This window comes from Mya arenaria, chromosome 8 (assembly GCF_026914265.1).
Source record: "Mya arenaria isolate MELC-2E11 chromosome 8, ASM2691426v1".
Lineage (NCBI taxonomy): Eukaryota > Metazoa > Mollusca > Bivalvia > Myida > Myidae > Mya > Mya arenaria.
In genome coordinates, this window is record NC_069129.1 from 6168890 (window position 1) to 6240978 (window position 72089).

General features: G+C 35.2%; 3 protein-coding genes across 6 annotated transcripts; 1 reads left to right on the forward strand and 2 right to left on the reverse strand.

Moving 5' to 3' along the window:
- Positions 1 to 24232: 24232 nt before the first annotated feature.
- Positions 24233 to 39775, reverse strand: LOC128243042 (ankyrin repeat and SAM domain-containing protein 4B-like). 4 transcript variants are annotated; one of them, XM_052960528.1, is made up of 10 exons: positions 39326 to 39775; positions 38504 to 38628; positions 36600 to 36765; positions 35404 to 35502; positions 34529 to 34855; positions 34279 to 34327; positions 32964 to 32975; positions 29912 to 30046; positions 28056 to 28082; positions 24233 to 26071 (listed from the first exon to the last, which is right to left on the reverse strand). In XM_052960528.1, exons 1-10 carry the CDS (start codon positions 39534 to 39536, stop codon positions 25747 to 25749), a joined length of 1476 nt encoding a protein of 491 aa, XP_052816488.1. In that variant the 5' UTR covers positions 39537 to 39775; the 3' UTR covers positions 24233 to 25746. The 4 variants fall into 4 exon arrangements, with proteins under 4 accessions (XP_052816488.1, XP_052816487.1, XP_052816490.1 ...); XM_052960527.1 differs by lacking the exon at positions 32964 to 32975 and adding an exon at positions 33796 to 33828; XM_052960530.1 differs by lacking the exon at positions 32964 to 32975.
- A 182-nt stretch (positions 39776 to 39957) lies between these two features.
- Positions 39958 to 49895, forward strand: LOC128243043 (NADH dehydrogenase [ubiquinone] flavoprotein 2, mitochondrial-like). Its single transcript, XM_052960531.1, has 9 exons — positions 39958 to 40045; positions 41286 to 41345; positions 41754 to 41816; positions 44958 to 45045; positions 45504 to 45603; positions 47294 to 47397; positions 47918 to 48027; positions 48593 to 48669; positions 49468 to 49895. Exons 1-9 carry the CDS (start codon positions 40010 to 40012, stop codon positions 49568 to 49570), a joined length of 741 nt encoding a protein of 246 aa, XP_052816491.1. The 5' UTR covers positions 39958 to 40009; the 3' UTR covers positions 49571 to 49895.
- A 2026-nt stretch (positions 49896 to 51921) lies between these two features.
- On the reverse strand, positions 51922 to 55126 carry LOC128242531 (perlucin-like protein). The gene is made up of 6 exons (XM_052959710.1): positions 55035 to 55126; positions 54257 to 54348; positions 53787 to 53886; positions 53327 to 53468; positions 52577 to 52675; positions 51922 to 51994 (listed from the first exon to the last, which is right to left on the reverse strand). The coding sequence occupies exons 1-6, from the start codon at positions 55084 to 55086 to the stop codon at positions 51967 to 51969; spliced, it is 513 nt and encodes a 170-aa protein (XP_052815670.1). The 5' UTR covers positions 55087 to 55126; the 3' UTR covers positions 51922 to 51966.
- Between the last annotated feature and the right edge of the window lie 16963 nt (positions 55127 to 72089).

A 72089-nucleotide genomic window follows, 5' to 3' on the forward strand; every position in this document is an offset into this window, starting at 1 on the left:
AAGAAAATTGTCGAAAATTGACATAAACTTGGTATCGATGAGTACAATGCATTGAAACTTACTTACTGAAATACCACATAGTTTACAATTGATTTATTTTTCGCAGTTTTTTCGTATGTTTATCCATTCAAAAATATTACAAGGTACATCTACCTAGTAGAATTCATTCTTTATGGGTGATTGGATAGTCGATGTTATCACGTGATTTTACCAAGTTATGCATATAGCTTAAATATTCCAACCGTTTTGGGTAGGCCTTCGTAGCACAGAGGATACAACACTGGACTGAAATTTTGGCGACACCGGTTCGACCCCGATGTCCGACTCGATTTTTTTTTACATTTTGGTATTTTTTTTACAATTATGATATCAAAGAGTAAAACATTTTATTAAATAATTGTCATGAGATTCGTTACAGAAAAAACAACTTTTGTTGGTGCCAATCTGGTGTACAGTCCCTTTAAATGAGTATCTGATAACGTGTCAAAGTACTATACTGACAAATCTATTGTAATGCTCACGTAATTGGCGAAACGTGTATTTTACTATTTATTGACAATCGGTTGTCAAAATAAGTGCATTCCTGCGTATTAAAAATCTTCCACGAAACATGACCTTTTCATTTTGTGCGAAATGTAAACTGATAATATATTTGCTCTTTTGTGGTACTAATAGATTTTGTTTGCAATATTAGTGTCGTTACGCCACAGAGCTCGTTACTGAGTTCATATTTACAATATTAGTGTCGTTACCCTACAGAGCTCGTTACTGAGTTCATATTTGCAATATAAGTGTCGTTACGCCACAGACCTCGTTACTGAGTTCATATTTACAATATTAGTGTCGTTACGCCACAGAGCTCGTTACTGAGTTCATATTTGCAATATTAGTGTCGTTACTCCACAGAGCTCGTTACTGAGTTATATTTGCAATATAAATGTCGTTTCGCCACAGAGCTCGTTACTGAGTTCATATTTGCAATATAAGTGTCGTTACGCCACAGAGCTCGTTACTGAGTTCATATTTGCAATATTAGTGTCGTTACTCCACAGAGCTCGTTACTGAGTTCATATTTGCAATATTAGTGTCGTTACTCCACAGAGCTCGTTACTGAGTTCATATGTTACTGAGTTCATATTTGAAATATAGGTGTCGTTACTCCACAGAGCTCGTTACTGAGTTCATATTTGCAATATAGGTGTCGTTACGCCACAGAGCTCGTTACTGAGTTCATATTTGCAATATAGGTGTCGTTACGCCACAGAGCTCGTTACTGAGTTCATATTTGCAATATAGGTGTCGTTACTCCACAGACCTCGTTACTGAGTTCATATTTGCAATATAAGTGTCGTTACGCCACAGACCTCGTTACTGAGTTCATATTTGCAATATAGGTGTCGTTACGCCACAGAGCTCGTTACTGAGTTCATATTTGCAATATAAGTGTCGTTACTCCACAGAGCTCGTTACTGAGTTCATATTTGCAATATAAGTGTCGTTACGCCACAGAGCTCGTTACTGAGTTCAAATTTGCAATATAAGTGTCGTTACTCCACAGAGCTCGTTACTGAGTTCATATTTGCAATATAAGTGTCGTTACGCCACAGAGCTCGTTACTGAGTTCATATTTGCAATATTAGTGTCGTTACGCCACAGAGCTCGTTACTGAGTTCATATTTGCAATATAAGTGTCGTTACGCCACAGACCTCGTTACTGAGTTCATATTTGCAATATAAGTGTCGTTACGCCACAGAGCTCGTTACTGAGTTCATATTTGCAATATAAGTGTCGTTACGCCACAGAGCTCGTTACTGAGTTCATATTTGCAATATAAGTGTCGTTACGCCACAGAGCTCGTTACTGAGTTCATATTTGCAATATAAGTGTCGTTACTCCACAGACCTCGTTACTGAGTTCATATTTGCAATATAAGTGTCGTTACGCCACAGACCTCGTTACTGAGTTCATATTTGCAATATAGGTGTCGTTACTCCACAGAGCTCGTTATTGAGTTCATATTTGCAATATAGGTGTCGTTACGCCACAGACCTCGTTACTGAGTTCATATTTGCAATATAGGTGTCGTTACGCCACAGACCTCGTTACTGAGTTCATATTTGCAATATAAGTGTCGTTACTCCACAGAGCTCGTTACTGAGTTCATATTTGCAATATAAGTGTCGTAACGCCACAGAGCTCGTTACTGAGTTCATATTTGCAATATAAGTGTCGTTACTCCACAGAGCTCGTTACTGAGTTCATATTTGCAATATAGGTGTCGTTACGCCACAGAGCTCGTTACTGAGTTCATATTTGCAATACTAGTGTCGTTACGATACAGAGGACACATCAATTCCTCTTAATTAATCAGCTCTCTCGTAAGGGCGGCTCCGGCTACGGATTCAACATTTTATTTAAATATGTTTGCATACATGCAAAACCCTGCATTGTTTTTAAATACCATAGTAACACTATGATTGCTGACATTGTGTGTATTCGCCGCATAGTATAGAAAACACGCGGAATGGTGGGGCGAAGACACGAGAATATCCCAAGTGGCGAGTCGAGAATACGTAGGATTTTTATTTATTGGCGTATCGTCGTATTCTCGCAGGAAAAGAAAGACAGGACAGAAATCAGCCACCATAATTTAAGGCAACTAATGAATACCCCATCGTTTGGGCATGCCTATTGATAGGTGGAAAATATGTTGTGGTGAAAATACAAAAAAATATCGGTATGCTTTCGGCAAAACAAGAGAAATACGACATTGCAGAAACCAGCCACATTTTAGTCATTTTCTTTGTTATGCATTTACAGTTCTGAATGTAATAAAATCATGATATTATTGGCGTCCTGTATCTAATGGAAATACAATGCTATTTCTGTACATTCCGGAAGCCATGACATTTCGTTTAATTTATTAGTATTATTAGGCTTCATAAAAATGAGGCTTGATGCCTAGGATATTGCCTCTAGGTATTAGCGATAATGTACTTCTCGACGATAAAATAGACAAAAAAAAGTTGTTATATCCAAAACTAACGCATTCCCTATAATTGAAACGTAAATTGAATATGTCAGCATGATTTGGGCAATAGATCCCTTTACGGCGTTCTCGGTTAAAAGATCTTAAGCCGAAGCTTGAATCGAAAATTAGATTGGTTGGATTATGTTTTCGCAAATTCCTGTTTTGATTTTTAGCTATTTTTCACTGAACATTAAAGTACTTATATTTCACATGTCTCAAATCAATCAGTTATTCGAGTACATCTACCATGACTTTGTCAATCCCTAAGGCAATGGTTCGCATCTTATGTTATTTAAATACTTAGACTTTTTCCACTACATGTTCCGTGATTAACAATGTTATGTCATATCGTTCCAGTCTAAGGCTTCTAAGGCTTTTTAGTCTGGTTTTAGAGTTTCTTTCAAATACATCACTAGGCAATATACATACACGAGCAGTAAAGTTGATATTTCGCAGTATATTGTCATTAAAATATAATGTTAAATAAGTAGAATGTAACTAAAATAATGCAAGTCACTACAGCACATCAATCGTGAGGACAGTAAAATTTATGTATAAATATTTATCCCAATCCGAATTATATATATATTTTTTAAAGAATAGCCTTAAATACTCACATCGCTATATTGTTTTATTGATACATTACTCCAATTTAACTTTTAATTCGTGTTCACTTAGACTAAACCACCAGTAAGGCAATATTCTAAACATTTAGCGAGTTTCCTTGATTCTCATCATTAAAATGATTGACACCTGAACCAAACCATGTTCGAACACGAACAATAATCGGCAATATTTGTGTTTGTTAGAGAGGAATATGAACTAGTAGATAGAATACATGTATATTTATTACTGCAGTAAAGTATATTGAAAAGTGTTTCAATTTAAATAGAGCAAACTATAAAGTGGTTATTCGATGCTTTCGTGGTCTATGCTGTATGCGAAATAAAATGGTGTACTAAACCTTTAACTTCTGTAAAATACCCATTACAAAACTAGTACATATATTTCTCGTTGTCACAAACGAATCTTTAAGCCGTTGACCCATTGTCTCATGCTGTATTCGTTGAAGATGTTTGAACATAACAATGCCAGTGCATACCTTTAATAGAAAAGGACATGTGTGGTTTTTGTTATAGTTTATTTAGGGGGAGCTGGGTAGTCATTTTTAAAGTTACAGCTCTTACACTGATATTGCTTATGGCTTTTTAGGCCACATCATGGTAAAGCCCCCATTGAATGCAATACTGTCAACGTTCCCCGACACCTGATTATTCTTCAGAAAGAGAGATATGAAATGACCCCAAAGGACAAGACATTTATTAGTGCTGTTCTCTCCAGTATGGTGAAACATTGATTAATATTCAACACTGTTTATCGCTTTCAATTTCATACGTATTCGGGAAAAGTTGTATTTCATATATAATCATATATCTGCTACCATTCGCTGATTGTCCTTCTGAGTGTAAATTTTCAAATCAATGAAGTGCTCTTTATCAAAAGAATACTTTTCCCGATGTATTTTTCCAATTTTGTTTTTGGAGAACATTACAATAATATTAAAGTAATAAAATGATGATATATAAGCAAGATATTTACTGAGTATGTAAATGATTAGATATGCCCAAATACTCAGAATATATTTTTTTTTTTTATAAAAGATAGGCCAGATAATCAATACGGTCGAGATATAAAAAAAACACATATTATTTGTCTTTTATCTCGCCGAGAAATAACATTATCGCTGATAATGTCATTTGGCAGGAAGCTTTTATAAGGTTGCTATAAAACTTAATAATGTGTGTGAACTAAAAAACCGAAGTTCAATGGTTTCTGGAATGGACAGTAATGGATATTTATGTGACTTTTAGATATATAGCTCTATCACAATATCCTCAATTTGATCGCTTTCTGTATCATAACATTAATAAAAATGGGAAAGTGTAAAGCTTAAAGAGCATTCTGCTGGAATCAATGCGCAACAATGGTAAGGCATAACTGACGAAAATATCATATTCAGAATAAACATAATGGAAATAAATTCACTTTCAGATTTTCGTGCGTTTGTGTGCTGTACACAAGCATGGAACTCAATAAATTCAGTTCGACGTTGTTGTTATTTCTGCTTTTCAATTATTTAAAAGTTAAACGGAATTAGGCTTGAACTCATAAATAAGATATAAAAGCTTTTTCGGTATAACTTCAGAAAATTTCTTTGGGACTATCTTGCCATAGATTTGCTGCTGAAGACAATACCAAATGATTAGGCATTTTTTACTATAAATAAATCAGATATTGCGGTTCTTTTACCTTATAGTAAATAAATCGCAGACTACCTCAAATAGACGAACAAAGAAACCAGACCCAGTTGTCTATTGACCTTCTTTAGCAGTCAAGAAAACTCATCTGACGTAAATGTCCGTCCTAAGCCAGCTGCCTAAAGAAACAATTTCTACCCTTTATCACAAACTATATGTGCGCTCTAAACTAGCTTAGCTAGCTGCCTATATATGCAACTCCTACCAGCAGTCGTATTTACTCCTTGAACCTAAATGTCCGTCCCAAACTACTGCAGTTCGTGTAACTCAATACACTTCTTGGCACTGTAGCTTAAGTTACTAGCTGTTACATATTCAACATACACTACCTCTACACGTTAACTCAACTGACCATCCATATGTCGTACTTAACTGTGCACGTTTTGAGTTTGTTTGATTAATACAGGGAAATAATTATAGTTTAAATGATTTGGACTTATGTGAACCATATAATAATCATGTGTTTCTTATTCAGTTAAATTATCATTATCGGTATGGCACCAGGACTGTCTGGCAACCTTTTTAGTTTATTTCCAGAATGTGGATATTTAATAATACTTGTTTTTTTCTTTATTTGGCTCTGCCACTTTATAATAATCAATACGTTATTATTTGCGTAAATACAATAAATGTATCCAATGAGTTCCACAAAACAATAGTGTTTTCACGCACGTATTTCTCATGATGATCTTTCCCAAACGCCCACAGTCCGGCGTCTGTCGTCCGTCAACAATTCCTTCAAACGACATCTCCTCTCCTCCCTAAATGCCTGGCCAATTTAGATGGAACTTTAGTGAGGTGTTCATCAATTGTGCCCTTTCAAGAATGAAAACAATGAGGCTTTATGCTAAGATATTTGGTGTGTTAAATTTTCTATTGGTCCTCTACTATTCAAATCATGCTCTTAGGGTCAAATCTGGTTTATTTCATACTTATATTGGGAAATCCTTGAAGATCTTCTTGTTTGAAACCGCTAGGCCAAGATCCTTGCTATTTTGTATGTAGCATCATAAAATAGTATTATTGTAATGTTAGTTGTTGATGCTTGAGGACCCCATACAAATTTGTTATTACCTGAAGGGGAACTATCTACTATTTAATAATATATAATGAAACATATTATACATAAATCGTTTGTAGTTTGTATATTTTTGCTTAACTTAAAAAAATGTAGGGCAAATGAGTACCCATATTAAAATATTTCATTTCTTACCAGCATGTTTGTAATATTATTGCAGTATTACTGTAACAAGATATTTTAAAATGATAAGAAAATTAATGACATGCTAAAAAGATAGTTACACTGTATTTCAAGCTACTTACACCAGCCTAAGTATATTTAAGATGCAGTGCTAGTTATGAAAGTAATAATGTTGAATCCAGGTACTTAGTTTTAATCCAGGACATAATTAAAATGGATGTTTCTGGAACCAAACGATGTTCGAGCACGAACAACAAGCAGCAATAGTTGTTTTGTCCGGTTAGCGCAGTGCTTGTCTGATAAGCGCGGTGGTTAGTACACTCGCTTTTCACCAAGGTGACTCGGGTTCGATTACCGGCCTGGGTGCATGTGAGGTTTGTTTGCGGTCACCAAGCCGGACAAGTGGGTTTTCTCCGAGCACTCCGGATTCCCCCACAACACAAGACCACACTCTCGCGCAATGTGTCTTAGTATAAGTTATTATAACTTTTTCACAATCATTGTAAATTATATATTGTTTCAACTAATAGTTGTGTAATTAGAGAGAAAAATGAACCAGTAGACATTATAAATGTATATTTAAAACTGCAGTAAAATACATTAAAAAGTAACCTTGTTTACATAGAGCTAACTCAAACATGGTTCTACTATGCTTTTGTAATTTATGTTGTATGCGAAATAAAATGGTGTAATACAAGCTTCATCTTCTATATATACAACTGCTGTCAAATATTGTAACGACCTACGCAGTCAATCCAAAACTTCCTTAAAAGTCAGGGAGATGTTGAAACACAACGAACACCGAGTTTAACGGTTTATTGTGTATTCTTGTATCTTCGAATCATTGACATCATGTATAGTTATCAGATAACAGTTTAACTTGCATGGGCTCTCACGTTTTCTATATTTGGTAACAATTAACTATATATCGTTAAAACAACTTGTTATTTATGTAAGCTCAAACTAATAGACCTATCGAATTTACGTCAGGTCAAACTAATAGACCTATCAGAGATACCGGTGTTCTCAAACCCAACCGAGCTATCTGACGTCAAAAGTCAAACTCAGCTACACGGGTGTTTCCAAACCCAACCGAGCTATCCGACATCAAAAGTCAAGCTGCTGATCCCGAAAGGAACGCTATTTATATATAGAACAGGAGATGCCCCCGTGATCAAAACTGACCAATGGCGGCCGAACCGGTGAAACGTCCGACCAATCACCGGAGGACCGGTGAAACACTGACCAATCACCGAAGGCCCGAAGGAGCGCCCTGACAGGACAGAAGGACCGGTAGGGCGGTATTCACAGTGCTCACCAGGAGTTCCGGCAGCCATGACAGTTTGATTACAATATTAAAAATACAGAGACATAAAATCAAGCAGTAACAAAGTGGCTCAAAATGTAAATGATTATAATATGACAACTAAATAATGTTTATCTAATTGATGATGAAACAGTTATACTTCTCCGTTTAAATACATTCAACACGTATATGCAAGGTGGGTGGAGAACCCTTCTTGTATGTACATAGTAACAGAAATAAATTGATTGGATGGAATTTAAACAGACATGACTTAAGGTAAGTGTAAAGTTAAATTTTCAATTTATAAAGCATATCATGGTCTTTAAATATATCTCAGTACTGTATATTAGTTCCACAAAAACATGGCAAGTTAATATCAAGGTGAGTAACCTGTATAATGACAGGGTCATTACAATATCCATTGCAAAACTAGTACATATTATTCCCGCTGTCGCATACTTCTTTTTAAGTCGTTGACCTCTTGCCTTTGGTTGGTTTAAACCTGTTTGACCGAAACAATGCCAGTGCATACCTTTTTATGAAAAGGAAATGTTTCGCCGACGTTGTTGTTTTTGTTGATTTTAGTTTTTTACGGGAAGCTGGGTAGCATACCATTATTAAAGTAACTGCTCATACGGTAAAATCGTATTTTAAGGCTACATCGTGGTATAACCCCTATTGATACCGTTCTCACCTATTAACGGTACTGGTTTCGACTTCCAAAATGCCCACATATATAGATACTAATGTTCGTACTCAAACTGAGGCAGACACACCAAACTCCTCACAACAAACCCTACTGTGACAACATACCCTCATACCTCGGTTTCCCTTGTTCGTTTGATGGTTTCCGGACTATTTCTTTCATAGTGATCGTAGCACCGTATTATCACTACTGATGCAATGTGTTAATATACTTATACCTATATTTATTACCTTTCACCAGATGTGTTCCTAAAGTTTTCCTAAATGCCCACACATTACGTATGTATTCCTGCAGAGAGGAAGATCATTACAGATATCTAGACGCCACTGGTGTCCACCGAGGTGATATTTCTGATAATGATGCCATTTATTTGTCACCAGTCTTAAAGTTTCCGTTTGTTAGAGTCACTTTAGGTTGAGGCTCATATTTCCGGCAGCGCCATACTTCTTTAGAAAGAAGTGAGTTTGTTGAGCGACAACAATGAATGAAATATTGTTAACGTTCCTTTACACCTGATTTTTCTTAATACGTTCTGAAAGAGAGATATCAAACGACCATAATGGACAAAAACATATAAGTGTTGTTGCTTGTTAACGTCTCCCTCCCGGGCAGTTAGTTATATTTAGTGGTTAGGCGGTGGTTAGAACTCTCAACCTCTTGTTTGAATAAATAGTTTTATAATTAGTACCGTTCGGTTATGTTTAGTAGTACATCTACGTGAAATTTAGCGTTCTTGACATCACAAACTAGAGAAACAAGTCGCTGATGTCTTTATTACCCTAATTAGATTAGTTTCACTGAATTTATTTTATTACTTATTTTTGATATGCAAAATCTCTTTTTGGGTTACATTTTCTGCAATAAACATTTTGTCTGTATTGTTACAAACTCTACCTTGGTAATGTTTCCATATTGACGTATTGAGTATCCGGCCTATATTTAATCATTTAACTTCTTAATAAATAAATAACCAATATTTTATAATGTAACTACTTATTGAGTATCTTGCGTATATTTCATCATTTAATTACTTATATTGTAATTTATTTTTTCAAACAGAAACTGGAAACCTACTTCGGGAAAAGTATTCTAAAGATAAAGAGCGCTTCCTTGATTTGGAAAGTTGCGCTCAGGAAGACAATTTACGACAGTCAGCAGAGATATAATGGTATAAGATATACAACATATTTTTTGGGAATACGTATGTAATTGAAAGTGATTTACATTGTTGAATATTAATCAGTGTTTCAACTTACGGGTGAGAACTAATTACATCTCGTAATCGTAAAATTGGAACTGTTGATAACCATAAATAAATACTTTGACCATGTTAAAAGTCTTTAAATGTTTCATTTCTTTTTAAGATTTACTTAAACTCATGTACTTGTAGTTTTTGAAAATGTATACATTTAAAGGTTGAAACAATCACATACTTTCTTATCTCTAATTGAACCATTATTGTGAAACTTTCATCTCACTTAAGATAAAATTGCAATGTGCTGTATTCACTTGCACTTACGAATGTTTCTGCTATTTTGTCTTTTTTTAAATGCAGTGTTGTTAAGTTAAGATGCGTTTATGCATTGCCATATCACGTGAAATAAATAAGTGTCGGTGAGCTACATGTATAATCGTATGTATATGCATTGTTCATGTTTCCGCCCAAAACGGCGGAAACACTTATGGGTGTGTACTTGACTGTATAAATAACTCAAGCAGCTGCTGATCCAAGAATAATCAGCGTATTATATGTCTTTTATCTCGTCGAGAAATTACATTATCGCTGACACCTAGAGGCAATGTTCATTTGGCAGAAAGCTTTCTTAAGTTTGCTATGAAACCTAATAACATTTTTTAACTAAAAAACCGAAGTTGAATGGTTTCCGAAAAGTACAGTAATGGATATTTATGTGACTTTTAGATATAAAGCTCTATCGCAATATCCTCAATTTGTTCGCTTTTAGTATCATGACATTCATAAAAATGGGAAGTGTAATATAAAGCTCAAAGAGTATTATATTGGAATCAATGCGCAATAATGGTAAGGCAAAACTGACTTCAATTTCATACTCAGAATTAACATAATGGATATAAATTCATTTTTCCGATATTCGTGCATTTGTATGTTGTACACAAGCATGGAACTCCACAATAAATTCAGTTTGACGTTTGTTTGATTTTTTCCTTTTCACCTATTGAGAAGTAAAACGGTATTAGGCTTGAACGCATCAGTAAGATATAAAAGCTTCATCGCTTTTAGTAAATATAATAATTCTTTGGGCCTATCTTGCCATAGATTTGTTACTGAGTACAATACCAAATGTAAAGGCAATCTTTTATTATAAATAAACCAGTAGTATTAATCCAAAACCTCAAATGCCTGCGGTTCTTTTACATTAAAGTTAATAAATCGTAGGCTATTTCAAATAGACTAACAAAGAAACTAGACCCAGTTGTTTATTGACCTTCTATCACTAGCCACGTCAATTCATTTGACGTAATTGTCCACCCTAAGCCAGCTGCCTATAGAAACAATTCTACTCAGTAAATTTACATTTTACTGACCGTTCCAAGGCGGTACCTAACAATTCTTGATAAACATACCAATAATTTATATATATATATATATATATATATATATATATATATATATATATATATATATATATATATATATATATATATGTATATATATATATATATATATATATATATATATATATATATATAGTATTTTTGCACTGTGCTGTTTGTAGAGTTGTGTGCTGTTCTATGTTTCTTGTTTGTGAATTTGTGTTCTATGTAATTTGCGTTGCCCATTGCCACTAAACCGGGTTTATGTTTAAACGTTTTGCTACTGAGCATGTTTCTGTAGCTTTTTGCATATATCTTGATCCCAAGAAGTCACAGGACCTTAATGTTCGCTCTAAACTAGCTCAGCTAGCTACCTAAATATAAAACTCCTACCAGCAGTCTCATTTACTCAATTTACTCATTGAACCTAAATGTATGTCACGGACTATTACAGTTCGTGTAACTCAATACACTTCTTGGCACAGTAGCTTAAGGTACTTGCTGCGACATGCTCAACATCCACTACATCTACACGTCAACTAAACTGACTATGAACTCGTTCTTAAATTGCACGTTTATAGTTTGTTTGATCAATACAGGGAAATTGTAAAGTTTAATTGCTAGGACTTATGTGATTAAACTTTTAAAATATCCATATGTTTTTATTCAGTTAAATTAGCATTATCGATATGGCTCCAGGACTGTCTCGCAACCTTCTTAGTTTCTTTCCGGAATGTGATCAATTAATTTGTCTTGTTTCTTTCTTTATTTGGCCTCCCCACTTGATAATGTTCAATACGTCTAATGACGACATGGTTGTACTTTAAAAACGCTAGTTCCGTTAACACAATAAATGTATCTAATGTGTTCCACAAACATCAAGTGTTTTCATGCACGTAGTCCTCATGACCACAAACATCAAGTGTTTTCATGCACGTAGTCCTCGTGATGAGCTTTTCCGAATGCCCGCCATCCAGCGTCCGTCAACAAATGCTTCAAACGATATGGCCTCCCGATTAAACTCCAGTGCCAATTTAGATGAAGCTTCTCATGGAGGTTAATGGGTTGTGCCCTTTCAAAATACAAAAACAGTGAGGCTAAATGCTTAGATATTTAGTGTTTGAAATAGTCTAGTGGTACTCTGCCATGTGTATTTAAATTATGCCCCTATGGTCAAATCTGGTTTATTATATACTTTTATTGGAAAATCTTTCAAAATCGTCTTGTCTGAAACCGCAAGGACAAGACGCTTGATAGTTTGAATGTAGCATCATTTAATAGTCCTCTATCAAGTTTTTAAAATCTTGACCCAGGGTTCAAAACTGGCACCGCCTCGGGGTTCACAAATTTCCTATAGACTTATATAAGTACAAATTTGAAAATCTTTTATTCTGAAAACCGCTATGCCCAAGCCCTTGATAGTTTGTATGTAGCATCACACAGTAGTCCTCCACCACCAATGTCGTTTAAATCATGCATCTGGGGACAACACTTGCTCTTCCCCGGGGTTCACAAGTTTCATATAGACTTAGATAAGAACAACTTTGAAAATATACTCGTCTAAAACGGCCTAGACCCTTGATGTTTTCTATGTAGTATCGCACAGTGGTCTTTCGTCAAGTTTGTTAAAGGTATACCCCTGGTAAAGAACCCGGCTATGCTCTGAGGTTCACTAGTTTCCTAAAGATTCATAGGGTTATAGGTATATAGGAAAATCTTTGAAAACCATATTTTTTCCAATCACATGGCCGAGACCTATGATACTTGTTTATGTAGCATCATATGAAGGTCCTCTGTCAATGATACCACTGGGGTCAAAGCTTTTAAGCTACAGCAATGAAGTTTGGACCATGTGTACACTTTTGAAAAAAAAATCAATGTAGTTCTTTAATGACCTTGACGGTGACCTTTTAACGTACTTTCTTACATTTGAAACTAAAGCAATACAATTTGTACCATGTTTACAATTTAAAAACAAATATTAACATTGTGCTTTGATAATCTTTACTGTGACCTTTTGACTTATTTTCTTATTTTTGAATCTACAGCAATGGAATTTGGACAATGTGTGAAGTTTTGAAAATAGATACCAATGTTGTTCTAGGGTGACATTGACTGTGACTTTTCGATCAACTTTCCTATTTTTGTAGCTACAGCAATGAAATTTGGCGCATTTGTACATTTTTGAAAACAAATATTAATGCTGTGCTTGGATGACCTAGAAATGTGACTTTTTGACGTACTTTTTAATTTTTGAAGCTCAAGCAATGCAGTTTGGACCATTCGTACAGTGTTAAAACAAATATCAATGTTGTTCTTGGAGATCTTAACCACAAGAACATTTCACAATATTCGATCATAGTTCCATCCATATTTTCGTTGCTAAACACCAATACAATTATTTATTCTCATAAAAACAAAGGTATAATATGGCCCTCTTGTTTTATTTCAAATATGCCCAGTTATCGGTCAATGTCGTCGTCATATAGGACATATTTCCTGGACATGAATTGGCTGTTACTTCCCTTACATCCAAAATAGCCAAATTCGACAATGCTATTGCAATCACAATGGCACAACTGCATTCCACCAAATGAATTCCCCGTTTTTGTCACGCACTTCTCTTGTGATAACATTGATATTCCCGAGTGCATCTTAGGTGGAAAAATACTTTCCATCGTACCCAAATGATCTAGACAACATGCACGAAGACAAGAAAACTATGTTAGTTAACCAAACCCTTGAAAAGCTATTGTTATAGGTGGCAAACGGCATAAAAGGGCATGTTGGAAACATATTTGTTAATACCCTGTACTTCTCTGAACCCAATATTGCCGGTAACGACTATTCCTAAAAGCCAGGAAGTCTTTATATCTTTTTCCACCAGTTAACGATGTATTCGAATTACATGTTAAAGGAGCAGCTTATCAAGCAATGATCTGGAATAAAGCAGCTGCTATACTATGGGCTGTTGGGTTATAGAATCGTGTGTACTGAAACTAGTTTGGGTGAGCAAACCCTCGATACTTGTCCCCTGTTTGCAGTTGGTTGCATGTGGATGCAAACCAAAATGCAACAGATCAAGATGCAACCGTTTAAAGTCTGGGCAGATTGGCATGTTTGAATGTAAATGAAAGTTATCAGGATGTCCCAATCCTGTTTGGAATGAGGATGACTAATGATGGAGAAATCCATAGTATGCTGGTATTGTGTTTTGTGATTAACTGTTCATATAAGAGTATAAAACTTTGGTAGAATGTTTTAATTGTATGTGGAAGTATGTGATATGTAAATGTGATTAGATGTGTTTTGTGTCACACTTTAGACATTCGACATTTGATTATTTTGTCTTATTGATTTTTAACATGTTTTCGGGTTAGGCCATTCTTTTGCACAATTCATTTCTATAAATACCAATAGATGCTTGGTTGAAATTAAAGTTTTATTTAAACCCCTTTTCATGCAACGAAACTATTGGTGATTACAATAATTTGTGTGAGGATTGAAACCGATAAAACACTCAATGTTCGATTATATCCATAAAACCGTTACAGTGCACTTAATAACCTTTTTGACCACCTTTTGAATATGATATCGTTCTTTCAACAAATAGGGCCGATGGAACCCTAGCGTGTTTTGAAATATGTTAAAGCTTACAAATATGACGGCTGTCCAATTTTTATATTTGACATCCTAGTCAGACTATTGTTGCAGTGTAGAATAGCGGCGTTATTTTACAAGAGTCTTAGGTACGAAGGTAAAAAATGTATTTTGGTGTTCACGAGGTAGCAATATTACAAAAAAAAACAGTTGTTGTTTTGTTTGAAATTTATGCGGATAGTATATGTAAAAAAGAATTAATTGAAACAAATTTAAATTGCTAAATTTCAGGACAATGACGTCATACCGGAAACGAGGTCAACGATTTTCCCCAGCAGAATGTGCTTTTACATTCATTGTTTCCAGTCAAACAGGCTTATGAACAAATGTTTCAATGGCAAGTGTATAAGAATATGGTTCATCGTTATTGTTCAAACCATCACAGAAAAATATGAAATAAATCACCACATGAAATAAATTATATAGGATTTTTAAGTGGTAACCCGTCGAAAATTAGTGTATGAATCTCTAGGAGCAGAAAAGCACTAATTCATAAACAAAAGAATGCCTCCCATCGGCTTGGCAAAAGCCCTACAACTACGCCAGAGTTTCAAAATGATGTGATAGCAATGTTATGCAATCAATCCAGAAAAAATAATCACCTATTAAGTTACACTTCAAATCAAGAGTGGTTGCTCGTAATTAAATGTATACAAAAAACTGACTTGCATCCAATAATCTGCAAGGGCGACGCCGATGTTGACGCCAAAAGAAGTATCTCTCCTTTTTTCTCATAAACAAATTTTAAAGGACAAAGGTGGCCATTTATAAGAGAAACAACACTGAATTAATTTGACAAATGTCTGGCACGTCGCACTTTTACGTCCGTTTACCGCAAACAAGTCGATCACAGCGAACTATTTCTTGCACTCAATCGTTCTGTCCTAACTGCTTTCGGGATATGGCCGGGAACTCTCTGACTTGGAAAAATGTATCATTTTGACTTAATTTGGTATTTCAATTTTACATGGAAATAAACAAAAATGGAAAGGGTTAGATTTTTTAAGAGTATACCAATGATTAAAAAGCTACAAATACACAAAATGACACACACATACATGTGTGTGTGTGTGCGTGCGTGCGTGCGCGTGTGTGTGTGTGTGTGTGTGTGTGCGCGTGTGCGTGTATGCGCGTGCGTGCGTGCCTGCGTGCGTGCGTGCGTGCGTGCGTGCGTGCGTGCGTGCGTGCGTGCGTGTGTGTGTGTGTATTCTTATAATCAAAACAGAAATCGGGAATTGTACTTGAGCCGTTGGGGAAAAGTGTATGCCTAACGAGTGGGAATAGAGCCGAACTTTGACTCCGGACTATTAAAACAAATGCACCCTATTGATGTAATGCACCAGTCAATTGTAACCACGGTCCCCCAGGTCCGGGGGTATACCGGGATAGCCGGGGAAATGGGCCATGTTTTTACCTTCCAGGTGGCCCGCAGTGCCGGGTGAATGCGGTGGTTTTATCTTCGTGCCAAATATAGTGGGAAATGGGCCTTACCTAGGGTCCTTGGGGTGCGAGGGCATTTGGCGGGGTTTTTACCAGTAGTTCGTCTCCGCAGAGCAGGGATTTTGCCCGGGCTTGGCTGGACCAAAAGTCAAAGTCTCCACTATTCCCCGGACCTGGGGGAGCCGTGGTTACAATTGACTGGTGCATAAGTGACTCAGTCGTTTCATTTATCGGGCGTCCACCTTATGTACTGCACTAAACACTCTACTAACCCAGGTTTCAACCAAAGCCTATTAAGGTCTTCGTATTACACATAAAAACCGATTCAAACATTCGCTTATCCTCGGAATGATTCCGTTTATGTTGTAATACATGACCTGTGTACGTAGACGGTTACGGTGTGTGTGCTTCCCCTTTATATTGGAAGCGGATTAACGCTAGGACATTTACTAATTGGCAACAATATTTAGAAATATTTACATCCGTACTTGATTATCTGAACGATAAAAATGGAGTTCATTTTGCATGAACCGGTTGACCTTTCGTGACCTTTGTATGCGGAGTTTGGCAAGAAAGCAACGCTCTGATTGGGCGCTGGTGAACCACCGCGCGTAATGATCTTACTACGATCTACTTTATTGCTAAATATAGCAGGGCACATGTTCTGTTGAATGCCGGCATGTTTACATGTTTCTTTTGATGTTTTACGAAGAATTTAAATGAAAGACATTATTTTCTAGAAATATCATTTGAAAAATGCTTGATTTTGCATTTGATAACAAAAAAACACGCATCGAACAAATAATAAAAACAAATTAAAATTGACGCGGTTTTTACTACGGTTCGTCTGCAACAACTGTCAAAACAAACATGACTGATGATTCTGAGTTCGGCGATTTCTTTCTAGGAGAAATGTATGCTCCATTATCGGATTCAGACAATAAATATCTTTCTACGATAGAATTAGGCGATATCTTCGTCTACATACATGAAATGATTGGAGACTGTCAAAGTGTCATGTATTTTCGCGAGTTCGAACAAACATCTTAATATTGACAATTCGAGAAGACTAGCACATAACAACTCTTCAATATCTTTGCAAAAGTTAAAAGACAACAAAAAATGAAATTATGACGTTATAATTACCTTGAACTGGAAGTTATCCATTAAATCACCATGACCACATTCGTTATGCCCACTCACATGGGTCATGCATATGTAAAACATGAGTTAAAATCTATCTAAAGTTCTCTTGGTTAAAATGAACATATTACAACATCATAAAATCATTATTACCTTCACATATTTAACAGAAACTACCAAATGATTAAAAAAAAATCTTTGATTGTTTATTTCTTTCGCAAATTACTTATGGACTATTTATTATGCGGAGGATAAAAAGAACGCCGAGCTAAAACACCAAGGGCGACAATTGCTCTTACTATTTACATTCGCTCTACACGTTTTGTTCCCCTTTGTTGTAATTAAAGACTTGTTCTCAAACACTATTAGGTCGAAAAAAAAAGCCAAATAAAAAGGGAAAATGTAAATATAAGTATTGATTCTTATTTTGTGTGCGTTCATGCAGTATGAACGCTCGGTCGCGACTTTGCATATTTCCAAAAACCGCTAGCGCGGTTTATGCATATGCAAAATCTCGGCCGAGCGTTCATACTGCATGAACGCACAAAAAATAAGAATCAATCCTTAAGTATTCGATTGTGGTCTTGTGAACGCTTTTTATTATCATGTTTCTAGACTATAATTTAAATAGTACTGAAATAACATTTCCTAAACACAAAATGAAACGTGTTCGTTTTCCAATAATATAATAAGAACTATAGGAATGATTTTTAGCCTTGTATCCGTTAAGTACTTATAAAATATGTTCTAGTTCTAAAACATGATGAGAAATCAATGCATTAAATGTTCTGCATTTCTTTTGCAAATGTAGACGCCCATACTTTAATACAGTTCCTTGAGTACGGTTTTTACGAAACTTCTTTACGCAATTATTTTAATCAATAGCAAAAACGTCCAAAATGTACTTAGGTGTATTTTACCAGAAGTGAGTGTAGTTATTTTCTTGTCCTTTGAGATCAATTAATGCGACGTATAGTGTAATTCCTAGAAATAGAAGTCCACTTGCCGATGCTTGCTAGAGAAGTGCACTGTGTACTGTACTTTCCATATCGCGGTCAAGAGACATTCTCAATAACAGCTTCTATATTCATACTTGGATGTATATTGTATTTACTCATGATATATGTTGGAACGTGTTCGTAGCCATGCCAATTTATATATTTCGATAATCAAAATAGCTGTTTCACAGTGGCAAGCACTTTATGACAAAATAGAATCGTCATTTACATTGTTTAAACACATTTTTAATTACACAGTGTTTTAAAACAAAAAAGGACACTAAATTAATTGATCTATACCTTTTAAAATAAATTCGATTCTAAACATTGCTTATAAATATAGATCAAAGTTTTGTTCAAGTTATATCATTTTTTTTTTATTTTTTTTTTTTTAATTATTAAAATTGATTTTAACCAAACTACATTTGGATTCAACTACATAAACAATGATTAAGATGCTAAAATAATAATCAATCGTCATGTGATTTCCGAGCCTGTGCTGGAATTCGAAGGATATGTTGACTTACTCAAAAAGCTGATTTTTTTCAGTTATGTACTCATGCGTATGTGTTGAATGTGCTATTACTTCTTACGTTTACTCTCTCATTTCATTTGATTATCGTAGTCAGTTAACACTGTTTGACTTTGGTATGCGGCTTAAGCCATGTTTGCAATCATGCACTTACTGCTAGTTTTAACCAAATGACGTTTCCATAAAAAATGTTATTACCATTCAAATTAAATAAAATAATATTAATAAAAATAACAGTATTAAGGAAATTTCGCAGCCACTTTTAAAGTCATCATTTAAAATAAATCTGCCTGTAAAACATTGTGTAGCCAAGTAATAGACCTGGGCTTCTAAAATCAAATAATTTGAGAACATAGAAGGACAAACTTGAATTTTTATTCCATATTGAGGCTAAATGTTCAGCAAATATCTTCAATGAGGACATCACATAATACTAAAAAGGGAGCTGTGTGCAAAAAGAAACCAATAAAAGCCCTAGTGTGTTTTGCATAATAGAATCACGAACTAGCAAAAACAAGTTGTAAACAGGCAAATAGAAACAACATAACAGTCTAAGGGAAAGAACTCTTTATTCTCTTTAATGACAGGCATTTATCCATAGAATAAATCCCTTCATTTTCATACACATGAATATAAGACATCATTTATGGAAATGCTTAACAAATTTCTAAGTCGTCTGAGTAAGAAGTGTTCTCTGTTAAAACGCGTTGCTTTAAAATAAGATAAATACGTTATCGGCGAACGCAAATGTATCATACGCTGCAATAATATTGAAATCCTATAAGAGTTTGGCAATATGCTCAGCAATACCTTAAAATGAAAACTCCTTGGTTTTATTACTAGCAATGTTGACGCTAATCTTGACATTTCTGATACTCATATTATATGAATATATCAATTTTTGCGACTTGGGTTCGACTTGAAAATTGATCTGCATGTTTATATTGCCTCATTTAAATCAGGAAACAGATAGTGTGCATAAAATGGTAGTGCCAAACCTTTCATGAATACATGTTTTACTTAAATAACTGCAATCATGTTTTGTGTGAACCGTTCCTTTATTCAGCAAGTATATCTATTATAAACTATAAAAAGTATTAACATATCTTCCATACTGAAATATTTGTATTCTTTAAGCATGATCCTTTGCAGATGACATTTTGATAGTCGTATGTTATTTAATCATTATTATCCAATTATGGTTCCCTTTCAGAATATTACACACTATCACTACATGCCTTTTGACTGCCTAGCAGCCTTGTTTTCATTTTCCAAAGATGTTTCTTTAGTTTTGTTAAATTTAAGTTAACTCAATATGTGTTCATTATACATTGTTTGTCATCCTCTTTTGCAATGTTTAACTAGTTTTTAAACCCTCATTTCTGTATATTAAACCGAACTTCAAAAAATTAATGTTTTCCAAAATTCTTTGTGCTGTTTTATGGTAAACCGCCTACTTTAAGTCAAGTCAAAATGTTAAATTAGTATTTGTTGTCCCGTTTTAAGTCACCCGTGTTTAACTTGTATAAATTTCTCGAAACAGCTTGACAAAGGCTCATTTACTACACCAGAGACTGGGATATAACGTACCATTGATGGATTTATGAACATTTATTTAATTCCAGGTCAACTTACCTAACTACCTATATATTGTACTTAAATGTGCACGTTTAAAGTTTCCATGATAATTAAAAGAAGATGATTATAGTTTAACTGATTTGGAATTATGTAATTAAAATTTTATGATTTCCCTATATTTCTTATTTAGTTCAATTAACATTATCGGTATGACTCCAGGACAGTCTAGAAACCTTATTATTTTCTTTCCGGAATGTGCTCATTTAATTAGTTTTCTTTTAATTAAACTCAAGACGTTTTTTTCTTTAATTTGATAATGTTTAAATCCTGTATTGACGTCATGGCTGTACTTTTAAAACGTTGTCCATACATTTTATATATCTATAAATAGTTTTCACAAACATGTTTAAGTGTTTTCGTTTTAGTTTACGGATTTGTATTAAGACTATGGCTCGCCGTAGTTTAGAGGATAATTGCTTTTTTCAGTGCTAGAATGTTATAAATTCTACCGAGTGAGCACTAAAAACTATATTTCACGAGAATTTATTTCGAAAAGAAAGAAAATCAAATGTACTTTTAATTTCATGCTGATAATTCATCAAAATAACAATTAATTTATACTCCGCCTTTATTGTTCAATAAACCACCGAAAAGCATAAAATAAATCCTTATAAATTATTACCACTGGTAAACTGTTGATTTAAGTCTTTGGATTTTCTTCTAGGAGCAGGAAAAATCTAATTAAAAAAATGCCTCCCATTGAGTTGGCAAAGGCCCTCCAACTACAACGGAGTTTCAAACTGATAGCAATGTAATGTAATTGATCAAGTAAACACTCTCTAATGACGTTATACACCATATTAAGAGTCGCTACTCGTCCATGTATGCAAGAAAGTGACTTGCACGCAATAAGCTGCAATTAGGTTAACCCCTTCAGAAAAATCTCTCCTATATTTGACAATTGATGTGAATAAATAGCAAGTCGCACTTTTACGTCAATTTATAGTTCATTGCCTCAAACAAGTCAATCAAAGCAAACTATTTCTTGCACATTGCTTTCCCCACTTTTGGGGAAATGTCGTGATTTGGAAAAATGCGCCATTCAACCTAAAATACGGGTAATTACAATTTTGCCTTGAAATGAACAAGAACATTGCCCTTTGAGTTGTCCTTTTATATTTTGTGAAATATTCCAGAACGTAAAAAAGTGTTTTGAATGTTAAAAATAAATTTGCACCCAACATTCGCTTTTTCCTAACTGCACCCTACGATTATGATTATTTGTGTTAGGCGATTGAAAGGACAACACAGACATGGCCACCATTGTTTTAATCTAGCCAATTTGTAACCATTGTGTTGTGCATGTAATTGTTTTAAAAAAAAACAAAAACATGTAAGTTCGCTGCAGACAATGGTATTTCGAATTCCATCACCCCTGAAATCTAAATGCACTGCAAAATGACATAGGTTAATGTATTCACGTCAAGTATTTGTAGGGTCTTACATTTTTACTTGAGCGTACATAATGTCACACTTCCATTGTTTTTAAAATGTTGAAAATCAGGCTAGCTATGCATTGTTTCATGACAGTGATACTTTAAAACGACTCTGTGATTGTTTTTTGGGGAAATTTAATACTGTTTAACCTGTTGTTTCAACTAGTCTTATTCATTTTTTGTCATAATTCACTCATAACAAACTGCGAGAACATAGAAGCCGTGAATCATAACAACGTCATTTGTCGTATCCCTCAACGTCATTTATAGTCTCAGCTAGTCTCGACAACAACCCGGTCCGACCCCTAGGCTTTGATACCTTCAATAAACTATAAATGTATAACCACTTCAGAAATATCTCTCTTATATTTGACAATTGATGTGAATAAATAGCAAGTCGCACTTTTACGTCAATTTATGGTTCATTGCCTCAAACAAGTCAATCAAAGCGAACAATTTCTTGCACATTCTTTCCCACACATTTTTGGGGAAGTCCTAGACGACTGCAGTCGGTTTGTTTTCCTTTCATATACAAAAGAAATCGGCCGAAGCGGATTGACGACAAAACAGTATTACTAATATGTTGGATAAACTAATCTGAAGTTATCCGATTTGGTCGCGAAAACACTTTTATATCAGGTTTTCAGAATGAATTGTTAATACTTGTGACATAATAATTCATTTTGGTATACCGAAAACAAGAACTGAAAAGGTGTTTGTTTTCAAATAATATAATGGGAACTATAGGTGCTTATAAAATAATTAAAACTTGATGACAAAGCAATGCACTATTTTTTTCGGTAGTTTTCTTCAATAGTACACACCTTCTCTTTTACACAGTATGGTTTGCCGCTTTGCGTTGTTGACGAAACTTTCCCTACATAAGTATTTTTTTTATCGTAAGCAAAAAGTTCAAAGCTTATTTATTTGTATTTTCCAAGAAATGAGTGTAGTTATTTTTGATAGTATAGCTTAATTCCTGGAAATAGAATTCCACTTTAACCGATGTTAGCTAGAGGCGTTGACCGAGAGTTGCACTTAACCATATCGCGGTCAATCATCATTCGCAGTAACAAGTAAGCTTCAATAGACATAAGCGGATCCACTGGCGTTACTTAGATATCGGGCAGAAAGTGTACCTAACCATGCCAATTGGTATGTTTCGATAATCAAAGTAGCTGACTCACAGCCGCAAGTATTTTAATAAAACTGCCATTTACATTCTTTAAACACCGATTTCAGTTTTTTAGTTCTTTTAAACATATACGTTTTTGATATCTGAATGAGAAAGTGGAAGTCTGAATAACAAAGTTCATAGTTTTATCAATTTCAATATTGAACAAGAGATGTTTGTCAAACATTATGCCCCCTGAGCGCCAAGTTGCCAGAAATATTTGGACAATTGAATGAAATATGCATGGACTGAAATGACAGCTGATTTGTCATTGGATGCATATGAGGCAGGTCATCTACTGGTCATACCTAATCTTCATGTCAAGTTTGATGACCATAGGTCCGGGAATTGTTGAGTTATCACTCGGACAAGCTTTGGTCTTCCAACAGACCGACCGACATGTGCAAAGCAATTATATAACCCCTCTGCTTCGAAGGGGGGCATAATTAAACTAGATGTTCACTGAAAACTGATACTTCAACTCATGCATTTAGTGACATATAAATTTCTACTGTCTACTATATAAGACAAATATCAGAACAATACTCTTACTTTAAAACTTTACTGAAGAAAATATATCCTTGATGATCATCTATCTTAGTTTGAAACAAACATGGCACTTAGTGGATAGAGGAGCTTGAGGCAAATTTTCTCCAAAATTGCATAAGATGCACTTTACTTATGATAACTTAAGAAGGCAAATAAATGCCCAACTAAAATAGTAACATAAAAGAAAATCATTTCTATACAAACATTTATACATCAATCCCAATCATCTGTGCATGCATTAAAAAAATATGGACAATCAGAAAACCTTTTTTCAGCTTACAGTCACACTGACCTTGACCTTTGACCCACTGACCTCAAAATCAATAGGGTTCATCTGCTGGTCATGACCAATAAGCCTACCTAGTATGAGGTCCCTGGGTCAAAGCGTTCTCAAGTTATTGATCGGAAACCGTTTTTTCATGTTAAGGTCACACTGACCTTGACCTTTGACCCACTGACCTCAAAATCAATAGGGTTCATCTGCTGGTCATGACCAATACACCTACCAAGTATGAGGTCCCTGGGTCAAAGCGTTCTCAAGTTATTGATCGGAAACCGTTTTTCATGTAAAGGTCACACTGACCTTGACCTTTGACCCACTGACCTCAAAATCAATAGGGTTCATCTGCTGGTGATGACCAATACACATACCAAGTATGAGGTCCCTCGGTCAAAGCGTTCTCAAGTTATTGATCGGAAACCGTTTTTCATGTTAAGGTCACACTGACCTTGACCTTTGACCCACTGACCTCAAAATCAATAGGGTTCATCTGCTGGTCATGACCAATACACCTACCAAGTATGAGGTCCCTGGGTCAAAGCGTTCTCAAGTTATTGATCGGAAACCGTTTTTCATGTAAAGGTCACACTGACCTTGACCTTTGACCCACTGACCTCAAAATCAATAGGGTTCATCTGCTGGTGATGACCAATACACATACCAAGTATGAGGTCCCTCGGTCAAAGCGTTCTCAAGTTATTGATCGGAAACCATTTGGTATTCCGACCGACCGACAGACAGACAGACAGACAGACAGACAGACAGACAGACCGACCGACATGTGCAAAACAATATACCCCACTTTTTTCAAAAGGGGGCATAAAAACACAGTAAATATATTGTATGGTTCTTAAATAAACAATGAATGAAGAAATATATCAAAACAAGTCTTAATATCACAGGCAGCTAGACTTATTGTATATTTTTCATAAATAATAAAAACAGGTATATAAAATACAATGTATGTACAACAAAACACGAATTGCATATTTAACTAAAAATGATAAAACTTTCACAAGGCACATTTCTAACATCATATTGCAGTTAATAGTCAACATATTTTCTTTTCAAAATAGAAGGAAGTATTTCAGTGCATTTATTTCAGTAATTCAGCATTCGGCCGCAATTGGTCTTAATACGGTGAAGCGGTAGACATAAACACAGACTGGCCCAGTGAATGGGTAGGTTAAAACACATTATAAAGTAGTATGAAATGGTAACGCGACTGTGTAATGACAAACTAACATTTTGCCATTACTTTAAAGACCAAGACCTACTAAAACTAATACAAATAACAAGACCATAACACGTAATGTAACAAAGTGTCCAGATAATGTCCACTATAAAAAAGACAAAACAAAGAATCAGAACGGAAGTGGCTGTCAAACAAAGTGTTTGCTCTGTAAAACATACCTCTAGTTATTACCAAATAATGCTTCCAAAGCAATGATAATGCCATTTAACTCGAAATAAAAAGTAAAATAATACTCAGAAAAAAATCGAAGCCATTTTCGCAGCCGTCATTTAATTAAACTGCCAGTGAAGAACATACCATGTAAAAAGGGCTTCTAAAATCTTTTTAACGATAGAAATATATTAACTTAAAAAGTAGAATTCATCTTGAGGCTAAATCTTAAGCAAAACATTAACTGATAACAATACATTATATTGAACGAAGGGCGCTTTGTGCTCACTGACAGCATTCTTGTTGAAAAATAATTTAAAAAAATATTAAAGAACACATCAAGTAGCAAAGGTATCAATTAGCAAAAGTTGTTTTCTGTCGTCTAAGGCCAAGAATTGTTTCTTCTTTCTCATCCAACCAGTTCTCATAAGAAAAGTAGCTGTTCCCTCTCTTTCGTTCATCGAGAGATTTAAGGTAAGTACGCAGGTAGCCGTCAGCGCGGCTCATTTCTTGTGACCTATCTGACGTGTCCATCTCGGGTTGGCGAGGGATGGATGTTGTAGCTGGCGGGCCCTGAATCGGTGCAGTGACAGGGCCTGCTGGGACTACCCTCTTCTCCGTCTCTTTGTTTGCCAGCCAGGTCTCGTACGATTCACTTTTCTCTGCTTCTTGACGTTTTCTGTAAGTTCACAAAAGAATCAATTGTACAGTCATTCAAAAGATGCGTCTTTTATATTGTGTTTAGCATAACAGAATACTTTCTTTGATAGATAAAAAATAAACACTAACTAAACAAGTGCTAGTTGAATTTGTTTAGTTTAAATTTCGGCAGGCATTTATCTTAATATCCTTAGAATAATTTCCTCCAGTTGTTAACACACTGATATATATGCGAATTTATTTATGGAAATGTTTTTAAATTTCTAAGTCGTATAAGTAAGAAGTGCTCTCTGTGAAGAAGCGGTGCATTCTGGGAAACAAAGTGTTTATCAAGTGTTCTTCACTACTTTCGTGAATACGTTCATGGACGGGAACATATTTATTTACTGCTACATGTATGTACCACTGTTGACAATATAAGATACTCATAATGTTATTTATGCTATTTTGAACACATATTACAGTTCAAGTCAAAGCTACTGATTGTAAGTGTTTCTGTGTTCATTTTTAAGCAACCAACAATGACGCACAATGACGCACGGAGCACTTTGACAACGTCATGATGATATATGCTATTTATGAAAAAGACAATAAACTTTCTAAATTGTTGCAAAAGATGATTGTAAATTCTTTTATCAGACTTTCATATTGTCACTATGAGTAGGTAACGATCCGTTCATAGCCCTATAGTACGGTGGCATTGCGGTGCCATGTATGAATCTTTTTATTTCATACATTTCACCTCTCCTATACACAACTTATCTGTATGTTTTGTCTTCTCAAACAATACGATTTAAATTGTGGTTTCGCACTGCACATGAGCATCCTCTCAAGTAAATTTCTAAATGTTCAAGGTCAGTTTGTTTTAAATCAAAAGCGATCAAATGAAATATATGCACGTTCGAATCAGTATTCATTTACAAGGGGTTAATATTCAGATTCAGTCCAATATATCGATGTCGGGCATTGACTTTTCTATTTCCTCCCATGAGTTTCCTCGTCCCATAAAATATTATGAAGCTAATGGTATTTTATTACCCGAAACATGTTCGAAGTGCTCCGTACTTCAGAAAATTAATTTCCTAAGCAACAGTTACTAGAAAACAATACAGTCAAGCTTCTCAAATGAACCGTAAATGAGTGACTCCTTGAAATTTTAACATATACGTAAATATATCAGTGTGTGTATACCACGTGATAAATTACGTCATATATGCTACGTCAGAAGGCAACATTTTGCTTAAAATGAAGACTTAAACAAAGATAACTTTTTTATTTACAACCCCATTTTAAATTTAACAAAAAGCAGTCTATGCCACTTATAGAGCCCCGCATTTGTTTTATTTCCGAAATTTAATGAGGTCATTAGTTTCATCAAACACTTCGACAAACCTGTTTCCAAAATAATGTTTTGACAGTGCTCCGTCAGACGGCCGTATTGTGAAATATTGTCAAAGTGTTTTAAGAAACTAAACTCTGAATCAAACTCTGGTAAAAGACTGAATGCGGGGCTACATATATAGGTTTTCTTTCGTTATATTTGACCAGACAAAGCATGTGATAAAAAGAATCTCTCGTCGTCATATGATACACGATCATTGTATTTAACAATCCACAAGATGTATTGAAGCAGCCGTGACAAAGGCTCGCTTATTAACATATTTGCCGAACTCGTTCAATAAAATGGTGTATTATAATTATGACGATGGGTAAAGGATTAAATATATGATGTTGCAAGAAATATATAATAGAATAATACTAAAGAAAAGCGAGTTACTAACAATCGTGTACAGACGAAGTCGTTATGTGTTCGATCCTGTTTAAAAAAGGTTTATTGGTTGGAAAAATTATGCCAACATATATTTATACATTGAATAACTGTGAGATATAATACTGGTACGTGACATATCTGACAACACTAAGATGTTTACAATATAAAATAGCATCTATATATACACTACGTTCATTAAAACATTTCACGTAGCTTAGATCGACGCAGTTACCTGCTTTCACCGTCTTCTTGTGATTTTCTAGTATCAGAAAAAAATGTTTTGTAATTTTGTAATACTAGTATAACAGGACTTTTGCAGTCTAATTTAATATCTTGAATACTGGTATCAATAAGTGGAAAGATCCTGAATATGAAATCACTTGCTATATACTTGTTCAATAAGCATATCTTAAACTACTAATAACTATGATAAATATATGATATTTTAAGTATTATTAATAATCTTATTTTCTATGACAAAGCATATATCTATGAGGGTACATGAAAAACTAGGGAGCGAACACCAACACTCGTCGGTCATTACAAACAGAGTTTTAGCCCTTGCTTAATTTGTTCCTTTTATTTCTGGCAGCCTATGTAACAAGTATTTTTGAATAATCTGGAACGGATTTAGAGTTATGGTCAATAACACTAAGGCTATCACAACACCAAGATTTCTTCTTTTTTCGGATACAGACTAGCTATGATTGATTTAAAAAAGATCAATTTATTACACAATAAATGATGTTTACTTTATTAAATTAAAAGGATCATTTTTTTATATACTAAATGATGTTTACTTTATTATTAAAGTCAAGAACAATTCACCTCTTAATTATCAAAGCATTTGTCATCAACTTGTGACACTTTATTCGTATACTAAGAAACAATTAAATGACTAATATTAACCTATTGATTGATATTAACCTATTGATTGAAATCGATCAAGATATGAAATCACAAACATAAAACGCAAAAACAATACAAAATAGCTATGAGTTTTCATCCAGATTAACGGGAATACAGGGGTTCAACAATATGCAAGCTCTTGTGTAATTTACACAAATCAAATTACTGGCATATTACCTTCTGTCCTTTCTATGTGCATTAAAAGGTAAAAACACAACAACTTTATTATTGTCAAACAAGCAAGCAATATTAGCAAAGGCAATCATAAAAAATACAGTATCAATATTATCCTTTTCACAACACTAGATGATAAAAGAAATGACCCCTCAGGTGCAAGCTGTTATATTCCGTTAAGCATTAACATCAAGAAAGAAAAACATAAATATTTGGAGAATATAATTGAAAGTCACATTATTAACTTGTTTAAAATGCATACATTGTAGAACATTATTCACATGATTGTATTTAACAGACTACTTTTATAAACAAAAGGTCTAAAGGATTATATTTGTATATGTTATATGTGATGAGCTTGAAAATGTTATCAAACCGTTTATTTACACCTAAATGCCAAATCTGAATCCCAAAACAACACCACACCAAAAACAAGTTCATAAACAAGGCCTCCAGCTTATTCAGCTGTGTTGGCTCTACCAGTTATTGTGTCAAGCAGATTCCGCATGGCAAGACTTTATAAACTATATAGCCTTATGCATTCATTGTAAGTGTCATTATTTTAATATCAGCATTGGGGCAGACAATATATCAAATTACCATTAGCTTGTACAGGAAGAACAGAATCAAGGCGGCATTTAATCAGAAGGTTCCAAGGCAGTTGTTAATCCAACGTTCATGCACTACTTTTGCACCTCCTCATAACAGACTTTTGGCGTATCAAACTATTATATTTTTTTGTAAAACGATGCTGTTTTTCTCCAGTTCATTGCATCAAACCCTCAAATTAAAAATCATCCATTGCCAATCAATAACTATCCCTATACAATATGTCTGAAGGTGTACAAGCCAATGTTATAGCAAAGCACAAACCACCCCAATTATCAATAGCAACCCCTGAGCCCTGCCTCGAGAAGCCACCCGAGAAGCCAACCCGAGTAGCCAGCCCGAGTAGCCAGCCCAAGTAGCCAGCCCGAGTAGCCATTATAAAACTCAAGCACCGACCTTTCATCCTCTTCAAATTTTTTGCGTTCCTGCACCCCTCTCTTCTCATCTATGATCTTCTGTTCAAAGGAAAGTTTCCGCCCCAACCACTCGTCATATGAGAGACCTCCTCTCTTGCCAAGTCGGGCTGGGCCACTAAAACACACAAGGTATGGCGTATAAATATTGTACCTAATGTATATGCTGAAATTGTTAATTCATCTGACTTGCCTTCAAATAACTAAAAAAATGAGCTAAGCATAACGATGGAATGCAATTATCTGAGAATGGCAATTGTTGCAGCCTTGGCAGGGATGCTTCTGTACCAATAACGTTTGTCTAAGGTTAATTGTTTTACATTTACCACAACAAAAAGCATTCACTAGCTATATGCTTATTAATTATGAGTTGTCTGGCGCCATGCACTCCAATCATAGGTGAGAGAATTGTTCAGTGATGGTAAATCATATTGTTTTATATAAAGACATGTATTTGCGGATACAAATGCTAATTAACTGAAACTGACACTTAATATTATTGTATACATAATAATATAAATATTCACCATCTCTGAGCGATTCTGCAAACCGCATTTTTAATATATCAATTCTTGCTAATACGATCATTAGAGACTGGTGAAATGTTCTTCAAGCTATTTATAACAAAAATGAGCCATATTTGTGAAACCAGGCGCTTATCATTAATTATTTTTTTAATATTTCTTGGAAAAGTTATTATCTGAATATGAAAAAGTATTATCAATTACAACAGGGATAGCATTACAGATATGAATGCATATATTAGAGAAATGATAGAGGTTATGTGGGAAATATGTAAAGTTCTTTTGCACTAACAATCTTGGCTTTTCTATGCTACCAAAAATCATTTACACTGCACTATAAAGTCATATGCATCCTCTGAGGTGCACTGTACTAGATGGCCATGAGCAAGTACTCTCAAGTGCACCCCACTTAAGATGTGAAGGGTCCTCTAAGTTGCACTGCACTAGATGGCCACGTGCAGGGTACTCTATGATGCACTGCACTAGATAGGCATGTGCAGGATCCTCTAAGATGCACTGAACTGAAAGCCATGTGCAGGGTACTCTTGAGGAGCACTGCACTAGCTAGCCATGCACAGGATCCTCTGAGGTGCACTGCACTATATAGCCTTGTACAGGGTCCTCTGAGGTGCACTGCACTTTATAGCCATTCACATGGTCCTCTGAGGTGCACTGCACTATATAGCCATGTACAAGGTCCTCTGTGTTGCACTGCATTAGATAACCATGTGCAGAGTACTCTAAGGTGCATTGCACTATATAGTCATGTACAGGGTCCTCTGAGGTGCACTGCATTAGATAGCCATGTACCGGGTACTCTGAGGTGTACTGCACCAGATAGCCATGTACAAGGTCCACTCAGAGGTGCACTGCACAAGATAGCCATTTACATGGTACTCTGATGTGTACTGCACCACTTAGCCATGTACAGGGTACTCTGAGGTGCACAGCACTAGATAGCATGATGTACAAGGTACTCTGAGGTGCACTGCACCAGATAGCTATGTACAGGGTACTCTGAGGTGCACTGCATTAGATAACCATGTACAGGGTACTCTGAGGTGCACTGCACTATATAGTCATGTACAGGGTCATCTGAGGTGCACTGCACTAGCTTAAACCACGTACAGGGTCCTCTGAGGTGCACTGCACTAGCTAGCCATGTACAGGCCCTCTGAGGTGCACGGCACTAGCTAGCCATGTGCAGAGTACTCTGAGGTGCACCTCACTAGAAAGCCATGTGCAGGGTCATCAGGGATGCACCTAACTAGATGTGCATCTCACTAGATGTGCAGGATCACCCGAGGTACACTGCCCTAGATAGTCATGTGCACTTCACTTTATAGCCTTATACAGGGTCTTCTGTGTGCAGTGCACCTAAGAAGACCTTGCAGGTGGTAATCTACACCACTTCAAGCAGTATTAAAAAGGTGATTGTCAACTCTTTACAATGTTATTTATAACTTAAATACATGCAACTATCTTTATCAGCAATGCATTTAAAACACATTTCCAAACAAAACAGTATACACACTATGTGAACTATTTTTTATATGTCGTTATCTTAATCAAGAAATACCCAGTACGCAATTACTTGAGTATAGGTGAATGTCTATCATATTCAATTGCATTGCTACCTGTTACACCTGTTTTTCAATATTACATGTCATTAACTCTTTCTCTGCTATTTTGTTTAATAAATAACAAATACAATCCAGTTCAGGGCAAATAACACCCATTTGGAAGAGACTTCACAGTGCTGTTTTCTTTCCTGTTTTTTAGCACATTTAAACATTGAATAAAAGGATGGTCATAACATCTCAGACAAATGGCTACTTTATATCTTTATATGTTTCGAAACTGAATGATTTGTGATTTTAAAAACTTGCTAAACATGCTTGATCTACTGTTTTTGTTATCTTATCAGGTTCATAGCAGTTACGTAATATATACGCTCAAACACTTTTATTTTTCCGATAAGAATTTACTTTTTTTCTAAATGCAATGTTAAGTATCTATTAAGTGGAGCTTCTTGTATCAAAAGACACTAGAAATTGGTATTACTTTGCATGTAAATCGGTCAATTCCCTATAGAATATATTATATTTAGTGGTCAGAGTGTTACCTTCGGCATAATTTCTACATGCAGAGGTCAGATTGCAGTGGGAGAATTATTAATAAGTATAAACTATATCAATTTACTAAATTAAGTGTTTTTTCAGGTTACAGAATGGCTTTGACGACAAAGAATATTCAGAATGTGTTTCTATAGACATTATGTATTTGATTTCAGGTTGATTATAGCCATGTTTTACTATTACTAGTAAGTTAGTTTTCTGGTTGGTATAAAACTGTGAGTTTTATATCCATCACTCGTCAGGTATGCAATTTACAAACTCTTCACACTATTCTAAGAAAACCTCGTGCATTGAAATAAACCTGTCAATCTATGTCTAAGGAAAGTCCATGCAAAAACTCATACGAATGGGAGAACTTTAAATCTAAACCTACCCTTTGGTACTCCTATTTGAAATAAAGAGAAGTATATGTTAACTACAAAAGTGAATTCAAACCAATAGAAGAGACAGTCAAATTGAAAAATTCAAGCATTTTAAATATCTATGCTATATAAAAGAAATCAAGAACTGTAAATATTTAAATAATAAAGTGTAAAAATAGCATCTCAAAAGACATATTAAAATAAAAGGGCCAACACTTCAGAATTCATTGTACTTTGTATATTTATCAGAAGTGCTTATTTTTTGTCATAGCATTTGACTAAGAACAATACAATGTTCTACTATAGTGACATTTGACATAAATTGCAATAAAACATACTACATTGAAAACAGAGTTTCTTATCAACATTAGGTATAAACAAATTCTGGAGAAGAGAAAACATATTACGACCTATCAATGTTGTAATCTACAACTACTGGGCATGTAGTCACAATGTCTTGAGTCTCGGTGTGAGACTAAGGAGCCATCAGATTACAAACAGTTTCAAGACCCAGTTTATGACATTTATCATGTATGTATGACAAAGAGTCACCTATATTCCATTCATTTTGCAAAAATGAATGTCAATTTCAAATGAGTATAAATTTAGCAAATTTCATCATCAATATCTAACTAGTAGGAAAGTTTCAAGCAATAAAGGTTTGCTGTTCTGCCACTTGAGTCTGAACTCAAGACTCAAGATTGAGACTGTTTGTAATCAAGGCCCCTTGAGTTTTAGTCTTAACTTAAGACTCAAGACGTTAGTGTACATGGTCCCACCTACACTCAAGCTGCAACTCTATGTGCTGACACTACATGTAAGTTACACATATATAAGTCTTACTTTTTTCCTTCTGTGTCATCATCAAATCTTACACTGGTTACAATAAAGGATACATAAACAATAACTTAGAGTGTTAAAAAAGTACATCAATTATACTCAACAATCTGTATACTCTAATACAAACAACAAAATAAAATTAAAAATTGTCAGACTGATGATAGAATAATTACTTTATATCAAATAGGATTTAAAACAAACTTCAGCATTGGCAAGTATTTAATATTATCATTATAAATATCATATAATAAAATGTGTGTGTCTTTTAAAACACTTGTCTTTCAATCCATTTAGTTTTATTTAATTTATTTTAATACCTCACATCTCATTTTTGTCCTTGTTGTTTTATTGAATACATTATAAACATAATCTAACAGTCAATACTTACAAAAACATTGAACACTCAGAATACTGACATAGTTTATAAAATACAACTACCATTCACCCATACATAGCGAATGCAAGCAAAGCACGATAAATGTATACCTCTTAGCCCTCTGTTTCTTTCCTTCACGTATAGCTGGCAATTTCCCATCTAAAACAGCATCAAAACAAGGAATTCAAAATGGTGGTACATATTTCTCACATTGGCTATTGGGATAGATTGTTTTTCAATATTGCAGGGGAAAAAGTGCAGGATATTTACTATTTTACAAAATCAAATTATGCTTTGAATAAGTCTTTTAGAACTTGACAGTTTATCAATATGTAATATGATTCAACAAGCTGTTCTTACCTGTTCCTATTGCCTCAAGCTCTTCCAGTTCCTCTGCAGTGAGATCTTTCATCCTCTTTGGTGACCCAAACCTTGTTCCTTCATACTCCCCAGGAGGCAAAATGTTCATGAAGTACAGCTGGCACTTGCCTCCCTTCTTCCAAACAGGCAAAGCAGAGTCATAATACTGATGAGCCATTCTGGCTGGCTCCTTGCTTGGTTTGGTTCTCTTTGCCCTCTGTTGCCATCGGAAGAGGAACAAGTGACGTTCGCAGGTTTTGTGGCCAAAGCTTGCAGCTATGGTTAAAGCTGTTTGTCCTCTGTCATCCTCAGCATCAATATCAGCACCTGGATGGTTTAGGTTAGCATTAGTATTAGAGGCAGTAAAAGCACAAGCACCTTGGACAAGTACCAACAATTGCACCTTCACCAGTTTGAAGCTTTGTTTGAGTATGCTGTAACCACTAATACATTAAATTATAAGTAACCACTACAATTCCAAGAGTTTAAGTAACAGAAAAAAACAAGAATGCATGTTCTCTTCATTTGTATGATTTTGATTGTATTCACAGGTACATGTTTAATTGCAGTCAGTTTGATTTTTTCAACAATTCTGTTTCAAAAACAGAACAGTCCTTTCCTATTAATATGTTGATCAATGGTTTGTCACAACCAAGTCTTCACGGATAAAATTGAAGTTGTAATCACTAATTTTTTTTACCACTTGGTCTTTTACCCAATCGACATAATCAATTCATTAAACAAAAAACAGGGTGGCCTTTGATGGGAAAATGAAACATGGCTAGATATATCTTAAAGACTTTGTTGAAGAGGACAATAGTATAAAAAATGAAAAACAATGTTAATACATGAACAAAATGCCATCTGGTACTCACCATGTTCTAGAAGTAAGTCTACAATATGTCCATGGCCCTGGGAGGCAGCCACATGTAAAGCTGTCCTTCCTAGTGGAGTGCTGGCGTTCACATCTGCGCCTGGTGGTATTAAAGCAATGAGACTGAGATCATTAAAAAGTAAGAAGCTTAAAAAAACAGTCATTATAAAAACACATCACAGCTTGAAAGATTCATATGTTGGGGAGGGATAAAATTTCCCAGCATTTTTGAATTGTTTACTCTCTAAAACAGTACAAAGAGTGCGTACATAAGTTATTATATCAAGGACTTTGAAAACTTATCCTCTGCTATGTGGTACCATTTAAGTAAATTGACATTATATGTATGAATTATCTGTAGCTTGTGCTATTTAAACAGATTGCAGAAATGTTTACTAAGACACTAATTCTTTCTTCCATAGCATTAATAGAATGTGTGAATGTGAAGTTACAGCCTAGACACAACCACCTATATTTTATGTCCTTATATGCAGCATACCCAATAAACAAACACTTAGTGTGACATTGACCTTAGAGGAAGGGACAAGGGTCTTGAAGGCAACATGTTGTCTTGGTATGTCAAACACATGTGGCAAGTTATTGTAAAATATGTCCATACAAGAGAAAGATATTCTTTGTCCTTATATATGCCATATTCTATTGTAACCAAACACTAACATGACCCTGACATTAGAGGTAGGGACAAGGGTCTTGCACCAGAAAAAGAGAGTTACAGTCCAGACTTGAAAAATTAAGCTGGATGGATGGGTGATTTTAATATGCCCAGCCTTCAGGGGCATAAACATATACCTTTATTGGAGGCACAAGGTAAGGGCCGAACCGACAATGAACTAGGGGCAAAAATGTTCAAATTTAAGTATAAATCATTGCCAACACATCAAATATATAAATAGAAGTTGAAGACTACAACATTTATTTACCAACAAGTATGTGCATAATACTAAGGAAACTACAGGTACAAGCACAGTTTAATGAAGATTGCTTAAAGGCATACAGTTAAGGCCTGTACCATACACTAAACAATAGACCCATAATGACTCAAACAGCAAAGACAGATAAATGTTATTTATCTTTAATAATGAATGGTCAGTGGGACAGAAGTACACTGAGGGTTTAAAGTGGTCTATGATTACTCAACCTCAATAGCCTGGAGTCTGATACTATAGTTTGACCTACCTGACTCAATAAGTTTCCTAACCAGATTCTCATGTCCTCTGTGTGAGGCCACATAGAGTGCCAGAAATGCCCTTTCCTGAAGCCAAGCTTTCCTGGCACGTTTTGTCATATAATCACTTCCTGGGGTGTGGTAGCTTGTTGGCTGGGTCACACCAAGTCGGAAAACCTGTAAAGACGAAAACGCATCTTCATCACCTGAGTAAAACTTGCTAAGCTGGAAAAGTTTAAAATTACTGACATTGGACACATCATGCATAATAACTAACATATATTTATAAATATACCTTCTTAACATAGAATTCTTAAACAAAAAGAAGGATTAAGTATTTTTGACAAAAAAAAACAATATAAAAAACAAATTGCTAAATTAAAAAAAAATGAAGAAAAAAAATCTGACCAGATAATACATTAAGGTACATATGTTTTAAGGTACAAAATAAGATAATTTCTCAAATTCACTTCTAGAACTACAGTGAAATTATTGTCATATATTTATTACTATGAAAATAAGCCGCCAATGTTGTTAACAAGAGCTGTCATAAGACAGCGCGCTCGACTAAGCCGCTCTGACTTAGAATACAATAATGATGTAATAATACCAAGTTTGGTCTCTTTATGTCAAACCTAACTAAAATTATTTGATACATAAGGTGACTTTGATGCTGCCCTCCCACCAGCCCACCCAAACAATGACGCAAGTCATTCAAATAACTTGATTTCCCATTATGAAAATGTGGTTAAGAATATACAAATATGCCTTTCAAAGGAAATTAAAAAAACAAAAAAATAAAAAATTCAAGGGTCATAATTTGTATTTAGGCTTAAAACAGAGTTATGTTTCTTGTTGTAAGATGGTCGTAAATAATTTTGAATTTTATTAAGTGCATTAAATGAACGGTATAGAAGTTTTTTTATTTAAATCCCAACTTGCCCTAAACTTTTACTTGCCTAAAATTTTAACCTAAGTCAATCAGGGGCCATAACTTGTATTAAGGATATGGGGTTATGTAACCTCATTGGGTGATGGTCCTGAACAATTGTGTGAAGTATTAAGTCAATGGAATGAAGGGTATAGAAGTTATTAAACAATATCCCAACCTGCCCTAAAACTTTAACCTAAGTTCCATAGTCAATCAGGGGCCATACTTTGTATAAAAGATAATATGGAGTTATCTAACCTCATTATGTGATGGCTGTGAACATCTGTGTGAAGTATTAAGTCAATTGAATGAATGGTATTGGAGTTATAAGTGAAAATCCCAACTTGCCCTAAAACTTTAACCTGCCCTAAAACTTTAACCTAGTAAGTCAATCAGGGGCCATAACTTGTATTTAGGATAATATGGAGTTATGTAACCTCATTGTGTGATGGCTCTGAACATCTGTGTGAACTATTAAGTCAATTAAATGAATGGTATTGGAGTTTTAAGTGAAAATCCCAACTTCCCCTAAAACTTTAACCTGCCCTAAAACTTTAACCTAAGTCAATCAGGGCCCATAACTTGTATTTAGGATAATATGGAGTTATGTAACCTAATTGTGTGATGGTCCTGAACAACTGTGTGAAGTAATAAGTCAATTGAACAAAGGATATAGAAGTTATTAATAAATATTCCAACTTGCCCTAAAACTTCAACCTAAGTTCCATAGTCAATCAGGGGCCATAATCTGTGTAAAGAATAATATGGAGTTATCTTACCTCATCATGTGATGGCCCTGAACAACTGCGTGAAGTATTAAGTCAATTGAATGTAGGGTATTGGACTTACAAGTGAAAATCCCAACTTGCCCTAAAACTTTAACCGGACGCCGACGCTGGGGCGAGTAGTATAGCCCACCTATTCTTCGAATAGTCAAGCTAAAAATATAATCTGAGACAAAAGTAGTAAATATTGAATGTTTACCCAATCCATATCATTTGTTGAACAAGCCTCTATTAGGTCTTTCCACATTTGCCATACAGTCATATTTAATGTAGCACCTGCGACAATGTCATTGCTTCTGATGTCTGTGTGGTCAAGAAGCTCACCTGAAATAATATTAATAATATTTGATAATATTGTGAGACAAGTCATCTACCCCAAGGAAAAGAATCCCTATGCTTTTCAAAAATACTTGAGGGAGTGCGCAGGACTTTTTTTTAAATAAACAATGACAAATAAAACGTTTTGAACAAATAACTTTCCTATGCTTAACATCATACAATAGTCATTTATGTGATTTATCACAAAATGATGCACCAGTCAATTGTAACCAAGGCCACCCCCCCCCCCCCCCAAGGTCTGGGGAATAGCGCAGACTTTGACTTTTGGTCCAGCCAATCCAGGGACAAACTGCTGGTAAAATCTCCACCAAATGCCCCCGCACCTCAGTATACCTACGTTACAAGGCCCATTCCCCACTATTTTTGGCACGAACCCCCCCCCACCACATTCACTTGGCACTGTGGACAACCTGGAAGGTAAAAACACAGCCCATTTACCCGGCTATCCCCGGTGTAAACCTGAAACTCAGGGGGACAGTCGTGTGGTTACAATCTGCTTGATCACTGCAAACGGGCATCTTATCAATTTAGACAGTCGCTTCAGAGTCTTTGACAATTTTTGTTTTGGCGTCTCATTTTAGGGAACATAATTATTGTCCAAATGTTAAAAAAGTTCCCTTAACACAGATTATTGTGGCTAATGGGCATCATAACATCTATGTACATAAAAAGAAATGTGTACCTTCATCTAAGTAGCTAATTCTCTGCATGTGAACAGGAACTCCAGTTGCAAATTCCATATACATCTTTAAGTCTCGTACCTTCATGTCATTTGTTATATTTTTTAAAGGAAACTTTTCATTTGTAAAAAGTCTTACAAAAATACTGAATGACGACTTGTCACGATCTTTTGTCAGTGCCGTTTTTCTTGCCCGATTAGTTTTCGAAGCCATGTTAACTGTTTAATATATATAGATACCTAAAAACTAATGCAAAATGAGCTTAATCCGTTCATCATTCAAAGGTTCATAAATAGTATTTTACATCTCGTTTACAAACACTTCAACAAATTCCGCTTATCAAATATTATTCCCATGATACGTCCACAAATAGACATAAAAATAATGACAAAATGTCCCTGAAATATGAATTTAAAACGTATATGGAAGTTTTTGATGACTTTTGGCCGCCATATTGTTTATCTGTGTCCATAGAGTGCGGGACTATGATATTTGTATTTATATTTATTATTTTTGACAAACAAAATAATTGTTGGTAAATATGTACAAATTAACATATCTCATAGATTTACTAGGAGGTAAATTTTACCAAAATAGTTAATGTATTTTTTTTTTTGTATTTTTTTCAGTGCAGTCCTATTAACTTTTCCATTTCCGGTGACTTCCAAAACAAGAATCAATCAAAGATGCTGGCTAGCTGCCGCAAAGCGCTGACAGCTGTCGTATGTATTTCATTGGATTATACACTTATTATATAAGGACCCTTTTTAACAAAAACAAATGATTTTATTATGATTATTATTGGTAAAACTTATGGAGAATTGTAAACTGTAAGCTTTCAAAAGTGGGTGGGGAAAGTTGTATAGGTTAGAGACCACCACATAAATTTCCTATATGTTCTGTATCCTATCGACGAGGAAACACTGATGTCTAGTGTTTCAGGACCCCAATACCATATAAAGGAAAAAAATATACTTGTGTACTATAAAGCACTACACAGCATTTCAAAAAATAATAAGAAAAATAAAATTGGTTTATTTGTGTGTCTACTTTAAAGCAAACTGTTTTGGTCAAGCTGATAACTTCATTTATTTGGCGCCTCCACTGAAATGGAGTGCATATATGGATTGATTTTTCCTTAGTTTCTATGATGCAGGCCTATTGACTCCAATTCTACTCTCCGTATATTTATTTCAAGAAAGGCAATAATGCTACTTGGGTTTATTGCCTCAATTACTTCATTTCTTACTATGATTATTCTTTAATATTTTTAAGGGAGCCAACAAACCCCTATATTTTCCTATATTTAGCCAAGGCAACATATTCTAAAGGACACTACCTTGTCAAATCACGATCAAGCTTATTTTTAGGTTTTATTCGGAAATTCACTATCACGCTTTAATACCATTAAAACTACACTACCAACCATGCATTTTTTTCAGATTTTACACATCGCAGGATTTTTTCTTACTATAGCAGTCATCTTTTAAATGTAATTTTCACCATACCCGGCGATATGAGCATTACGCCCTCCATATGAACGCGGTGATAACGCGCTCCACCACGTTGGCTACTGCAGTATACATCCCGCAATTTACCACAAAGGCAACACGTTCTTTTTGCATAAAACATGAGGTTGGAAGTGTATCATAATACCTGTGGAAATTAAAGGTGTACAGACAAATAAACAATATTCAGACTTTGTTCACATATAGAAATATGTGTAATACGTGAATACACGATACTGTTTGATCCATGCAACGTGATCATATCGTTGATGCAAGCAGAGTACTGGTTTTAAAATGGCATATCACCTTGGTAAACATGTACAATGTCTTGCAAAGTGATTTAATAAAGGGATGTATATGAGCAAGTCCGCTCCCCCAAAAGTTATAAAAAAAAACTTGAAAGAACAAGTAGCATCATGCTCGTGTAATTGGTTGATAATGTTGTTGTTTTCAGACACAACATGCGAGACGGCTACATGTTGCAGCCCCAGTCTGTAGTGACAAGCTGTTTGTTGTAAGCCAAGTCTTTCTTTTCTGTATCGTTTAAGGTATCAAAGATCAGTAACTGATATTCCTAACTTTACAAAGAAATAGTTAATCTTTAAAAAGTGGTAATGGAATAAGACAGTGATATTTATATTGTTACTTGCAATATAAAACCATGTTTCAATACATAAATAATCAGTAGTTGTCAGTGGTCAGAAGCTCATAAACTGTTAAAATGCTTTCTGGGCTTGCTCAGAGTTTTATATAGTAGGGCTAGTTAAAAGTGTTGTAGCCTAGCACATGTCATATGTACAAATTAGGTCTTCTTTTAATATCCAAAAAGACTACTTGTGATGACAGTTTTGTTGCCATCATTTAAGCCAGTTTAAAAGTTATGATGTGAATTCGCTAATAATATGCATCGTGTGTATTTCAGCACAGACACACATCTGACAACAATCCTGACACACCTTTTGAGTTCACACCTGATAGTTTGAAGGTAGGGTCTTCCATCTTTCATGTTTTGCACTGCAATTTGTAAGATGATTCATAACATTTATAAGTGTGATTTTGTTTCTGAGCCTACTAAAAGTTGCTGCTAATCAATTCAGTTGGTCGAGCATCTTGATGATTCATCATAATCAATAAGCCCTCAATAGACTTGGTATGTTTTCCCGAAATAAAACGTTACTGTTTTCCTTTTAATTTCACGACATTGACATGATATATCACAAAGCAAATAAGATTTGACTCTTAACAGAAAAAAATAAAACTAGAAGTATGAACTTTTTTTATACTTAGATATATAATGTGGAAGTTAGATATATAATGTGGAAGTTTTAGTCTCACAAACACCATTTTTGTAGCACTTTTATCAGGGTTCCCGCTGGCGATCGCCATTGTCGCCATTTGCGACAAAATCGCAAAAGTGGCGACAAGTTTTCAAATTTGGCGAATTTATGGCGACAACGATTTTTTTCTAAAATATTTTCTTAAAATGACGTAAGTGGTGACCATGCGGCCTGCATGATAATCAATTCTGTCACTGTCATAAATCAAGCGCATCTGCTGGTGCGACAACAAAAATTAATCCGATAATTAAAGCAAGCAGTCACGGCCCAGTCAACACCTCGCTAATTATTGCAGAATTTTATTGCTTTCACGGATAAACAATGACATCCTTTAACTGTTATGTCTCTTATTAGCAAACAATTTTAATATTTAGCTCAACAGCCTTGTTGTTGCGTAATTATCGTGTTAGTTTTAAATATGCAAATCGTAGAATTTTATGTTGTCGGAAAGTCACTTGATATGCAAATTTCGTAATGACGTTTACGCGCTAAAAATAGACTTGCTTTCGGTTTTGTCGCAATTTGTAATTGCTATAAATGCAGCATTCTAAGAGTTCAAAAAGTGTCAAAAAGATTAACAGAAATCAAATAAATAGGATTAAACCCCATTTGATAAGGCTTCTAATATGTTGGCTGGAGTAAAGAGTAGGTAGACAAATTTCTATTAGGAAAGATATGGCCCTAGTTTGACAATGTATATTTCTTTGAGTTTCCATTTATTCTAAATTTATCTCATAATTTCACAAATGTATTCTTTTATTGTATGCAGGCATTAGACTGAAATCAACATATTGATGTTTATGTCACATTTTTTGCAATATTTTTTTATTTATATACTAGTCCATATACAATGAATTTTGTCAACAGAATAACAATTTGCTATTAATATCTTGTGCTTCATGTACAACAAAATGTTATGATTTGCACGACAATGTGCTAATTAAATGCAATTTAAGGCTCTTAAAATGCTTAAACCCCATGAGCTTCAGGGGGCTTCGCCCCCTTGGCCCCCACAAGGGCGCTGCCCTGGACCCGTAAGGGGGCCTATCGCGGCCCCCTTAACCCCCCGCGAAAAAGTGGCGACAACTTTTTAGAACCCAAGGGGAACCCTGTTTTATTAATACAAAAATACTTTTTTATTTTTAGACATTTTAAACTCATAATAGTGAGTGTATTTAACAATTTACTTTTATTTCAACAAATGTGGCAGACTTTCCAAAATAAGTAACATTGTCACCAGGTTTTGCTGTTTAAAACTATGTCTCCTTCATTTCTGTCAACATAAATTCATGTACCGTAAATGACTGGGTATTAGACGCCCTTTTTTTCCTCAGATTTCGATGCAAAAAAATGCCTGCGTATAATAACCCGTAACAATTTTTCAAAGTTTTTTTCTGAGGTCGATTTTTAAGCTGAGAGTTTGTTTACATTTATGTAGAAAGGGAAGTTACTCGCGTCATATTGATCGATTATATACGGGTTAAAACGGCAAGTTAAAGATCGGTATACGGTATATCGTAAGACGTTTATAATTTTAACAAAAATATTTTTGGATTAAATGTTTTTCGATTAAAGTTATTCAATTTAATTTTGAATAATAAATTGAATTGAACAATAATTAAACTTGCATATAAGAAAGCAAAGTTGGGCACTGTCAAAATATTTTTTGTCAGTTGTACGATAAGGTGTGAAAAACTCGACTGCCTTTAACCTGTTAACATACCAATACTACAAACTGTTGCGATAATGGTCTTGTTTATTCGCACTTTGTCACGTTCTTTATTCTTTTCTGTAGGTGTTGACATTTTGAGAACAAACTCGTACAATATAAGGTCTTTGCAAAACTTAACTTATCATTCTTGACGTATTTTGTTTACGATATACTGTCAGAAAGAATCTTACAAATTGTCATAAAAGGTACTTTTTAGTGCCATCCAACAACAAATTGTCACACTAGGTACTTTTTAGTGCCATCATGGGGAAAGTGCGTACATCGTACACAGCACTAGAAAAGCTAGCTGTTATCAGCTATGCTGAAGAGCACGGCAATCGTGCAGCGGGTCGCCAGTACACGATGAATGAGGTCAACGTACGCAAGTGGCGAAAACAGAAGCACGAATTAATGGCGGTTACTACACGGACAAGACGACCAAAGACATGACGGAAGATGAAATGGAGCGTTTCTTCGAGAGTGACGACGATGACGAGGAATTTGAGGGCTTTGAGGAAAGCGATTTAAGGATTAGTGAATGACAATTTGTGTGTTTCTTTGTGCAATATGTGCTGATTGAATGTGTTTATTTTAAATAATCTGTTATGTTATCACATGAAACGAATAAAAATGAAACCAATTTTGCTTTGTGTTATCATTGTATGGTTTTAAAGATAACCATCGCCATTTTCACGAAAAAAAAATTTTTTGTCACTGTCAACAAACATGGTGGCCGAAAATGCCAGACAATTTGACATTTTTTCTATGCGTCTTTTAACCCAAAACATAAATTAAAAGTTTTTTCCCCCGATTTAGCACATATATTTTTCCCTGCGTCTAATACCCCCTATCGTCATTTACGGTAGGTGCTTGACAAGCTATTTGATATAATACAAATCTTAGGTGAAATATTATTTAGCATATATATATATATATATATATATATATATTAATTGGTCAAACATTTTCTAGAGGGGTACATGTAGAATGAAAATATCAACAACTTGTGCTAATTTCGACCACTAGCAATATCAAAATCAAGGAAAAATCTTATCTGGGCCACTTCATCTTTTTTCAGCGAGCAGCGATGATCGTGAAGAACTACCCTGAAGGTCACGAACAGGCAGCTGTGATGCCCTTATTGGACCTGGCACAGAGACAACATGGTCATTGGAGTAGCTCAGCCTCTTTTTGTGGCTGTATTCAATATCCAATTTTCCTTAAATTTAAGAGTAGAATTAAAGTATTCTGATTTATAGATAGTAAAGTTGATTTGCCCAGAAACTGAATGGAATCACTGGAATATCTAAGGATAAGGATAATAATTATATGAAATACAGTACAAACTAATTGAATAATTTTCCAATTTTACCTTTGGATTGTAGTGAGCCAGACTATGTAAAACTCAAATTTTAACCAAGCCCAATACACATTTAACCGATGAAGGATTGGTAGGCTTGTGCTTATTTTCACTACTAAGATTGGAAAACAGTCATATCTTATCTCATTGCTTCATAAATCTGATTAAAAGTACAGCTTTCAAACCAGTGCCCGATTCCTATACAACGTAAGGCTTGATGACAAACCCAAGTACCATGTAGTGATATGTTATTGTTCATGTCAGGTTGGTTGCCAATTTCTGCGATGCATGCAGTAGCAAATCTTCTAAAGATGCCCAAGATGAGAGTGTATGAGGTCGCCACTTTCTATACCATGTTCAACAGGTATGTCAGATTTTAAGAAGTCTCTTATTTAGGTGTAGAGTTCAGAAAAAACTTTTTTTCGATCTTTTCATTGGTTTAGAGGTTGTCATGTGACAAACCATAGAAAGTGATATTAACTTGCAAAATGTAATAATCTCATCAAATAGTATTTTCTTTTGTCAAATACCCTCATTCCCATTTAGTGATTTTTTTGGTGCAAATTACTGCCTTCTAAAGGCTGTTTGTTTCCCCTTGCGAAAAACTGTCCATTTTTTCCAAAATTTTATACTGTGAAATCATTAATGTTCGTGGGCATGAAATTTCGTGGTTTGCCGAAAAAAAACAATTTCGTGGGTACTTAAATTCGTGGATTTTCATTTTTGAAAAATAAAAGGCGAAGATGCGATCGTCTGCATAATATCCAAGCGCTGGCCCGTGATTTCCGTCTTCTACGTCACTCGGTTTATGACACTCGCTAATGTGGTACGACATGCTAATTAGTGCATATACCCATGTCACTTATCGATTTAATTGGGAATAAAGGTAATAAAAGAAGATGTACCCTGATCATAAATACAGATAGGGAAAGCCATTGAATGCCAATTAAGAATTTTGCAAACTGTGAAAACACCGAAAAGGTGCGTATATTGTCACGTTCGGTGCTTAGTAACCTTCAATGTACTAGTAATCGATTAATTATTTCATTAAATAAAAAAATCGAGTATGGACACTCATCACGCACATCTTGTAAACTTGGAGATTTTCATAAACAGCACACGTTTAACCACGTGCTTATAACTGTCATTTGCTGCATAAAACACATTTAATTGATTTGGTTCATTATTTGTTATAAAATATTAACAGAATAATGATCGTAAGTTATACAGTGAGACAGGTTTTAACACTGTACACTGCGACCTCTGTTAAGAATATACTAGAGTATGTACGTAACAAGGCAATTGAAAACGTGAATAAAGGGTTTATATTTCGTGGGATCTTGAATTCGTGGATCACCCAACCCACGAAAACCACGAACATTAATGCCCCACGAACATTAATGATTTCACAGTATTTTGTTTCCCAATTTGATAAATGTACATTTCATTAATGAATAAAAAAGCAATGAATTCCTTGAAATATAAACAAAATCTTGACAATACTTACTCTTTCACTGCATAAAGTATGCATAAAAAAGTTAAAACATGTATATTTGCCATTATATTAGCTATTTTGGCCTGATTTTGTATTTTCCCAAAGGCAACATTTTTTCCCAATTTGCAAGGCACAGGCGGTAAAAATAATTCCAAAAAAAATCACTGCCATTAAAGAAGAAATGATGTTATTCTTGTTTTATGCTATGATCAGATATTGGTGAAAATAGAATTAACTAGTTAGTGATGTCACTTACATGTATGTTAAATTTATTACTTTTGGACCAAAACCATACAAATTATTTGGCCCCACAGAAATTTACTTGTTCAGGTGTCAAAAAAATGTCCTTAAAAATTATCTCAGGGCCTGGGAAGATTCTGTTCAACTGGCATTTAAGTGATGTTGCAATGTTTCTGATTTGTCCCTTTTTACATGGAACATCTGCACATTAAGCCAGTAGTGAAACATTATGTACATCTGCTCAACAACTCCCTGTTCTTTGTTTGGGGTTTGTTACAAGTAGTTTACTGTAGTATACTTACTTTCATTCATCTTTCAGAGAACCAGTAGGGAAATATTTCATCCAGATCTGCACAACAACCCCCTGTATTGTGAACGGCGTGGGTTGTGATGTCATTCTCGACTGTATTAGGAAAGAACTTGGTATGGTTTTGGTTTGTCAGATTTTTATACCCCCACCCTGTATAGGTGTGGGTTATGTAGGAACCACCTTGTCCTGTCCATCAGTCCTGGGACTTTCTACTTACCTACGTATTTGAGTTGTCGCCCTTTTATTATAAATTTATGTTTTACATTATTTTATTTTTATTCTTCTCCACTGTGTTAGACTCAATAGGATTTTTGAAAATCTGCTAAAATCAATAAACCGCAGAGGACATACCAATTACCCTTTTATTATATACATGAGTACTGCCTTCTGGTTAAAATCATATTAAAGACACGTTACCACATATAACGAATTACCCGGTACATTTAAATGATGCGCTATTTTTTTTGATGATATTATTTTAACACTAGCAATAAAACATATGAATGAAATATGGCCATTTTGCACTAGAATAGAGTACGGACTACCATTATACATATTTTGCAATAAATATGACTTACAGATTTATGATGAGTATATAATGATTATTAAGATCAGCTTTATATTGAATTTCAGGGATAGATCTTGGGGAGACGACGAAGGATGGAAAGTTCAGCCTGCTTGAGGTGGAGTGTTTAGGAGCATGTGTTAACGCTCCCATGGTGCAGGTCAATGACAACTATTATGTGAGTTAAACACGGCCCATATTCACTAGCGTCTTGAGCTTGACACTCCACTCAACTTGTAAAATGGCCATTACTGAGCAAAGATGGTAACAATTGCTACATATGTGTTACAAATGATCTATTTAAAAATCAGACACACTTCCCTTCTGCCAAAATTAGTTACTGGTATATTATTATAGATATTTTGAAACATTCAAGAACTCAATTCTCCGGCTCAAGACGAAAGTGAATATTGACCCAGGGATCTTTTTTTTTTCATTTTTCCAACTTGCTAAAGTGTTTTAAAACTATTTTAATAACTGGCTTTATTTTTTAGAATAACAAAGTCTGATTTATTTGGAAGAGTTTTGTATGATTATCATACTAAGAGAATATTATTCCAAAAACAGGATATTGTGCCAAAAATTACCAAAACCTTCCATATTTAAAGTTGCTTGGTAATGTCTGAAATTAACCCCCAAATTAATTGATCATTTCTCCGTAGTATATGCAAGCTATTATAACTTATGTACACCATTGACCCATTATGCTTGAATAACTGACTGAACTGAACACTTGCTCTTAGGAAGACCTGACTGCCGAAGACATGAAGAGGATCCTTGATGATCTCAAACAGGACAAAATACCCAAGCCTGGGCCTCAGTAAGTGTGCAGCTTTGTATCGTAGTTGAGCCTGGGCCTCAGTAAGTGTGCAGCTTTGTATCGTAGTTGAGCCTGGGCCTCAGTAAGTGTGCAGCTTTGTATCGTAGTTGAGCTCTAATAGAATTACATCTTTTGTTTTTCAAAGAAAACAAAGTCTTTATGTTGTCATGACCTCAGTGACTTCGCTCTTGAATATATTTTCCAGTGCTCATTTTCTTTAACTTAGTGAATTCACAAATAATGAAAAGATTCTTGAAACACTCTCAAGGTAGAAAGTTTATTAAGGATACAGACTATATGTAATTATGAATAACGATAATTACACACTTGATCAAGACTTAACACTATGAAGAAATAAATATAGGTGCTGCATGCAAAAAAGAGTTTCACTAACAGATAAAAAATTGGCAATATTTTTTAATTTGTTTAAACATCTTACATCTAACTTCACATCAAAAGCAGCTGGCAGGTACTCATATGAGCAGAAGTGGGAAAAAACACCCAAAACTTTAATTATATAGTTTCAGTAGCCTTGCTAACACCTTTCAGAAAAAACCCACATTTTCTGGTACACTTTTGAGTAAAGATTAGAGATGGAGCAATTTTGACAGTGTGAAAGCATTTTGTTCACATTTCACAACATTGCTTATCATTATGTGTCTGACGATATTAGACGATAAAGAGTCCCATTGACTTAAAAAAAGGGTAAGAGGAACTAGAAACATTAAAGATTGTTATGGCACAACACTCATCTGAGTATTTATTAAAGTTCTTTTATTGGCCCTTGTTGCCTTTCAGGAGTGGACAAGGTCACAGATTCTCATGTGAGCCGAAGGGAGGGCTGACTTGTCTTGACAGTGAACCCAGGGGACCGGGATTCGGTGTGCGCTCAGACTTGTGAAGACTGTGTTGAAATTAGGACATTTATGATAATTTGCAGACTATTCAGAGTTTTAAATACTTGTGGTACACAATTGATTGTAGTAAGGAAGTGGGATAACTCTTCTGTTATAATTTTAGTGGAAAGTATTTTGCAAGTGCTTTGCTGGTATTTTGTATGGATGATTGTTTGATAAAATGATGTTTTTGAATAGTTAAAACATGATCACAACCTAGTAACTATCTTTGCTGATAATTTATTAAATTATTATGGCATTTCTCTTGCTGTTGTTACATACATTGCATTATATTAACTGACTTGTTAATAAACTTGTGACAATTTTTCATTGAAGTTTTATTGTGACTTATAGTTTGATGAGTTATAAATTATCATAGTATTGATAATATATTGGAGTCGCATTGTAAACTGTTGATGTTGCTATCAAAAACCAGGTTGCTTATAGAAAGTCAAGGTCGAAGCATAGACCTCGATTTATGTGAATGCCTGTCAAGTCAGAAAAGAGGGGTGTGCATAATGTCGATAAACTAAATTACTGCGATACAGAACCGAATCGATACACATATCTATATCATGGACAACAGAAATGTTTATTTTTAACTTGTTTAACTTGAAAGGGGTATCAAGGGTCGATATTTGTATTTCTCGTCTAGGCCTTATATCAACCGGGATATCGTCGGGTCTTAAGAGATGCTGCTAAATGATTGACAGTTGGTATTAAGCTGCTAAATTATTGACATTTGGTATATAGCCACGTTAGCCACACATACATTTGGGCTGCGCGGCGTTCCATTAATTGAAGTCGATTTTCAAATAAACTTACAGTAATTGCACCCTTTACTCGTTCCAAGGTCGGCTTCCCTACGGTGCCGGCGTCCGGTTGAAGTTATATGTCAAGTTGGCATTCGATCTTATAACTCCAATTCCCTTCATTTAATTCACTTCATACTTCACACAGATGATCCGGACCATCACACAGTTCTAAACCCAAATTGTGGCCCCAGATTGACCAAGAAACTTTTGTTAAAGTTTTAGGCCACATTGTGTCCCGTTCAAGTTAATTGGCAAAGTAGGATTTTTACTAGTTGATCCTATACCTTTCATTCAATTGACTTCATAGTTCATACAATTGTTGAAGGTCATCATGCAATTAGGGTTACATAACTGCATTTGATTCATAATGCTAAGTATAGTCCTTTTAAAGTTATGTGCACATTTTAGGGCAATTGGGTTTTAGCTCGTATCTACAATACCTCTCATTCAAAGGACTTCATACTTCATACATTTCTTCACGGCCACCACACATTAAGGTTAAATAACTCCATATTAACATAAATACAAATTATGGCATTTGATCGACTTAGAAAGTTTGGTTTAAGTTTTAGGGCACTGGGGTTTTAACTCCGATCTCAAATACCGTTTATTTGATGGCCTTCATACTTCACACAGTTCTTCAAGGCCATCACACAATAAGGTTACATATCTCTAAAATAGCCTAAACAAATAATGGCCCTTGATTGATTTTTTCTTTGACCTTTTTATTGTTTTACCAGGCATATATACATGTCACTTAGTACCGCTTTCTGGATACATTATTTTGAAATGAATATAGCAACAAAGAAATGAAATGTGAACGATATCGGATTAAAATCAATGGACTCAAAATACATGGTCACACTTATACATCTGGCAACGTGATAAATGGTGATTGTGGTTGAAGTCTGACAAGGTCCTACTTGACAATACTACTGAAGTTCTATTCCACATATATACGAGCATATATGTGCAATACAGTGTTATATCGTCCAACTCCTTTGATGGAATGACCTCCGCTACTGTTGGGACAACTCATAGCATTTCATGTATATCCTATAGCTATGTGTCACGTCTGAAAGTCTAGTGTTCAAGCCAGTGGTGTATTTATATTATTACAGCGTGTTACAGTTCTGTGTCATTCCTTCGAGTATCAGTTTACTAGCGCGCTGAATGTTTTCCATTTTATGACAACTCGGACTGCTTGGTAGCATATTTCCCCATCCTAGAGCCATTGTCGGCATGCCGGAGATAGTATCTCTCATTGGCACCGCGCAACCATATATGAACCTCTATATAATCTATGGCCCCCGAGTCGAACATAGCGGACGGACAATGAAATTCTCGTCAACTCTTATATCATTTTCATTATTTATATGTCACCTCTACATTGGCATCAATATCCGACATAAGCACATTCTTCATATCAACTGAGTTTGATGCTTACGACACCTAACTAATCATGGGCTCGTGGTTTTTTTCACGGTATTAAAATGATGAAAATCTTTTGAACCAACTGAAAAAAACAGAAGATGACTTGACTTGCGCTGATTTATAATTGACAGTTACATCCAATATCACACACACTATCCTACCACTTCTGCATGGGGTTCGCTGAAATAAAACAAAACACATCTGTATGATGTAAGGCATGTACCACAAGTTTAATATCTTAATTCATATTTTAAAAATATATATAAATGTAAACAGTTAAACACTTATAAATACATAAGCTGCAATTAACTATTTCCATGGTTTCTGTACTCAATTTTATGACAAGGATAGTCTTGTATGGGCGCAATTACGATTTGATGTTGAGAACGAAATTTGTAAATAGCCCATTAACCCAACCTTCCGAGAGAGAGAGAATATTTGTTTATTTCAGTGTAAGATCGTATTTTCGCCACTCGTGAAAATATAGTTTTTTCTATGATCACGAGCAACTGCAACCGCCCCTTCCCCGTCCAGCGCCCCGCCCCTCCCGCACACAAGTTATCCAACCAAATGTTTGATGCCAAACAGTTTAGACAAAAACATGCATAATAATGGGCCAAACATGGCTCAGGAAAGCCCCCACAACCCCACCATTGCACCTAAGGAGGCTTTTGTATATGTCCGTATGTTTTTGTCTTCGCATCCAATAACGTCTAATCTTGGATCCACCTCTTTAAGTGTCATTGGACAAAGATCGCGTACCCTATTTCGCAGATGTAGTGCTCCGCAATATCGCAGGGCTGATCGTTCCATGTGTAGTTGTAGGTACTATGTCCCCATAACACCACACAATCTTCCGCTCTGATAAATATATATGACATACTCGTAATTTGGCGATATACAAGTTTATAAAATCAAAGTTATTTAATTAAGAAAGGAGTTAAACAAGGACTGGTTTACATTTCTATCTGTCATGGTATTAAACCTTTCTTGTAGTGGTTTAAAACCACAGTGAAAACTTAGAAGACGACAAGCCCAGTAGTATTTTTTCAATATAAACCACAGCTAGACATGTACACTTGTTATTTTGGGATGATGCCATTAAAAGCACTAAAAAACGTTGAGATTATGAGAACAACCGTCATGATGTGGATGTAATACTATATATAAGCCTCATTACACGGACTGTTTACATAGAACTATGCGGACTGTTTTGTCGAACCCAACTAATTGTCTACTAAAATACGAACGAATATGGCTGTGAAGGCAAACATTTGTTTAGCCTTATTGTGATTAACTAAGCCTCACAGATAGTGATTACAAGTGGAACAGCAAAAATAAGACATTTTAGGCTCTCACACAGTAAAGGCCTAACTTAGACTAAATGAGAACACACAACGTCACAAACGCAAAGACTACTCGTATATAGGCATCAACATATCTTCATATAACAAATGTCCAAGTTACATTGTAGCCATATTAGTCTGTGTTTTTCTTCAACTGTCAGATTACCTCTTATCAAACCAGACGTTATTGGGTTCACCGGCATGCCAGTCAGCATATGTGACCTGGTTATCACTCGGGTAGCCCCACACCCAGCGACCTTCAACCTCAAGGTCATTAGCGCTTGTCCAGTAACCTACAAACTGGGGATCTGCCCGGAAATAAAGGAGAGTGCACACCGGGGTTGAAATTGTGTGCAATTGGTTTCCAATAAAACATTTCAAGATATACAAAATGTACGCATAAGTAAGGACTTACTGAAAAGGTAGTAATGGTATGTGAAAAAAGACAAGTAATATATAATAAAAACAAAATAATCACGACAGAATATCTTCTTATGAAATCAAAAAAAATAAATTAATATGGTTAGACATTCAAAGGAGGTGATGAGAATTGCCCATGCACACAGGGCTGAACTTATTCGAGAATAAAAGCAGTGAAAGTCACACATTGTGAGTATTGTACTTACTGTCGTGTAAATGAAAATGCACTATAGACTGTTTCAAAAATGTGTCCTCCGCCGCGGATTCTATGGCAACCAAGAGCGCTTCTTTATCCTTGCATGATTTCTAGACAGGTGAAATGTTATAAATGTATATTACTTGGAGTTCAACATGTTGTGGCAAATTGCAAATATATAATAAAAGCGAATATTTTATATTTTGGCACACTGTCCAAACCACGGGATCGTGTGTGATTGAAATAATATAAAAAGAGATATTTGTATTGAATGTTTTGCATTTACTACACTATATACGGTTTAAATGGATGGTCTTACATATCTTTCATTGTTCATTGTTACGTTTCCGTCGTTAAAATTTGTTAAGAGTATTTGCACAATAAAATTAAAACATATATATATATATATATATATTACCAATACGCAAAAACGTTATTATATCTAGTGTTTGGAATAATAAATATATTTTAGAATATTACCGTAGCATGGAACCAATTCAGCTTGTCGACACTAAACAGATAGCAGTGGTCATGAAATGTGATCCAGCTGTCCGGACATTCGATGGCTATTGCTGTTGATAAGAAATAACAAAAATAGGATCCATCTTTATTTGAACTCAGAGGCTTAGTTGCTGTGATTTCAGAAATTACAGTTCCCAAGTAATATGAACTAGCTGTCTCGGTTATTGCTGTGGATAAGAAATAACAGTTTCTTGTAAATGTGATCAAACTGACAGGACACTCGATGGCTTTGCTGTGGTTCATAAATAACAGTTGCTTAGAAATGTATTCCAGCTGTACCGGCTAACGATGTGGACCAGAAATAGCAGTTGTTAAGAAATGTAGCCTGGCTATGAGATAATTGTGGAATAATTTCAGGGTAACTGCATTAAAACTGTCCGTGAAAGCAGGGTCACATTATGAATGAAGCCGCTTTTCTCAGCTTATCATTACACAGTTTAAACTGAACCCAGAGAATATTGCTTCGGATAAGTAACAACGTAGATATGAAGTCGGATTGCTGATCATACGAAGTGTTTAAGCATTTTGTCAATGTGAACTGAATCAGGTCAGAAATAGCAATGGTTTCATGGATTGATTAGCATACGTTCTGATTTTTACGAATCAAAACTTTCTGTGAATTAGGCTTTAGCCCTTATAATGAATATTCTATAAAATCATACGTACTTTACAAATCATATCCATATGAATAAAAGACAATGATTTTGAAAAGGATTAACACTATAAATTGACACACCTGTAACGCCTAGTAGAAAGGAAATCCAAGTGAAAAGACGAGTTGTTGTCATCCTGATGTTAAATATGTATTTACACTGTTATGATTTCAACAGCGCGCTTATCAAGGTTAAGGTTAATATCGGCATCATCTCACTGATAAAACCATCAAGAAGTTTTGCTATCGTAATAAGTTCATGTGTGAGATTTAACAGATGTGATGTTTCAGCCATTGCATTTTAGAATTTACGAGGAAGTGAACATCAGTACCAATGAATACATATGTACAGCTTATGGTTAACCAAGAAAATAAATGTTTACAGTTGTAGATCGTTATATTGTCCATATATATATCAAAGTCAAAATACATGACAGTATAAATGTAATTACTTTGTTTTTGTGTATTGACAGTTAACATGTATACCAATTACACCAATAGCTCAAATATTTTGCTTTTAAATATTGTTACTTGTCTATCAAACACACAATGCCCGATTTTGCAACTATCAAATTATGCATTTTGCAAAAGTAAGATTTGAGCTTATGATCTTTTTTTGAGACCAGGAAAAGCTATATTTATTCTATATCAAATAAATTGTTTATACAGATAACCTGATAAAATTTCATGAAGATCAACAGAAACTATACCATTTAATGTAATGTAAAAAAGAACATATTGTAAATACATCAGCTCTTCCTAGAAGTTAAGTTACAGAGACCAGCCTTTGACCCCTGATGACACACCAATAATATTTTGAAAATGCATTGATTGACTGTAGTGCCGACGGGTCAATGTTGTGTGTGCTAGTGTAAAAGCGTGAGTTCATACGTGTGTGTGTGTGTGTGTGTGTGTGTGTGTGTGTGTGTGCGTGCGTGGTGTGCGTGCGTGGCGTGCGTGCGTGCGTGCGTGCGTGCGTCACCAAATGTCATGATTAATTTTTTAAATATCCTGCAGAAAAAAAAACTTTAAAAGTTTTGTATTGTTTATGACATTTGGAAAATGTTCTTAGAATGTACTTACTGTAATGACCTTGAAGTTTCATTTATAGAACAGTTGGATAAAAACTATTGACTTTCTAACATAGAATAAAAAATGTTAATGCAGAATCGTTACCACAAAAAAAATCAACACTTGGCAAAACCCTAAATAATCACAAAAAATGTCCCGAAGCCTTTCATTGTTCAACTCTCTCAACTCTCTCTTGTACTTGCACATTAAAACCTACGGGCCAAACAAGACGTCCAGACCAGAAGCCTTTCAGTATATATACCTTCAGGAATTACAATGGCTGTTTCTTTTTCCAATTCTATTCAGCACATAGAATGAAACAACAATGTTGGCATACATGCACTTACTCATTATGTTATGCCTACTTATTCGGCACAACTATTCAAACATCTATTTGAGACTGTATGCCAGTAATTCGATATGCTTTATTAAAACACACAAAAACTACCTACCAACCCAAATAGACATGTTTGGTAAATTGAAACAATTTGTTAAAGGTCTTACCATCACAACAACTAACACCAACATGTCATGCAAAGTGTAACTAAACGTTGTGATGGGGTGGCATAAATATTTGGTAAATTAAAAACAAAAAAAAACACAATTTCAAAATTGTATTACATAATTACTTTTTAATATTGTAGCAAAATAAAATAAAATAAAATTTAAATGAATCGCAAAATATTCCCATTGACCTTGCTCATTTTCAATCACTAATGAATTAACAAAAAATCAAATTTCTTAGTATTAACAAAATATGAAATCTTAGAGTAAAGTAATATTCAATCTCTAATAAATAACAAAAAAATCAAATTTCTTAGTATTAACAAAATATGAAATCTTAGAGTAAAGTAATATTCAATCTCTAATAAATAACAAAAACTCAAATTTCCTAGTATTAACAAAATATGAAATCTTAGAGTAAAGTAATTTTCAATCACTAATGAATAACATGAAAATTGAATTTCTTAGTATAAACAAAATATCAAATATCAGAGCAAATTATTTTCATCACTAATGAAATTACAAAAAATCAAATATTTTAGTATTAACAAGATATAAAATGTTAGAGCAAAGTAATTTTCAGTCACTAATGAAATAACAAAAAAATCGAATTTCTTAGTATTAACAAAAAATCAAATCTTAGAGCAAAGTAATTTTCAATCGCTAATGAATTAACCAAAAAATCAAACTTCTAGGTATTAACAAACTACCAAATCAGAGATAAGTAATTTTCAGTTACTACTGGAAAAAAACAAAAATCAAATAACGTAGTATTCACAAAACATCAAATCTTAGAGCACAGTAATTTTCAATCACTAATGAATTAAAACCAAAACTAACAAATCTCTTAACAAAATATTATATCTCCAAGCAGTGTACAGTTTACAGTTTTATTTTACTCTCATCACATAATACAAATAAGTGTTTTGATGTCATCAACATGAATAATACAAATAGCAAATTAATTTTCAATCACTAGAGAATTAACATTTTTTATCAAATCTACGAGCATAGTAATCGCGATCATTAGGGATCATCAAATTGCCAAGCATAGTTATATCCAATAACTTGGAAATTAGTAAAACTACAATTAACAAACATAGCATTTTATCATTTTAAGGGAATTAAGCAGAGTAATTGCAAGTAAATTCTAGTATACAAACAGCAATTACAATGAGAATAATTCCAATTTCCAAATAAAATGTTATTTCAATTAGAGGAGAGGCGATTTAAAATCAACCTTTGTAAAAGTCGAATTTGCCCCAAAATGTCTAAACCTTATTTTGTTTGTCGTATATTTCCCAGTTTATTACATAGATCTACAGGCAAACTTTCCTTATTCAAAGGGTAAAGTATCTTCCCAATATTTTCCAAACAACTAACTATTGACAAACCAGCTCTAGATACACCGGTATTTGTATGATTAATCTTTTCTTTAAATTAAGCTCTTCGGACAATGACAGGGACTAGCTTAGCGGTATGACAACAGAGACTTGAAAGTATGATGCAGATCCCAACAGCTGCCCCTGGCTTACTTTAAATATTTGCCTGTGACCTCAGTTGGGTAAAATTGGCCGGTATGACATCTAGTTGCTTTGAGGCGTCTTGTCAAAGAGGTGCCTAGTTTTTGTTACCGTTAATCTGTTTATAAGGCATATGCCAGGGTATTTTCAAAAACACAACGGTAGTTATGACATGTATTTTCAACGCAAATAAAAATCACTTAATTCCAGAACATTTTAGTATCAAACAGACTTTATTCCAAAATCGATTTTATAATACAAAATCGAATGCGAAGGGATGTATGCGCGTCCATTTTTGTACAAAGATATCGTGAACATAAATTTCCAAATAAAGCTTTTTTTGCACTAAATCATTTCAACAAATTTGACGTTCATGATATTGACACTTTAAAGGCGCACAATATAGGATACAGCATAAAATATGTTGTTTAATTAATATTGTTTTAATGCTTATCATGTTTTACTCATTGGACTTTAATGATCAAACCAATTAAGCATATATCTTGTGAATAGGTAAAAAATATGAGCGATATCAGGGCGTTTTTAACTTGGTAGTTAGTGGCCACGTGGCCATTAATAAAAATCAATTATAAAGGCTTTCATCTTTATCGGTACACAAATCACATGTTTGTTGTTGTTCTGTTTTGTTTGCTTTTCGTTTTTTATCTTTACTGATATGATGTTAAAGAAATTAAAAATAATCTTTATATGAACGCATAATAAAAACAAATTAAAATAACCATCGAAAATTATCTTTGTATTGTACTTCGAACTGAGAACTGGATAAAACTATTGCAAGTTGTACAATATACAATTAAACAAATGAATTAAGTCAGCACTCTCAAAGATTGACAGTCTTGACATTTTGTTTTAAATTGTCTCAGTTTCAGCTGATTTCGGCATCAATACTTTCACATGGGTTTGAATGAACGATTATTGACTGAATGTTAAAATGATTGATGGGTGATTTAATGAATGAAACAATGCACGAATGATTAACAAACAAAACAAATGAATGAGTAAGAAAACGAACAATTGGACGAATGAGTGAAAAAGAGGCAAAATTTCTCCTACATAGACGAACAACAACTGTGAAAGTGCTAATCACATCCTAAAATCTGCAACAAGTTGGAAGGCACAGGACATGCCAAAATTTATTAATACTCTCTATGACATCGTTCAAAGTGAACAAGAAGAAAGACTTAGATCGATACGAGATACCGGAAACTTTAGATTAGCCGACATGTATACTCATCACAAAGTCGACATCAGCTACTGGGCCACTATATCAAAGGAATGCTTGAAAGAAAAAAAAGCATTTCCGTACATATTATGGGAATACAAATAGCAACACGGTCGTGTCAAATGAGGGCAGCTTGGCTGTACAACGAACGCCAACAGCTGGCAAAATAACGGGTCAGAGGAAACGCAAACGTGCGGAGCGGTCGACAACACCAAATGCGAAACGAAAATTATAGTCGGGAAAGGCGGTCTTTTGACTACAACGTGTTTTCAACACACCGACATTGATTTTTCGCTTGATAGATATGTGGACTATTTGGGTTGTATTGATATTAATAAAAAAATAAAATGTCTTTTAATAAAAAAAATGTAAAATCATAGAGGAATAAAAAGAATTAAAAAGAAACAATTCTAATTTGAATTAAGAGTAATAAAACAAACTAATATGTATATAAAATATATAACGGATAGAGAACCCTTTAATTATCAGATTATTTAATTTATCAAAGCGATCAAGAATAATAGCATGTGATGATTATTCTGGTTATTAGGATAGGTAACTCTGGAGGGTCGTTATTGAAATTGACACGCTCTGCCTATTTCGGTATGGACTTTTCCAAAGGTCAAGGTTAGCCTCATTCCTGTACTTACAACCATCATGATGGACGTTATACTACCGAAAAGCGATTTTGGAGAAAAAGAAGTACGTTTTTCCTAGTCCAACACCACCAACACCACCAACACAAACACCACCAACACAATCACCATCAACACTAACACCACTAAGTCCAACACAAACACCAATATCAATACCACCAACATCAACACCACCACCACAAACACCAATCCACCAACACCAACACCAACATCAACACCATCAACATCATCAACACCAACACCACCAACAACAACAAAAACACCAACATCACCATCACCAACACCGAGACGACCAAGTTCAACACCCCCAACACCAACACCACCAACATCACCTTCACCAACGTCAACACTACCAACACCAACACCATCACAAACAGCAAAAGAACAATCACCAACCCCATCAACACCACCAACAATTACCTTTCTTTGTCATGGTAATATTTGTTACAACAGACTGTAAAGTTCAATAAAGCATCGGTAAACACAATGGTAATGAATATTTCGTAACAATACATTTGCTTAGATATATCTATGATATCGAAGTGAAATTATTACACAATATTATATTGTTAATATGTGCGACTGAAATAAAGCTTTATGAACGTATTTGTATGGGTAAAATTAGTTAAACAATTCATTTTTACATTTTGTAGCAAATTATTTTTGAGTGCAAAATAATAGTAATAGACCGTCTATTTTGTAACTGAACAATGGCCAGTATATGAATTTCTAGTGCTAGCATAGTGCCATTGGTGAGTGGCAGTATTCAGAGGAGACAGTTGGACATTTCTTCTATGGGCATCCTGAACTACATCGTGATTAGATTTAGCCGATACCATTCCAATAAAAAAACGAATACTCCACAATCGAATTACTGATAGCCAATGATCTTTACCTCGACATAGTAATTCCCAGAAAATGGAAATACAACCAGGACTTTATCTTCTTGGTTTAAAACTAGGCTGGGTATTGACCGGAAGAACGAATGAGAACGATACAGAAGACAAACGTGGAACAAATATGATCATGCTGACATATGGCACAAACGTTAATAAAACAAATGTCTTTCAAAGTGTTGACAGTTGTGTTCCAACTAAGCCCGACCTTAAGTATTTTGGAATATTGAAGCCATTGATATTGTTGATAAAAAAGTAACATCAGAGGACGGACGTGTCATGGAAAGTTTCAAACAGACAGAAAAGTTCCAAGAAGGACGTTACCATATCACCTGGCCGTGAAAAGAAGAAACTTACCTACCAACAGATAAGGAACTTGCGTGTTGGCGCCTAAATCATGTGTTAAAAAAATGAGCAACACTCCCGTAGTTCTGAAAAAGTACAATTCTGTCATACAAGGTCAGTTAACTAAAGGAGTTATTGAAACAATTGATGAAACCATGACAAAATCCATTATATACCTCACCATGCAGTTATAACACCTCAGAAAACGACCACGAAACTGCGTTTCTGCATTTTGTAATTCCGGCGCGACGGTCAAGTTTGGTATGCTGAATTAAAATTGACGTCTAGTAAAATACTTGGTAGACCTTTGAATTTACTCTATCTGATCGAGTGCTCGAAATGTGTAGATGAACAACAGAGTTCGAAGTGTTCTATTAACCACGTATCTTAAACCGATAAAGGGCTCCGTCCAGTACGAAAGGCCGCAGACAACGCAAAAATAAAATAAAATTACAATAATAGTGTGCTTTGTGTTCGGATTTAGTGTTGTGTACATAACCTTTTTTTAATTATAGTTCATTACCATACTGTTTAAATGTTAACCATGGTGACTTAACATATAAATTGAGCCGAATTATTAGAGAACTTCATTAAGAGGAGTTGATGAATTGAAAGTTCAGCAAAGTAAATACTTTAAATAAAAACTTCCCACTTTCAACGTGCATATCTAACTGAACATAGAGTGTAAAGAGCGGAGTCATAGAGGGTAAACGCTCGTGTTTTTCGAGTAAAACATACGCTTATAAGAACAAAACTTGTTTAGGTATTAAACCGAAAAACACTTGAAAACACATTATTTACAATGTGAAGGAAACGCTTTTAAATTTATACTGTGAAGTTATTTCAGCAGATATATTGTGTTTATACATAAGTTTAATCTGGTGAATGCAATGCGTTTAGCATTATACGCTAAGAAACACTCAACAGGGATTACGTGTATGCAAAAAGAAAGTTTTTATGTCGAAGTAAGTTCCGATGACGATGACATATTTGATTTACTAGCGCAGATGGATGAATTAAACAATTCAAGTGATCACGATGAAGCCATCAATAATTTTGATACCAAATATCTAACTAACGATTCAAAGGATACAACACATTGTAAAACAAAGGATATTTCCAGTTTTAACAAGATCAATGCAGAAAGTACCATTAGCAATAGAAAATTTGTAACAGTTTTAGATCCGAAATATAATGATATTTCAGATGATAATTCTAGTAAACTAAAGAGAGCATGTAAAAATAAAACAAAAAGTGTTAAAATGCTGTGTAAATGAAATCAACAAGGTGACAACGGATAAAATCAAACCGATGACAGAGGAAATGCTAATAGTTATTAGTCAGACGATGATACCAATGACTGCAGAATCATGGATACATTGGACACAAACATAACGGCAAAACTGCAAGTGTACACATTAACATTCATCAAACGGACCAGTGTAAGAGGCAATCGTCACATTTTCTCGTACAAAAAGTAGTTGATTAAATAGAATTGGATTATCAATGAAACATGTTTACACATTGGACAAAGTAACACTGAACTCATTGTTCTTTCAGCAATTAGCTCAACTATTGTTCTATACATATATTGACATTCTAGAAAAATGTGTCTTTATATTTGTTATTATTTATGTTTTGTGCTGTTATCTCATCCTGGTAGGAGTGCCGCGAATCACGCGATTTATATACTCAACACATTAAATATAATATGGAAAGGATTATTCATTATAAGTGTTCACGCCTGAATTGCCTATATTGCATTTCCCCGACAGAACCCTTAGCATGATATATTTTTGGTGTTAACGGTAGATTGGGCGGCAAGGTTTAGTATAAATACTTGGCGTATGTGGCATATGAATTTGACTAAACGTTAACGTGTTACTAAAAATGATTAATTAAAAGTTATGAAAAGTGATTGTAAAATGGATGTTTAAAGCTGCACTCTCACAGATTCACAGTTTTGACAACTTTTTTATTTTTTGTCTTGGAAAGAGCAAAGTGATATCTAAATTGCAGAAAATATACAATTACAGTATACAAAAGTATTTAGGTTGTAGTGGGATGTGAACCCAGCCCAGTAAAGTTTAAAAAAAGAAAACCGAAGCCTTCAGCACTAGGCCACCAGCACTTTTACCAACGTGATAGGTATTTTGGCCTTATTAAGTGATTTTTTGTGTTATTAACACTAATAAAATGTGTGGTCTTTAAATACGATTTTTGAGCAAATATCAATATTTGCTGAAGAGTTCAGGCTTTTAGTATCTTTGTTTTAACGCTCCCAATGAAATACCACTCTTTTTCATCCAACAAAAATGCACATTTTACAAAAACATGCGCGAGTTCCTTTTATGGTCTTATTTAAATTTACCCCTGTTCAAAGTCACCAGGGCTGATTTCTCCAACTACTGAATAAAAACATGCTTCCTTTCTTACAGCTTTGTTTCACAATTACAGATTTGGTGTAGCAGTTTAAAACATTTTGAGCACATTGAGGATGCAAGATGATTGAAAGGCCTGATAAGAACTGAGTCAAGAACCCACTACACCAGATGAGTAATTCTTACCTGAGGAGAACAGTCAACACATCAGATGAGTTTATATCTGGTCTGAGGAGAACAATCAACACATCTGATGAGTTTATATCTTGCACGAGGAGAACAGTCAACACATCTGATGAGTTTATATCTGGCCCGGGAAGAACAGTCAACACATCTGATGAGTTTATATCTGATCTGGCCCGGGGGGAACAGTCAACACATCTAATGAGTTTATACCTGGCCGGAGGAGAACAGGCAACACATCTAATGAGTTTATACCTGGCCGGAGGAGAACAGGCAACACATCTTATGAGTTTATATCTGACCTTAGGAGAACATGAAACACATCTGATGAGGTTATATCTGGCCTTAGGAGAACATGAAACACATCTGATGAGCTTATATCTGGCCTTAGGAGAACAGGAAACACATCTGATGAGCTTATATCTGGCCTTAGGAGAACAGGAAACACATCTGATGAGCTTATATCTGGCCATTGAAGAACTGTCAACACATCTGATGAGTTTATATTTGGCCCGGGGGGAACAGTCAACACATCTGATGAGTTTATATTTGGCCCGGGGGGGAACAGTCAACACATCTGATGAGCTTATATCTGGCCTTAGGAGAACAGGAAACACATCTGATGAGTTTATATCTGGCCTTAGGAGAACAGGAAACACATCTGATGAGCTTATATCTGGACTGAGGAGAACAGGCAACACATCTTATGAGTTTATATCTGGCCTTAGGAGATCAATCAACACATCTGATGTGCTTATATTTGGGCCGAGGAGAACAGTCAAGATGAGTTTATATCTGGCCTGAGGAGAACAGGAAACACATCTGATGAGTTTATATCTGGTCCTTGAAGAACAGTCAACACATCTGGTCTGAGGAGAACAGTCAACACATCTGATGAGTTTATATCTGGACTGAGGAGAACAGTCAACACCTCTGATGAGCTTATACCTGGCTCGAGGAGAACAGTCAACACCTCTGATGAGTTTATACCTGGCCTGAGGAGAACAGTCAACACATCTATAAAGTTTATATCCTGCTTACGGAGAACAGTCAACACATCTGATGAGTTTATATCTGGACTGAGGAGAGCAGTCAACACATCTGATGAGTTTATATCTGGACTGAGGAGAACAGTCAACACATCTGATGAGTTTATATTTGGCCATAGAAGAACAGGCAACACATCTGATGAGTTTATATTTGGCCCCGGGGGAACAGTCAACACATCTGATGAGTTTATATTTGGCCCGGGGGTAACAGTCAACACATCTGATGAGCTTATATCTGACCTTAGGAGAACATGAAACACATCTGATGAGGTTATATCTGGCCTTAGGAGAACATGAAACACATCTTATGAGCTTATATCTGGCCTTAGGAGAACAGGAAACACATCTGATGAGCTTATATCTGGCCTTAGGAGAACAGGAAACACATCTGATGAGCTTATATCTGGCCATTGAAGAACTGTCAACACATCTGATGAGTTTATATTTGGCCCGGGGGGAACAGTCAACACATCTGATGAGTTTATATTTGGCCCGGGGGGGAACAGTCAACACATCTGATGAGCTTATATCTGGCCTTAGGAGAACAGGAAACACATCTGATGAGTTTATATCTGGCCTTAGGAGAACAGGAAACACATCTGATGAGCTTATATATGGCCTTAGGAGAACAGGAAACACATCTGATGAGCTTATATCTGGCCTTAGGAGAAAAGGAAACACATCTGATGAGGTTATATCTGGCCCTTGAAGAACTGTCAACACATCTGATGAGTTTATATCTAGCCTTAGGAGAACAGGAAACACATCTTATGAGTTTATATCTGGACTGAGGAGAACAGTCAACACATCTGATGAGTTTATATCTGGACTGAGGAGAACAGGAAACACATCTGATGAGTTTATATCTGGTCTGAGGAGAACTGTCAACACATCTTATGAGTTTATATCTGGACTGAGGAGAACAGGAAACACATCTGATGAGTTTATATCTGGACTGAGGAGAACTGTCAACACATCTTATGAGTTTATATCTGGACTGAGGAGAACAGGAAACACATCTGATGAGTTTATATCTGGCCATTGAAGAACAGTCAACACATCTTATGAGTTTATATCTGGACTGAGGAGAACAGTCAACACAACTGATGAGTTTATATCTGGACTGAGGAGAACATTCAACACATCTGATGAGTTTATATCTGGACTGAGGAGAACAGTCAACACATCTTATGAGTTTATGTCTGGTCTGAGGAGAACAGTCAACACATCTGATGAATTTATAATTTTATATACATGTTAAGTTAGGTTATATGTTAGCTTTGTGTTTTTCATGATTTTTCTGGTTATTAATTATTTCGCTTATGACTAAGTTTTCAGATAAATTGTCATTACCCTCTCTTATATATCAAATTGTCATCAGTATTCTATTTGTTTTTACCATACATCAGTATGCAGCTTGCTTTTCTCAATTTAGTTTAACAACTTTATTTTCTAGTTCCTTTACCCAACAGGCTGAGGTTGCTTTTTTCAAATATACTTTACATCTTCTCAAAATAGCCCCCCAAAAGCCGGTTTTATACATAAATGTCTGATTTTAAAGTTTTTACCAACAAATGTTTATAAAAAATCTGTACATGATAAAAAAGAATGTACATCCCCTGTAAATAAATACTTTAAATTGTAAACAGAAATCACATTTGCATCTTCATCAACCTGAAATCATTGGGGCTTTAGAGTAGTTCATATTTTCACAGCCATTATCTCGGCATTAAATTTAACAGAACAGAAAACAGTTAAAAAGATAAATTAAAAAAAAGCCCAACCGCTATGGACACTGTTTCTGTAAAAGAATAAAAAGCAATGTATAAAATTGTTTAGAAATAAGCACAATCTTCACAATTTATGCTCTTTCAGCTATTAATAGTCAAAAGATGTATTATTTTTCTATTATTCCAATTATTCAGCATGAGTTTGTATTTTCTAAATGTCATAAAGTCTGCAAAATTTGGAATGTACACGTGGTGAAAAATAACACTATTAAACAGAGCAAACTATGTAGAATTTTCTTCATTTAAGTGTTAACAATTTTGTATCAATAACAAAACTAGGCTGGGCAAAATCAATCGGGTGATGTATGTCAAATTTGTCAAACTGGAATGATGTTCAAAATAGCATCTTGTCAATATCACCGAGTCTTGTGAATTATTAAAATGTTAAAAAATGGGAGAAGATGGGTTTATGAGTAGTTTACTTAACCAGTTAATTAAATCATGCGAAGTGAAAATATGCACTATTTTACTCTCTTTACAGTAAATCTCGCCAAAAAATGATTACAATCACATCAATACAATAACATATTAGGAGATGCTGAATTGATGATAAAAATAAGTTTAAATTAATATAATAAAAGCAAAATTAGCAAATCCCAGATATTAAACAATGTTTATTCTACTTACAACTCTGATGATTATTTCTGCTACTGGCAACTTAACAATTATGTCACTCATCAAAAGCTGTCCTAGGAATTCACATATATCATTTATCCCCAATGGTTAATGGGTTCTCCTTCTGTGGCGATATTACGTCTCCGGACTCCATCGATCCATTGTTTCCAACGTCAATACGTCCCAAAACGTTCCAACGAGCTCCATAGTAATTCACGGATATGCTGCTTTTTTATTCTATGATAGTTTCAAGTTTTTATACGCAATTCGAAAGTCTGTTCTAATCAGTAGAAACGTGTTGTTTCAACTTAAACCAGTACTGAATACCAGGTTATAAATGCATGGCACTGATTAGTTTCATATTTTCCACATTTTGCATCATTCGTTGGCCAACAAGGTGTAACCCAGGGAAATCTGGCTCATAATGTCGACATATACTCATCAGGGATGGTCCCCGGGTTAAGGGACAGGCTCGTTATCTCTGTCCTTTCATTATTATGATTGTGAACAATAAGTGAAATACAAAACTGTCTCTATATCACTCTGTATTTAACATTCAGATGGTTTACACGTATATGCGAATCATCAACATACTGAAAATAAACAAATAAACGATGGTAAAAATATCGTTATAATTATGCATTACATAGTATCTCAATCAAACACGAAATTACGTAAATCAATAAAATATGACGTAATATATTTTACAAGTAGAATAATACGTAATACAATAAACAATAACTTTTATCACGTGTGTAGTAGCCTTACATATATACACATAATATAAAACAGCAATTACTTGGCTTAACACATATCAACTGAAACTTACAGGATTATGGATCCAAATGTATGAAAGCTCACTGAACGCTCACATCACTGTGACGCATCTACACCGTCTGTGTCATCAACATGGTCAAGGCCGTGATGCTGTTAAGGCTGTAAGTCAGACAGTTATTAAACATACATGCACATTTATTGTTCTGTTCAGTTCTTTTCCGTTTCTTTTTAAACAATAGGTAGTTTTGCATAAAGATTATATTTATAATATATATGTAATCCAAACCTGTCAAGTCAAAGTGTCCCATTCATAAACTATTGAAAGTAGCCCGTGGTCCTCGTGCTTATTTTGTAACGGTTCACTTTTCCCTAAACATTGAGGCCAAACAATAACAGATACTTGTTTTTCTGTATGTAGTTTTAATATTTGTTTTGCTTTATGAATAAATCATAATGTATGTCAATAATGTAACCTGTAGGATGTTTAATCTTTCATGTTTAATTAAAACAACCATGTTTTATTGTAAAATTATGCGCTATATAATGCCGTCATTTGTTCCAAAGCATAACTTTAAACGACTCGTGATTATAAGGCAAGTATGATACTATTTTTCCCCAAATATATGTAAAATGTAACACCAGAAATTAAAAAGCAATGAATAATTATTTTTTAACCTTATTAAAACTAATTCCCACTGTTCCCTAGGGATTTTACAATACCACATGTGTTTAAGAAATGTAGTTAATTAGTTTATTTATGTCGAACCTGTGTATATTTATTTTGATACCCTCATGTAATTATTTAAATTATAGCAATCATTAACTGTTGCGATATTTTGATCTTCCATGCAAAAAAGGTAATTGTTTTTGTTTTTGTTGCAAAATGGTGATGTAAACATATCCTGACAAATGCTGTTGGTGTTGGTTTTGATGGTGTTGGTGGTGTATGTTGATGGTGTTGGTATTGGTGTTAATGGTGTTGTTGGTGTTGTTGTTGTTGGTGTTGTTGTTGTTGTTGTTGGTGGTGGTGGTATTGGTGGTGTTGTTATTGTTGTTGTTGTTGGTGGTGGTGTTGGTGGTGGTGGTGTTGGTGGTGGTGGTGGTGTTGGTGGTGTTGGTGATGGTGGTGGTGGTGTTGGTGTTGGTGGTGTTGTTGGTGTTGGTGAGTGTGGTGTTGGTGGTGGTGTTAGTGCAGGTGTTTGTGGTGGTGGTGTTGGTGGTGGTGTTAGTGGTGGTGTTGATGGTGTTGTGAGCGGTGTTTGTGGTGTTGGTGTTGGTGTTGTTGCTGTTGCTGTTTGTGATGGTGTTGGTGTTGGTGGTGTTGATGTTGGTGTAGGTGGTGGTGGTGTTGGTGGTGTTGGTGGTGTTGGTGTTGGTGGTCTTGCACTTGGTCGTGTCTGTGTTGGTGGTGGTGGTGTTGGTGTTGTTATTGGTGTTGTTGGTGTTGGTGTTGATGATGTTAATGGTGTTAATGTTGGTGCTGGTGTTGGTGGGGTGTTGGTATTGGTGGTGATGGTGGTGTTGGTGTTGGACTTGGTGGTATAAGTGTTGGTGGTGTTGGTGCGCTGGTGATGGTTTTGGTGCTAGTGTTGGTAGTGTTGGAATTGGTGGTTTCGGTGTTGGTGGTGTTGGTGTTGGTGGTGTTGGTGTTAGAGCTATTGATATTGGTGGTGCTGGACTGGTTTTAATGTTGTTAGTTTTGTTGTTGTTGGTGTTGTTGTTGATGGTGTTGGTGTTGGTGGTGTTGGTGTTAGTGTTGTTGGTGGGGGTGCTGGTGTTTGAGGTGTTGGTCGTGTTAGTGTTGGTTTCGGTAGCGTTGGTGTTGGTTGTGATGGTGTTGTTGGTGGTGTTGGTGTTTGGGTTGGTGTTGTTGGTGTTGATGCTTGTGGTGCTGGTGTTGGTAGTGTTGGTGTTGGTGTTTGGATTGGTGTTGGTGTTGGTATTGTTGGTGTTTGTGGTGTTGGTATTGTCGGTGTTGGTGTTTGTGTTTGGGTTGGTGGTGTTGGTGTTGGTGTTTGTGGCGTTGGTGTTGGTAGTGTTGGTGTTGGTGGTGTAGGTGCTTGTGTTTGGGTTGGTGGTGTTTGTTTTGGTGTTTGTAGTGTTGGTATTGTTGGTGTTGGTATTGTTGGTGTTGGTGTTTGTGTTTGGTTGGTGGTGTTGGTGTTGGTGTTTGTGGTGTTGGTGTTGGTAGTGTTGGTGTTTGGGTTGGTGTTGTTGGTGTTGGTATTTGTGGTGTTGGTGTTGGTAGTATTGGTGTTGGTGTTTGTGTTTGGGTTGATGGTGTTGGTGTTGGTGTTTGGGTTGGTGTTGTTGGTGGTGGTGTTTGGGTTGGTGTTGTTGGATGTGGTGTTGTTGGTGTTGGTGTTTGGGTTGGTGTTGGTGTTGTTGGTGTTTGGGTTGGTGTTGTTGGTGTTTGGGTTGGTGTTGTTGGTTTTGGTATTGTTGGTGTTGGTGTTGTTGGTGTTTGTGTTGTTGGTGTTGGTGTTTGGGTTGGTGTTGTTGGTGTTGGTAGTGTTGGTGTTGGTGTTGGTATTGTTGGTGTTGGTGTTTGGGTTGGTTTTGTTGTTGTTGGTATTTTTGGTGTTGGTGTTGGAATTGTTGGTGTTTGGTGTTTGGGTTGGTGTTGTTGGTGTTTGTTTTGTTGGTGTTGGTGTTTGGTGTTTGGGTTGGTGTTGTTGGTGTTTGTTTTGTTGGTGTTGGTGTTGGTATTGTTGGTGTCGGTGTTTGGGTTGGTGTTGTTGGTGATCGTATTTTTGGTGTTGGTGTTGGTATTGTTGGTGTTTGGTGTTTGGGTTGGTGTTGTTGGTGATCGTATTTTTGATTTTGGTATTGTTGGTGTTGGTGTTTGGTGTTTGGGTAAGTGTTGATGGTGTTGGTGTTGGTAGTGTTGGTGTTGTTGGTGTTGGTGTTTGGGTTGGTGTTTGTGGTGTTGGTTTTGGTATTGTTGGTGTTGGTTTTGTTGGTGTTGGTATTGTTGGTGTTTGGTGTTTGTGGTGTTGGTGTATGTTGTGTTGCTGTTGGCGCTGGTGATGATGATGATGGTGGTGGTTGTGGTGGTGGTTGTCGTAGTGGTGTTGTTGGTAATGGTTGTGGTAGTGGTCGTTGTTGTGGTGGTTGTGGTGGTGTATGTCGTGATGTTGAAGGTGTTTGAGGTTGTGTTCGTGATGGTGGTGTTATGGTGAAGGTGTTGGTGCTTGTGTTGGTGGTGGTGATGTTGTTGTTGCCAATCGGTCTATGCTCAGTGTTTCAAATTACATGCTTGGCTGAAAAATGATGATGTACACATATATTCACATATACTAAAGCTGTTTCAAACGATTGATGCGAGTCCGGAAACTGCGTCAAAATGCGTCTGAAAGGGCCTCAACCCCCTTTTGAACCCCGCCTCCAGAATACAAAATACCTATCGACGCCTCTGTACACTAGATAGAAACAAATATATTGTCGAGACAAGGTTGTAGCGGACGGACGGACAGTGCAATTACTATTTACAACCCATCTTGGTATCCTTCTCGGTTGCCTTACTGCAATAAACACATGTCGTAAAAAATATTGTGGGTGGCCATTTTCTTATGCCACCTACATAAGCGTGAACCACGTGCGATCTACATACTGTTTTTTTAATTGTATATATCACTTTAAATTGTATAAAGATAACATTAAACATAGAATTCTTAGTAAACCAAGTCTAAATATTTTGTTAATAATTGTTGAAAAAAACGTACTTCTTTTTCTCCATAACCGCTTTTCGGTAGTATAACGTCCATCATGATGGTTGTAAGTACAGGAATGAGGCTAACCTTGACCTCGAAAAGTCCATACTAAAATAGCTAGAGCGTGTCAATTTTAATTACGTCCTCTCCAGAGTTACGAATCCTAATGACCAGAATTATCATCACATGCTATAACTCTTGATCGCTTTTATAAATTAAAATCTCATAATTAAAGGGTTCTCTATCTGTTATATATTTTATATAAATATTAGTTTGATTTATTACTATTTATTCAAATTAGATTTGTTTCTTTTTAATTCTTTTTAATCCTTTATGATTTTTTGCTCCAGTTGTTCTTTATTATATTATGGTCTCTTTATTAGAAATATGTTA

Excerpts from the sequence above, each read along its gene's own strand:
- LOC128243042 (XM_052960527.1), bottom strand. The coding sequence starts at position 39,536 with ATGGCTTCGAAAACTAATCGGGCAAGAAAAACGGCACTGACAAAAGAT. Across the intron at positions 34,328-34,528 it reads GCTTGAGGCAATAGGAACAG|ATGGGAAATTGCCAGCTATA; the intron begins GTAAGAACAGCT and ends ATGCTGTTTTAG. Across the intron at positions 33,829-34,278 it reads AAGAAACAGAGGGCTAAGAG|TGTAAGATTTGATGATGACA; the intron begins GTATACATTTAT and ends TATTGTAACCAG.
- LOC128243043 (XM_052960531.1), top strand. The coding sequence starts at position 40,010 with ATGCTGGCTAGCTGCCGCAAAGCGCTGACAGCTGTC. Across the intron at positions 45,046-45,503 it reads CCTGGCACAGAGACAACATG|GTTGGTTGCCAATTTCTGCG; the intron begins GTCATTGGAGTA and ends TGTTCATGTCAG. Across the intron at positions 48,670-49,467 it reads ATACCCAAGCCTGGGCCTCA|GAGTGGACAAGGTCACAGAT; the intron begins GTAAGTGTGCAG and ends GTTGCCTTTCAG.
- LOC128242531 (XM_052959710.1), bottom strand. The coding sequence starts at position 55,086 with ATGACAACAACTCGTCTTTTCACTTGGATTTCCTTTCTACTAGGCGTT. Across the intron at positions 53,469-53,786 it reads GCATTTTCATTTACACGACA|ATCCCCAGTTTGTAGGTTAC; the intron begins GTAAGTACAATA and ends ATTTCCGGGCAG. Across the intron at positions 52,676-53,326 it reads AACGTCTGGTTTGATAAGAG|AGCGGAAGATTGTGTGGTGT; the intron begins GTAATCTGACAG and ends TATATTTATCAG.